The 72,089-nt window shown below is 44.4% G+C and overlaps 1 protein-coding gene across 1 annotated transcript; it reads left to right on the top strand.

Moving 5' to 3' along the window:
- The first annotated feature begins 42,743 nt into the window (after positions 1-42,743).
- Positions 42,744-68,102, top strand: LOC124620211 (protein YABBY 3-like). Its single transcript, XM_047146879.1, has 2 exons — positions 42,744-42,935; positions 67,794-68,102. Exons 1-2 carry the CDS (start codon positions 42,744-42,746, stop codon positions 68,100-68,102), a joined length of 501 nt encoding a protein of 166 aa, XP_047002835.1.
- The last annotated feature ends 3,987 nt before the right edge of the window (positions 68,103-72,089 follow it).

Here is a 72,089-nt window from a genome sequence, read left to right as displayed (position 1 = left end):
ATTAGAGGCAGCAGTAGACAATAAAAACTGTAGCGGAAGACAGAGATTGGCGTACATTCAGAGAATAATTAAGCCTGGTGGCACAATAGAGGAGTTTCTTGGCGCAAGGCATCAACCAGTCAGTAGACTGATGTCTCAAAAAAAAATTTTTCAGGAAAATCGTATGCCATACTTCCTGTAAAATAGTGGAAATTTCAGGTAATGGTGAAAGACATGAACAGCGATCACGCACCCTTCTCTCCATATAAGACCACACAGAATCAACAACATTCATGTCTGCTGAATGGTGATGGCCGTGGCGATGCGACAGTTGTCGTGAAATCAGTGCAGGATGATGCGAGCTGCGTCAACGTGGCTCCTATCCTCTTGTAGCACAGCATCAGCACTGGAGAACAAACATTGTGCCACGGAATGGACTTTGTAACCTCCCCACAAAATAAAATAAATAATATGAATAATATTCACGTTTAGTGTAACCTCAAAACAGCAAAATTCCTAAACTGCTCAACAGTAAAAATTATAATTATGTCGTTCCCATTCAGTGTAACGTCCCAACAAAAAAAAAAATTCAGTAACCTGGTGATAATACAATGTAACTAACCTCTCAATTAAATTGTCACTCATGACTTTTCAATAATTGACTGTGAATTTAACCTGGTAAATTTTGGACGTCAGCAGTGCTACGTCATGGCCCTGAAAGATCATTCTGAATTTAAAAAAAGAAAAATTCTTACCTCAATGAAGTCACCGGAATAATCTGCTCTTACAATAAATTTTTCCGGCACAGCTCTGTGCAATGCTGGCCGACCTATCTGTCATTTATGATTTTTCTATTGCAATAATCGGGATGATCATGGATGGCAGAAATTAGTAAACTCCTTAAATTGAAATGAATGGTTGTTAAAAGTCACTTTTTATGACAAAGATTATTATTAAGATATTTTTAAAACATTTACATGGGACTTGAGATAACATTACCACATATGTGCGAGGCTTCTTTTTACCTTATACAATAATACTCAGGCTCCGACATCGCTGCACCGCGACCGGGCCAGCCAACACGATACACCATACCAGACCAGAGCAGACATCAGACTAGACACAACTTACTGCTACAGCTACACAGTTCCTACTGCAGTCAACACTGCTCTCTGGTCAGAGACCTTGCATATCGCAGGCAGCGAATGAGCAATACACCTCTTACAACTTGACCAGCCGAAATGGTCAAATAATGATTGGCAGTAATGTGACCTTGTAGAGGAATCATGTAGCCCATGGAATACCACGAGATGGCTGCGCAAATCATCACCGATTCTTTACCATGAGAAGTTGGAAACAGTGTGAAATAGCACTCGTTCGACCAAATGACTGTCTTCCATTTTTCCATAGCCCAAGTTTCACGATCAGCACCATTTGCTCCAATTATGGATATTTGCATTGCTGATGAGTGGTTTTGGAAGTCCAGCTAATACTACAATTCAGAGCTCTATTTTTTAGTTTTTTTTTATGCTGACAGGAGTTGCGAGAGCGACATTCAATTCTGCAGTGGCTTTTGGAACCGTCGTCCTCTTAGTTTTCGTCAGAATCCCGCTTGAATGAGTGTCTTTCACGATCACTCGATGCACACTTTTTTTCGCGTTGTGACTTAGAGGATGATGTTTTACCGCATCCCTGTATGCAATATACACACATCAGAAAAAGTTTCGCCTCATCCCGGTTCCCAGAACTACAGAAGATAGACGTTGACTGTGGATATTGTATCACAGACACAGTCCCTTTGACCGTTCAGAGATGTCACTAAAGCCGCCCACAGATGTAAACAACCATGCATGAGCAGCACCTATTAGATGGAGGGGGTCCGACAGCCGATCAGTTCCAGTCATTCCACCAGAAAAGAGGCACACGGCTCGTCTGTAGTTCAACCAAGCCTAGACGGTCAACACCGCTGTTCGATTGCGTCCGCATTGTTTCTTTGTGCCAGGAAGGGCTCTCAACAAGTGAAGTGTCCAAGCGTCTCTGAGTGAACCAAAGCGATGTTGTTCGGACATGGAGGAGATACGGAGAGACAGGAACTGTCGATGACATGCCTCGCTCAGGCCGCCCAAGGCCTACTGCTCCAGTGGATGATCTCTACCTGCTGATTATGGCTCGAAGGAAACCTGACAGCAACGCCACCATGTTGAATAATGCTTTTCGTGCAGCCACAGGGCGTCGTGTTACGACTCAGAGCAATAGGCTGCATGAAGCGCAACTTCACTCCGACGTCCATGGAAAGGTTCATCTTTGCAACCACGACAGGATGCAGCGCGGTAGAGATGGGCCCAACAACATGCCGAATGGACCGCTAATGATTGGCATCACGTTCTCTTCACCGATGACTGTCGCATATGCCTCCAACCAGACAATCGTAGGAGACGTGTTTGGAGGCAACCCGGACAGGCTGAACGCCTTAGACACACTGTTCAGCGAGTGTAGGAAGGTGGAGGTTCCCTGCGGTTCTGGGATCGCATTATGTGGGGCCGACGTACGTAGCTGATGGTCATGGAAAGCGCCGTAACGGCTGTATGATACGTGAATGCCATCCTGCGGCCGATAATGCAACCATATCGGCAGCATATTAGCGAAGCATTCGTCTTTATAGATGACAATTCGCACCCCCATCGTGCACATCTTGTGAATGACTTCCTTCAGGATAACTACTAGAGTGGCCAGCATGTTCTCCAGATATGAACCCTATCGAACATGCCTGGGATGGATTGAAAAGGGCTCTTTATGGACGATGTGACCCACCAACTACTCTGAGGGATCTACACCGAATCGACGTTGAGGAGTGGACAATCTGGACTAACACTGCCTTTATGAACTTGTGGATAGTATGCCACGACGAATACAGGCATGCATCAATGCAAGAGGACGTCCTACTGGATATTAGAGGTACCGGTGTGTAGAGCAATCTGGACCATCACCTCTGAAGGTCTCGTTGTATGGTGATATAACATGCAATGTGTGGTTTTCATGAGAAATAAAATGGGCGGAAATGATGTTTATTTTGATCTCTATTCCAATTTTCTGTACAGGTTTCGGAACTCTCGGAACCGAGGTGATGCAAAACTTTTTTTATGTGTGTAGATCTTCGACAACCGTTCGCTCGACGATTGATCCGTACCCAAAGACTGGAAAGTTGCACAGGTCACATCAATATTCAAGAAAGATAGCAGGAGTAATCCACTAAATTACAGGTCCTATCATTAACGCAGAGGGATTTTGGCACATATATTGGGTTAGAACATTGTGAAGTACCCCGAAGAAAACGGTGTATTGACACAAGGTCAACACGGATTTAGAAAACATCATTCTTGTGTATTTCGGGCTTTTGACACTGTACCCCACAAGCGGCTTGTAGTGAAATTGCGTGCCTATGCAATGTCGTCTCAGTTATGTGACTGGATACGTGATTTCCTGTCAGAGAGGTCGCAGTTCGTAGTAATTGACGGAAAGTCATCGAGTTAAAAAGAAGTGATTTCTGGCGTTCCCCAATGTAGTGTTATAGGCCCTTTGCTGTTCCTTATTTGTATAAACGATTTGGGAGACAATCTAACCAACCGTCTTAGGTTCTTTGCAGATGACGCTGCCGTTTGTCCACTAGTAAAGTCATCAGAAGATCAAAACAAATTGCAAAACGATTTAGAAGAGACATATGTGTGCTGTGAAAAGTGGTAATTGATCCTAAGTAACGAAAAGTGTGGGGTCATCCACGTCAGTTCTAAAGCGAATCCGTTCGATTACACGATAAATCTGTCAAACCTATAGGCTGTATATTCAACTAAATACCTAGGAATTACAATTACGAAAAACGTAAATTGGAAGGGACACACAGAATATGTTGTGGGGAAAGCTAACCAAAGGATGCGTTTTATTGGCAGGACACTTAGGAAACGTGACAGATATACTAAGCCGACCGCCTACACTACCCTTTTCCGTCCTCTATTAGAATACTGCTGCGCGTTATGGGATCCCTACCAGATAGGATTGACGGGGTTCAACGAAAAAGTTAAAAGAAGGGCAGCACGTTTTGTATTATGGCGAAATAGGGGAGAGACTGTCACTGAAATGATACAGGATTTGGGATGGACATCATTAAAACAAAGGCGTAGTTCCTTGCGAAGTAATCTTCTCACGAAATTCCAAATTCTCCTCCGATTGCGAAAATATTTTGCTGACGCCGACCTAAATAGAGGGAAACGAACATCATGATAAATTAAGGCGAATGAGAGCTCGTTCAGAAAGATATAGAAGTTCGTTCTTTCCACGCGCTTTACGAGATTGGAATAATAGGGAATTGTGAAGGTGGTTTGAGGAACCCTCTGTCAGGCACTTAAATGTGATTTACAGCGTATTCATGTAGATGTAGATGTAGACGTAGACACGGTGCGCATTGAAAAACAAACACTTTAGTCGTCTTGGTTACTGTCGCAACACCATACAGGCACCAACAATTCGCCCACTACCGAATGGACTCCCTCACAAGCATACAGAACACTTTTCTGATCACGACTGACACAACATTGCGTAGGTGTCTTTAATTGTCAACCATAACATCATACACTGCAGACTTGGCTAGTATCTGGATTTCTCGCGGTATTTCCCTATTTATGTCCATACCGTGTAATCACCAGCTTACAAACGTTATGAAGCTTTATAGAAAACTGACACTTTCTTAAATACGTAAGTTCGCTAGGGCAACATTTACGATTGCTGATCCATCTTCTTCATTTATTCGAATGCCGAGGTGGTTCACATCACAATATCGGCGTGTTTGAGCAAACTATTATTCCATTACAAAGCTACGGCACATCGGAAAACGTGTGCCCTATTACTCGTAGATAGAGGAGAAGGTTACTTGGGGCTCCGTACTAGGTGTCTATCATATTAAACGCAACTGCGGTGACGCAAAAGTCGTGTAGACTGCCGGACAGCCGGAGAAAGTTGCAAGGAGCACAAAAAGGACAAACGCCGATATTAAGCAACCAAAAAATCTACGTTGCAGAAGATTGTATGGGTACGAAAGACTAGATGAAATATGAAGAAATTGAGTTGTTGAGACAAACCTCATCGTTTTTGGACTGTATCCTAATGTGGGCTACTGAAATACGAGCCGGCCGGAGTGGCAGTGCGGTTCTAGGCGCTGCAGTCTGGAGCCGAGCGACCGCTACGGTCGCAGGTTCGAATCCTGCCTCGGGCATGGCTATATGTGATGTCCTTTGGTTAGTTAAGTTTAATTAGTTCTAAGTTCTAGGCAACTGATGACCTCAGAAGTTAAGTCGCATAGTGCTCAGAGCCATTTGAAACATTTTTTGGAAATACGAGTGGCCAACAGCCTAATCAGCAGAGACAGTGGCTTCATTCTCAGTAAGGCGTTGGACTCAGCGTTTAGCCATCTGAAGTCACGTCGGTCGAAAGCAGCTTCCTAGCACCTCGGTCGAGGCGAAAACCCTGAGGTAACTAAATTCACGTCCAGTGGCGAGCGAGAGACCGTGTAGTGAGGGAAGGCTTGGATAACGAAAAAGAGCATAAATAAGACGCTATGTACCGAAGACCCTCAGTCTACAGACTTCATCTGAAGATGACAACAAGGTAAATACCCCAAAATATAGTGTTACGTAGAAGACTGCAGGCATCTGGACACCAGAGACCAATACAGAGAGTTCTTTACTTCATATCAGACCTGTAATACTTTGTACTCGTAAGTTCCTATAAATTACAGATCAGTGTTAGGCAATTTCTTACATCCTTTATTAGTTCAAACAGATGAAGTGCCCTCCGGGACCTCTCTGATGGTTTGATATCAGGCAGAAAAGCTAGCGCCAGTGAAATGATCTGGTTAGTGCGCTTTGCGCGCAGTGAGTAAGCAGAGGGTTGCGCGAAGTCAGTTCGCAGGTAACGCAAAGCTACACGGAGGCGAACTCTCATTGTCCAGCAGGCAATTAGCCTGACGAACCACGCAGCCCGCGCATTAAAAAGCGCAACCTCGCAATCTTGCTAATGGTTCCTCTGTATCGCCCGCAAACTGTCGCTAAAAACCAAGAGGCACGCTGCCTGCAATCGTAGGCGGTTCGCAGTTGACTCCTTTTCAAAAGTCCATGTGTGCATTGTAGTGGTTTCTCTTCCAAACAGCCATGTCGCAGGTTCCAGTTGTATTCTATTTCTTTCTTTACCCGTAATATCAGTCGAATGAGTATATCGTCTCAAAAGCTGGTGTATCTATACGAGCAACCGTGTGTGTGTGTGTGTGTGTGTGTGTGTGTGTGTGTGTGTGTCAGAGAGAGAGAGAGAGACAGACAGAGATATAGAGTGAGAGACAGACAGACAGACCTGCTTTTCATGTGAGAGCATCCCTGTAATTTTCTTTTTCCTTTGATTTTTCAATCTTCTGGTTCGGTGCAGCCCGCCACGAATTCCCCTCATTTCAGAGTAGCACTGACAACCTACGTTCTCAGTTATTTTTTAGAGTATTCTCATTTTCTTCTACAGATTTTGCCCTCTACGGCTCCCTCTACTACCACGGAAGTTTTTCCCATAACAGCATAATGCACGTCCTACTGTCCTATCATTCTGTACCTTCCACTTATCACTGTTTTCCATGTATTCCTTTCTTAGTCGATTCTGCAAAGAACTTTCTCATTCCTTATCTTACCAGTCTGCCTAACTTTCAACACCTCTCTATGGTACCACAACTCAAACGCTTCTATTCTCTTTCTATTCTTTTTTTCCAGATTTTGCAGCGTGCACGATTCACAACCATGTAATGCTGTGCTCTAGATGTAAATTCTCAGAGATTTTATCCTCATATTAAGGCCGATGTTTGACAGTAGCAGACTTATATTGGCAGCAACGCTTCCTTCGTCAGTCATACGTTATTTTTCAGAATTTCTTAACTTCGTTTACTTCATGAGCGCCCATTTTGATGTCACTTTTTCCACTGTTCTCATTATTTTCGTATTTCTTCGTTTCTCTCTCAGTCCATAGTCTGTACACATTAGACTCTTCAGTCCGTTCATCAGGCCCTGTAACTCTTCATTTTCACTAAAGATAGCAATGTCATCAGCGAATCTTAGGATAGATGCCCCTCACACCGTGAATTTTAATCTCATTGTTGAATATTTCCTTTATTTCCGTCATTCTTTCTTTGTTGTTTACACTGAACAGTAGATGTTGGATAAACCTGTCTTATGCCTTTCTTTATCCGAGCCCTTTGTTCTTATTCTTTTCTCTTGTACATATCGTATATTGTCCGTCTTTCCCTACAGTTTATCCCTATTTTTTTTCATAATTTCGAAAATCTTGTACCATTTTGCATTATCGAACGCTTTTTCCAGGTCAGCAAATCTTATGAACATGTGTTGATTTCTCCTAAGTCCTGCTTCCACTATCAATGTCGTTAGAATTGCTTCTCTGCGCCCTTACCTTTCCGAAAGACAAATTGATCGTTATCTAACACACCCTAAATATCCCTGAACATTCTTCTGTAATGTTAATTTTCGTCAGCATCTTGGTTGCATGAGCCGTTACGCAGATTGTGTGACAATTACCACACTTAAAGTACCCTTGCTAACTTCGCTATTCTGTTCTTTATTGTACTTCTATCTCTTACATGTTGCTGTTCGCTTGTAAAGGTGTTGTAAAAACACTGAGGTGACAGAAGTCATGGGATATATGCATATATACAGTTGACGTTAGCATCGCGCGCATGAGGTATAAAAGGCATTGCAATGCGGAACTGTAGATTAGATTAGATTAGATTAGATTAATACTAGTTCCATGGATCATGAATACGATATTTCGTAATGATGTGGAACGAGTCGAATTTTCCAATACATGACATAATTAGGTTAATTTAGCAACATACTTAAGTTAATGTAACAACTTTATTTTTTTTGTGTTTTTTTGTTTTTCTTTATTTTTTATTTTATTTTTTTTTTTAATATTTTGTACTCGCGTGATTCGTGTGAAAAGTTTCGGACGTGATTATGGCAGCACGACAGACTTTGAACGCGGAATGGTAGTTGGAGCCAGGTGCATGGGACATTCCATGTCGGCAGTTGTTAGGGAATTTAATATTCCGAGATCCACAGTGTCAAGAGTGTGCCGAAATGTGAAATAAATTGGGTGAAGGTCACGGTTAAAGCAGGCTCAAACATGTTAATTTGATGTATCTATAGGTCCCCTCGCTCAGCAGCTGTTGTGACAGAACACCTTAAGGAAAATTTGGAAAATATTTTGAGTAGATTTTCCGACCATATTATAGTTTTGGGTGGAGATTTTAATTTACCAGATATAGACTGGGAGACTCAAACGTTTATAACGGGTGGCAGGGACAAGGAATCCAGTGAAATTTTTTTAAGTGCAATATCTGAAAACTACCTTGAGCAGTTAAACAAAGAACCGACTCGTGGCGGTATCATATTAGACTTTCTGGTGACAAACAAACCCAAACTATTTGAAACAGTTAATGCAGAACAGGGAATCAGCGATAATAAAGCGGTTACAGCTTCGGTGACTTCAGCCGTAAATAGAAACATTAAAAAAGGTACGAAGATTTTTCTGTTTAGCAAAAGTGACAAAAAGCAGATTTCAGAGTACTTCACAGCTCAACACAAAAGTTTTGTATCAAGTACATATAGTGTTGAGGATCAGTGGACAAAGTTCAAAACCATCGTACAACATGCATTAGATGAGTATGTGCCAAGCAAGATCGTAAGAGATGGAAAAGAGCCACCGTGGTACAACAACCGAGTTAGAAAACTGCTACGGAAGCAAAGGGAACTTCACAGCAGACATAAACATAGCCAAAGCCTTGCAGACAAACAAAAATTACACAAAGCGAAATGCAGTGTGCGGAGGTCTCTGCGAGAGACGTTCAACGAATTCGAAAGTAAAGTTCTGTGTACCGACTTGGCATAAAATCCTAAGAAATTTTGGTCTTATGTCAAAGCGGTAGGTGGATCAAAACAAAATGTCCAGACACTTTCTGACCAAAATGGTACTCCAACAGAGGATGACAGACAAAAGGCCGAAATACTAAATGTCTTTTTCCTAAGCTGTTTCACAGAGGAAGACTGCACTGTAGTTCCTTCTCTAGATTGTCGTACAGATGACAAAATGGTAGACATCGAAATAGAAGACAGAGGGATAGAAAACCAATCAAAATCGCTCAAAAGAGGAAAGGCCGCTGGACCTGATGGGATGCCAGTTCGATTTTACACAGAGTACGCGAAGGAACTTGGCCCCCTTCTTGCAGCGGTGTACCGTAGGTCTCTAGAAGAGCGTAGAGTTCCAAAGGACTGGAAAAGGGGACAGGTCACTTCCGTTTTCAAGAAGGGACGTCGAACAGATGTACAGAACTATAGAGCTATATCTCTAACGTCGATCGGTTGTAGAATTTTGGAACACGTATTATGTTCGAGTATAATGACTTTTCTGGAGACTAGAAATATATTCTGTAGGAATCAGCATGGGTTTCGAAAAAGACGATCGTGTGAAACCCAGTTCGCGCTATTCGTCCACGAGGCTCAGAGGGCCATAGACACGGGTTCCCAGGTAGATGCTGTGTTTCTTGACTTCCGCAAGGCCTTTGTTATAGTTCCCCACAGTAGTTTAATGAACAAAGTCAGAGCATATGGACTATCAGACCAATTGTGTGATTGGACTGAAGAGTTACTAGATAACAGAACGCAACATGTCATTCTCAATGAAGAGAAGTCTTCCAATATAGGAGTGATTTCAGGTGTGTCGCACAGGAGTGTCGTAGGACCGTTGCTATTCACAATATATATATAAATGACCTTGCGGATAACATCGAAAGCTTACTGAGGCTTTTTGCGGATGATGCTGTAGTATATCGAGAGGTTGTAAGAATGGAAAATTATACTGAAATGCACAATATAGACAAGTGTAATGTGCTGCCAACACATAAAAGAAAGATCCTTTATCATGTATCAAATATAGCAGGTCAGCAACTGGAAGCAATTAATTCCATAAACTATCTGGGAGTAGGCAATAGGAGTGATTTAAAATGCAATGACAATATAAAATTAATCGTCGGTAAAGCAGATGTCAGACTGAGATTCATTGGAAGAATGCTAAGGAAATGGTCGGAAAGCAAAGGAAGTAGGTTATAGTCCACTTGTTCACCCTCTGCTTGGATACTGCTCACTGGTGTGGGATCCGTACCAGATAGGGTTGACAGAAGAGATAAAGAATATCCAACAGAGAGCAGCACGCTTCGTTACAACATCATTTAGTAATCGCGAAAGCGTTACGGAAATGATAGATAAACTCCACTGGAAGACTCTGCAAGAGACACGCTCAGTTGTTCGGTACGGACTTTTGTTGAAGTTTCGAGAAAATACCTAAGTATATCTCGCGAAGAGACCATGAGGATAAAATCAGCGAGATCAGAGCCCACACAGAGGCATACCGGCCGGCCGCGGTGGTCTCGCGGTTCTAGGCGCGCAGTCCGGAACCGTGCGACTGCTACGGTCGCAGGTTCGAATCCTGCCCCGGGCGTGGATGTGTGTGATGTCCTAAGGTTAGTTAGGTTTAAGTAGTTCTAAGTTCTAGGGGACTGATGACCACAGCAGTTGCGTCCCATAGTGCTCAGAGCCGTTTTTGAGGCATACCGACAATCTTTCTTTCCACGAACAATATGAGACTGGAATAGAAGGGAGAACCGACAGAGGTACTCAAGGTACCCTGCGCCACACACCGGCAGGTGGCTTGCTGATCATGGATGTAGATGTAGAATACCAAGTTTCAGATACTATCTCTCACCACAGACAACGCGCAGGCCCACGGCCTCCACTTAAGGACCGAGAGCAGCGGCGTTTGCGTAGAGTTGTCAGTGCTAACAGACAAGCTAAGCTGCGTGTAATAAATGTGGGACGTGAGGCGAAATTTGGCGTTAATGGGCTATGGCATCAGTCGACCGACGCGAGTGCCTTTACTAATAACACAACATCACGTGTAGCGCTTCTCCTGGGTTCGGTGAGCACGTCGGTTGGATCCTAGAAGACTAGAAAATCTTGGCCTGGTGAGATGAGTTCCAATTTCCGTTGGTAAGAGCCGATGGTAGGGTTTGAGTGTCGCGAAACATGGACCCAAGTGGTCAATAAGGCACTGTGCAAGCTGGTGGTCGAGCGGTCTTAAGGCGCTGCAGTCATGGACTTTGCGGCTGGTCCCGGCGGACGTTCAAGTCCTCCCTCAGGCATGGGTGTGTGTGTTTATCCTTAGGATAATTTAGGTTAATTAGTGTGTAATCTTAGGGACTGATGACCTTAGCAGTTAAATCCCATGAGATTAAAAAAAAAAAAAAAAAAAAAAAAAAAAGAAAATACAAGCTGGTGGTTGCTCCAAATGGTGTGTGTTGTGTTTGTATGGAATGGCCTCCTCTGGTCCGACTGAACCGATCATTGACAGGAAATTGTTATGTATGGCTTGTCGGAAATCATTTACAGCCATTATTCGACTTCATGTCCCAACCAACGACGGAACGTTTATGGATTACAATGCGCCATGTTTCCTCGCCAAAGCTGTTCGAAGAACATTCTGGACAATTCTAGCAAATGATTTGGCCACCCATATCGTTCGAAATGACTCCCTTCGAACATTTATGGGCAATAAATGAGAGGTCAGATCGTGGACAAAATCCTGCACTGACAACACTTTCGCCGTTATGAACGGCTGTGGAGGGAGCATTGCTCAACATTTCTGCTGGGGACTTCAAGCGACTTCTGGAATCCATGCCACTTCAAGTTGCTGTACTACGCGCCGGGCGAAAGCAGATATCCCATGACCTTCTCCACCTCCGTGTAAAAAACTTTCCGGTGTTGCATGTAAATAATCGGAGAGAGCGCCCCGCCTATTGTCTAACTACTCTGTGGGCTAAGAGGCGAAGCGATAAATCGTTTTAAACAAGAACAACCATAAAATCAGTAGGAATAAGTGTTCGGAGCGATCTAAAGCGGAACTACCACATAAAATTTGTAGGAAACAAGCTTTATTGGGAGAATCCTAAGGAAATGAAGTACATTCACATGAGAAAAGGCTTACAGCCTTGCGAGCAATTGCTGGATTTTGCCCTACACTCGCGACGCTTAAGCCGTCGGCACACGGGCCGTGCTGTCGAACGTTAACGTTGAGCGTGCCAAGTTCAACGTGCTGCTGAACGCTCAGGAACGATGCGACTTGTGCATACGGTACGTGGGCCCCAACGTGGTACACGCGATCGCAACGCACTCCAGCGGCAGTTGAGGGATGTTTCTAGTTCGTAAACCACACTGTTTACGCAACGGGCGCGCGTAAGATTCCCACGTTAGCTCTATTAAAACTCACATTTCCTCCATCGCCCACGAAAAGGAAAGTACCATGTTCAATCAGTAAGGACACAGGCTTATAAAAGCTCAATTACAAACAGTGCGGTACAAATTTGGAATAGTTCTCCGCATAAGATAAACATTATGTCATCATTCCTACATTTTAGTATAACCCCAAGATCAGTCTTACTTGATCACTGTTCCTACCCAGTAGCAGAATCTTTGCAGCATGTGAATTACGAAGCGTAAAAGAAAAAGGAGCAAAATATCTTTATACAAGTAGCGCATGCTGTCCTGTAGGTTAAACCAATCGAATAAACTCACCCCTCGAAAAAAGGTGAGCTTATATTTACACAACATCAAATATTATAGTACATACTTATATTAAACTAATAATAAAGAATCAGAACCTAATAAAAAGGCGAATGTTAGGGGAAAAAATTTAGAAGCGTCAAGACGCGAACCATGGCCCCAACAGACAAATCAGTACAGCACAGCGACGCTTCTCATTACGCTAAACCAACAACAATGCTATAGCATCTAATCATATTATTTTACCCTTGCTGAAAACCTTAATCGTAGATATGTTGCTAATTGAAATTTAATTATAACAAATTGACCAATAACAATGCGTTTTGGGAGGATCTTCAGTGTGTCACTGCCTTCAAGTAGCCGACTCTCATAATACTGAAGTTACACTAATCCTTTTGCCACGAATATGATGTTTCTCATTATTTTATTGGTACGAATCACACAGTTAACAACGGGTTTTCCAGTGATTCTCAATTTGCTGATGCTCAGAAATGGCATATGTACATATAAGAATGAAATGAATGCCAATATGGCGTCTTGCAACTCTGTACTGAAGGGAGATGGCGTGCGTGTGACGTAGGTAGCGTTGTGCCACCTCATTGGTCAACGCTCAGACGCACGCTCAGGATATCTGACATGCCAGATATTGCTCTGCACGTTCGGAAAGACTCCCGAACGTGCTACTCCACGCTACGACGTCAGAAACTCGGCACGCTCAACGCTCAACGTTCGGATGCACGGTCCGTGTGCCGACGGCTTTAGAGTCTAGAACTGGCAGAGGAGATAGAGAAGATCGATACAAGAGCGACACGATTCGTCACGAGTGCGTGTGTTATACACGAGAGAGTTGTGGATATGCTGTTTTCCATTGTTAGACGCTACAACAGGCGTTTTCTGCATTACCGAGAATTTTATAGTCAAAATTTCCATAACGTACATTGCAAGACTGTTATACGACATGGTACATTCTATTCGATAAATATCATGAAATGACCACGACTGTAAAAGAAAATTTTGCTCTGCCAGATACCATATGGAGGCTTGTAGAAGTAGGCGTAGATAAAATAATAAAAATGAAACCTACTGATGCCAGGTGATTATCTAAATCATGCTTTATTGACTTGCAGTGGAGTCTCGTGTAAAATTTTACCAACGTGCTACAATGTGGTGGCCTATAGCCTTTTGATTTAAAGGAGTGTAATCATAACTAAACTGAATATATTAATTTTATGTATATAAATTGAACAGTTTAAATTTTATAACTGATCGCTTAAAATTGCAGGGAATAAAATAAAACGAGAGAAAAAAAGGATATAAATAATCTGCAATAGAACACCAGACACTGAAATGTGAGTCTCCACTAGTAACCACTATGCTACCGCGCAGTTTCGACATGTGTCGCTCAAAGTTTTTTCATAGTCTTCGCCTAAATCTTTAGAGCGTGTTTCACCTTTCCATATAGCCCATTCTGGTGAAATATTCTAGGAAATTGAAAGTGGCATCTACCTGCTTCAACACACATAGTTTGAGCAAAATCGGCGAATCTCGTCTCACACCCTCCGGTGGTTGGATTTACATTTAGAGAAGATCTGTCTAACTCTTTGAACCTTAATTTGTCCTAAGATGTACTGGAAAACTGCCTCTTTATCAGATCATCTACAGAAAACACTTTCATACTGTATGTATGTGGCCTTTTCCTCTTTTGATGCATTAATTTTATTCGTCCACAGCTGATTTCAGCTTTCTAGCCCATTCTCAAGTCATTATGTGAGAAAGCACTTGCAAATCAAAACGAATAGGAAACACAGATTTAAAGATGCTGACATTTTAATATCTAAGGCATAGTTTTCTATTGCAGGACTACCAAATCGCTTGAGAAATGCCTAGAAGGCTGAAACTAGCTGTGAACAAATAAAATTAATACAGCAAAAGTGGGAAAGGTCACCGTCTTTTAATAACTTCATTGCTATCGTTCCCGCAATGAAGAAAAAATCTTTCCTACTAAATTTGCTCATATAGTTGTTCTTTTACGACCATCTATAGCGTTTTAGCTTACAAGGGTACTATTCGTAACGAAATGGAATGTATTAATTTTACTTATATAAAGTGGACGGTTGAAATGTATTTAAAATAATAATTTGTTGTTTAACATCGTGAGGAATAAAACAAAAAAATAAATTTTGGTAGCAGCAGGAATCGAACCCATGCCAGCGAATTACCACTCAGTAGAGCTAGCCCCTCACCCCCAGAGCCAATACTAGGAGAACGTCAGAAAAAAGTCGCTGACGCTCTTCGCTTGCACAATACGTTACATGAGGAGAGTTTCTAAGAAAAATATTGGCCTCGTGCTCTGTGCAGCGTAGGACTGGCAGTGCAGAAAGGTATGACGTCACATCAGAACTTTTTTTTTTTGGGGGGGGGGGGGGGGCGTCATCAGTCTTCTGACTGGTTTGATGTGGCCCGCCACTAATTCCTCTCCTGTGCCAAGCACTTCATCTCAGAGTAGCACTTGTAACCTACTTCTTCATTTATTTGCTCTGTCTTCCTCTAGAATTTTTGCCCTCTATAACTCCCTCAGGTACCTGATGTCTTAAAAGATGTCCTATCATCCGGTCCCTTCTTCTTCACCGAGCGAGGTGGCGCAGTGGTTAGCACACTGGACTCGCATTCGGGAGGACGACGGTTCAATCCCGTCTCTGGCCATCCTGATTTAGGTTTTCCGTGATTTCCCTAAATCGTTTCAGGCAAATGCCGGGATGGTTCCTTTGAAAGGGCACGGCCGATTTCCTTCTCAATGCTTCCCTAACCCGAGCTTGCGCTCCGTCTCTAATGACCTCGTTGTCGACGGGACGTTAAACACTAACCACCACCACCTTCTTCTTCTCTGTGTTTCCCGTAGGTTCCCTTGCTCACCGATTCTGGTCAGAACCTCTCCATTCCTTATCAGTCCACCCAATTTTCGACATTCCTCCGTAGCACCATATCTCAAATGCTTCGATTCGCTTCTGTTCCGGTTTTCCCATAGTACATGATTCACCACCATACGAAGCTGTGTTTCATGCATTCTCAGAAATTTGTTCCTCAAATTAAGGCCTATGTTTGATATTAGTAGACTTCTCTTGGATAGGAATGCTCTTTATGCCAGTGTTAGTCTGCTTTTGATGTCCTCCTTGCTCCGTCCGACATTTGTCATTTTACTGCCTTGGTAGAAGAATTCCATAACTTCATATACTTCGTGACCTTCAATTCTAATGTTAAGTTTCTCGTTTTTATCGTTTCTGCTACTTCTCATTACTTTCGTCCTTCTTCTATTTGCTCTCAGTCCACATTCTGTACTCATTAGACTGTTCATTTCGTTCAGCAGATCCTGTGACTCTTCTTCAATTTCACTCAGGATAGCAATTTCATCAACGAAACGTATCACTGATCTTGAATTTTGATTTCACCCCTGAACCTTTCTTTCATTTCTATCATTGCTTCTTCGCTGTGAAACATCTCCTTAGAAAAATTAAGAATGACTGTGCTGGTAAACCTCTTACGTTATTTGATTTTCAAACAGCTGAGCAAAACTGAACGTACTCAGACATTTCTCTCTTTACTTATTCTGATCATCATTAAACTTGAAAGTTTACCGTCATACCTCCTTGCCTAGTGACGCAGATGAAAGTTGATGTCGTCAAGCCCTGAATCGAAATTGCGCAACGGATAACTGGGGAGAGGAGCTTGAGAGCGCTACCTAGAGAGCGTGCCCTTACTGTAGGATACTAGGCAAGGGGCTGGAAGGCTCACACGCTGATATGTGGGTCCTTGCATTCTATAGCTTATATTTTTAAAAAATTCCTTTAACTTGACTTCTTTGTGATTTTTTAGGTATGTTAAAGATTGATGACAGTTGATTTCCTATTTATTTCAAACATTGTCACTCGACTTTGCAGCGATAGCAGCAATTGTTTCAGTTAACAGATATTACAATTTTACAACTTATAGCTCGGGTATATTATATACTAATCTGCACGCACATTTCTACGGGTAAGACGGAATTGCGTTGGCCAAATGTATACCACCAAAGTCTCCCAATATTTTGCATAGGACATTCACTATGTGAGGAGGATAACGGGCAAACTGGGGACCAGATACTTTAACGCAGGGGGTCTAGTTTCCGGAATTGAACGAGCATTGCCTTACACAATCCGAAGCTGTAAATAAAAGAATTAGTACAAATATTCAAATACCTCTCTTCCATGCGTGAACATTGAGACAGACGCACTGAGGTCACGTCTGCTCGCTTACCCATCTTCTGTAACACTCCTAGAATATGGCGGGCACCCGGAGGTCTTCCTGGGCGCCGGTGGAGGGGGTGGTCGAACCACTTGGCCGTGACCAACCTCTCCACCCCAGATCTTGTGACACTGGAAGGTCTTTGACTTTTACCTGCCTGTGCTGTCCCTCTGATCCCCTAGCCAGGAGTAAGGTTGGCACTACTATACTACAGAACTACTTCCCAACAAAAATTTGGTCACGCTGTACGGAAAGGTGTGAGGAGGATTAGGAAAGTTCATGTGCAGATTCACATCCACGTACAAGAAATGCATAACACGCGACACATATAAATACGTATTATGAAGCCTGACACATTTCTTTCCACCTGTCCACATGGGTTCTGTTGCACCCGCGGCCGGCCGCGTCGTGTAATAAAATTGTCTGCGGAGCCGCCTCTGTTTCTATTTCCCGGTGCGAGCGAGCAGCGAAACCTGCTGCTTATAGAGCGGAAACTACTGTACCGTTTCAAACTGACACACAATATTTTTAGCGCAACGCAATCTGACTTTCAATAATCCCTACAAAAGAATGGCCCTGACTAACAATAACCTATACCTCTCATGAATCACTTACCTCATAAAAATCTTCGTTACTCGAACTACTGCAATACAGCGAGCGCCAATACTGCCAGCTAAATAAAAAATTCTAATGAAGGCACTAACTACTGATAGGCATATAGTTAGCAAATGAAAGATTTTGATAGAGAACAAAGAATGTATTTACCTCAATAGTGTTCAAAAGTCATAATATATATGTATAATTTGTGACATCCAGTATGGCAAATTTACTTTTTCTGATGGACGCACGTCCAGCTCGTCAGATCATATTGACATTTCAAAACTCTGCCATCTCTCTCTCCCCACATCCACCACTGCTGGCGGCTCACCTCCAACTGCGCAACGCTACGCGCTGTTCACATCCAACTGCCCAACACTACAATAGCGACTATTCCAACAATGCCAACCAGCCACAGACTTCACACAGCACAGTCAGTGATTTTCATAAAGAGCGCTACGTGGCGTTACCAACATAAAAACCTAAACAGCCTACTTACAGCTGTACAGATTGTACAGCAGGGGTGAAAGACTACATCCCTATCTTATACGCGTTTTAATCCAAGCACTTCTTTCTTGGTTGTCCACTCTCATTATTCCCTCTTGGCTCTTGTATGTATTATACGAGGCCTGTTTAGAAAGTAAGCTCCGATTGATCGCCAAATTGAAACCACAGTGAACATCAGAAATGTTTTACTTGTAACAATTAGCTACACCTTTTGAGCTACTTCTCTACGTAGTCGCCGTTCTGACTTAGACTTTTGTCATAGCGTTGTACCAACTTTTCAATAGCCTCATCATAGAAGGCAGCCGCCAGTGCTTTCCGCCAATTCTCCACGCTGGCCTACACCTCGTTGTCTGTGCCAAAATGTTGTCTTCAAAGACAGCGGTTCATGTGACCAGAGATGAAACTCAGGAGGAGACAATTGCGGACTGTATTGTGGGTAATCTAACATTTCCATTTGAAAACGATGCAGGAGCATCTTCATTGCCCCTGCAGAATGCGGCTGAGAATTGTCGTGAAGACGAAACAGCACGACAGTTATGTAATGTTAGCTGCATAGCTTCAGGCGAAATTTCTCACCAGGCCCTCGTACTTGGCGGCAGACGCTATTTTCTAGACATCTTTACGCACTCACTGCGAGCTCAGAAATGAGAACAGCGACGTGATGCTAACTGGGGTTATACTAGAGACACTACCCAACACATCTGTGCAAAGCTTTATCGGATTTTCATAGTCGTTTCCATTTCGCGACCGATCGGAGCTTACTTTCTGAACGCCCCTCGTATATTACCAGTCTCTCCCTGTAGCTTAAGTGTCTTGATTTTTCTTTAGTCTTGCTTCCATTATCAACCGCGACGTCAGAATTCCCTCTCTCGTGCCTTGCATCAGAACATGCACACTCGAAAACGGACAGCGTTCCTTCCCTGAGTTGATCGTTGCACGGCTGACCATAATACTAGAATTCGACACTGGTTTCTAGTTATCATGGGAAAAGTGGTCCAAAACATGTTTTCGTCTGTTTTATTTGCATACCATCACGTATGCGAAGAGAAATAGTGTAATTTTAGTTCAAATTCCAGCTTACATTCGAAAAGGAACGGCATAATTTTAGTGCGATATTTACAGTGTGCTGTAGTACAGTAGCACATGATAACTGGCCGTCATGTTGACATGGTTCACGGTTTTTATGCAGTGTGTAATCTTGTTTTCCGGGATCACTTATGTTAAGGAGTGATCCCGGTGTTCTGGACTCATTAACTTTAATGTTCAAAATGTTCAAATGTGTGTGAAATCTTATGGGACTTAACTGCTAAGGTCATCAGTCCCTGAGCTTACACACTACTTAACCTAAATTATCCTAAGGACAAACCCACAGACCCATGCCTGATGGATTACCATCAGCTGTATAAAGGAATGACGATAATGAAAATTTGTGCCGGACCGGTACTCGAAACCGGATTTCCCTCTTATAACGAGCGGTCGTCTTACGATTTAGCTATCCGAGCATGACTCACGGCCAGACCCAAAGTTGCAAATGTCGTCAGTCATGTGTCTACAACCTGTACTCGTACATCCACTACTTACGTTACCATACAGAGGAGACATTTTACTTGAAAGTCTCTTGCCCGGCGTCGGCAATGGAGTGGAGCGTGTGTGACAGTTGGTTGAATGGAACATTGCCAAGGTCACTGCGTGTAATTGACGTTCGGAGTGTAGTATGTAATAGCTACTGAAAAGCTGAATCTGCATTCCTGGAGGTGGTTTTAACGTCCGGCATCATCCGAATTAGACCAATGTCTATACTACGAAGGGCCCTCCCTCTGTTTAAATGTGCAGTTGCAATAGACAGGAATATCTCAAACTGTGACTGCGATTAGGAAGACGTCGTCCGTTTTAGGAAGTAAGTTTTTCGGTTGAACAGGCTGCTTCACAATTCTCTTTACAGATTCCTAGAGTTGTAAGGGAACTGATAAAGAGCCCACTCCCGGGAATGTATCATTTGCGTTTGAAATGAATTTGGTGATCGGACCGCATTCAGATCTTCCCACATACCGTGGCAACGAGTTCTGACCTGTGTGCTCTAGAGGAGTTGATGACGTGGGCAGTGTTTGGAGTAGCCGTCATCGAGTTGTCTTCTGAGTCAAGAATGACGTCCTCTCAAAGTGGAGCGCGTCCGTGGCCCGCCACAGATTCTGACCTGGTGTTCTGATGACAGGTACACGTACAGCATGTGCAGAGACTTATCGACTTTGATAATTTACTTCCTCGTCAGATATCGAGTGCATGCATACACTTGGCGTCATTGTACGAAGAACTACTTAAACTAATTCCATCAAACTGGTTTCACGTAACGAAGACAACAGGTAGGCTTCCATTCATTGTGATTCTTGAGGAGGAACTAGGTATTACTTTTCAGTAATTCCCAGTTGGAAGATATTTCGGCCCATTTCCAGCAAGCTGGGATTTAGCTGTTACAAACCTAGAGTTCTGTAATGGTTCACACTGCACATACCGACGAAAAGAGAAGAGCAAAAAAAAAAAAAAAAAAAAAAAAAGGAAAAAATGGACTGCTCATTTGGCTTGGGAATTTTTGGAGCATGCTGGTAAATGCTGATATCATACGTTGACACGTTGACCTTGTGAGTGTGGCGCTTTTGCACCATCCCGTTTAAATTTATATTAATTCTGGTGTTTTCGAGGAATTTCTCTTGGTTCTGAGGTTTAAAGTAACTGAAGAGTCATATACTGGAATTTAATTGAAAATAACCAAGTTTCAAATCGGTTCGTGGGCTTGGGAATTCCAAATAAAAATCAAATAACCTGGTACGAACATTTTTTTGTGGAATGAACTTTGTTTCCGTTTTCGTGTCTGCACAATAAAAAAGTCGGGAACATTTTAAACTTTTCTAAAAGAACTTCATGAGTTTGTCTAAATAGGGTAAGCCGCTTAGGATGAAACTCCCCTTTCAGTTCATGAAACGTTAAATATATCGAAACGAGATTTCCGACAAATGATTGCAAGCGGTGTGGCACGAAATCTTATTGTGTTGGTAATATGTTGTATCATCCAAGATATTGAAACAGTAGCTTTTTCCTTTATAGAACGATATACGTTTTTAACATCGTTCGAAAATCTTAAGTAGACGAGTACATTTAAATGACGTCCATTAATGTTGAAAGGCGACCGTCTTATTCGCCATGACGATTTTCAAAAAGTTTTGCCCATAAATGTGAATGAAGTTGCGAATCTGAAAATCTACTCAACACTGTGATATCGATATAACTTCATTCTTTGTAAGTCTGTTCTTGAGACCACGCATGTTGGTCAGAGAGGTTACTTCTTTTGAAGAGAGTAGCAGGCAGTGTGTGCTAGTCAGTCTGGCACTGTTCTCCGTTTGAAAAGGATCCAAACTGGTCTGGTGTTTTGCGGAAGGAATTTGTACTGTTATGTTCTGAGTAAATAAAACGAGATTTTATCAGTAGAAGGATGTTAAAAAGAGGAAATTTCAATTTTCAGTTTTTTATACGTGTATAGCTTCTTATTGTTAGAATATTCCATTTGTCTGAAGTCTCCAGAACAAATTTTATAATATATATTGTATATATTATATTATATTAAATAGTTTTGTCTTCTTATAACTGCAACAAGTGTCAATGAAAGTAAATGTACACAGGAAAACTATTGAGAAACATTTTACTAACTTGTCAAGTTGTGAGAACTTTATGAGAAGGTGTATTGTTGTGTGGCTTAATGAATCGTAGTTTAACTTGGAGTTTAGTTCCTCATTGTTCTTTCTTTACCTTTATGAATGTGTCTGTACACTCGGATTGCACATCGCGAGTTGTATGCTGCAGAAACATTTTTATGAAAAGTGATAAGATACCGTCTTGCATTGCGCATCGCATGTATGGTAAATGAAATTTGATTTTTGACAGTTTCAACTTTATGTTAGTTGTAACATGTTGCAGTACAGACGAGCGTTCCGTGAACACAGGTAGGCCAATAAATTTAATTATTCTCAAAATTAATGTCCATTGAAAGGTACAGTGACTGTCAGAATGTATTTACGAACATATCATATCAGTTTAGAGGTTTTATATCAGTGAAAGATTTCAGAAAAGTGCTGTCTTATAAGTTTTCTAGCAGTTTATCAGAAAGTCAGAAGCATTACATTTTATGTCCATTTGCTGTGTAACAGAATTACCACTTCTGATATAGCCGTTGTTTGCAAGATTAAAGATAAAGGTAGACAATATTCAGGGTTTAGATTTTAATATGAGCAATTTGGTTTACAGTCGAATAACGTATGTAAATTTCATTTCAAACTGATTGGCTCTCTCGTAGGAGAATAGCCTGATTGACTAAGTGTTTGAATATCAGCTAATCAGGCATACATTAAGGTGTAAAAACTCTTGAACTAGGTTTCAATATGTGAATAAATATGTTGTTCAGAAGCAGCTGTACTTGTAATATCACGTTATGGTACTTCAGATTACATGAAGGCGCTTGGCTTCATATAATCCAAAGTACCATCATGTGATGCAACAAGGCCTGCTACTTCTGAAGAAGATATTTTTACAAATTTCGAAATGTAGGTCAAGGGATAATAAACCTTAGTTTGCAACTGACTGGTTTTTCAACCTCTTCAGATTCACACAGTTACTACTTCGCAGCCATCTTTTAAGACTCTGATTTAATGACTAGCCTGGATTTCGCATCGTGTAGCGTGTGCTTCACGTACTTCCGTCCAAAATCTAATTTTAATACAGTTCTGTTGCCCTGGTCTGAGATCTAGGTATTTCGATATCAAAATAAGTTTTATAATGTAGAACCACTTCCAAACAAGGGTTTAAGTAAATACGAATATGTTTCAATGTGCGCATTAAAAAGTTTGAAAAAGTGTTACAGAAATTTACCAAATTAAAGGCAAAGCAAAGAGATCAGACTCGTCCGTTGTAGTATAAACACGCCCAATCGAGGCTCGCATACGAGACTCTCGTTTTATGCAGGGATTAGATAGTCCTAAGCTGGTAAACATAAGTTGTTTCCTTAGCCTCCACACCATACGACACAAATACAGATACGATTGTGTACACTACATGACAAGAACAGCGAAACATCCGTAACAGGAGGAGGAAACGAAATAGAATGTGATGTCAATTCAGTGACAATCGAATCAGATTTACAAAGAACTTGGCAGTCTGATTCCCTTTACTAATATGAAGTTACAACCCCTCTAGCCTGCATGCATGCACTGATTCGGATGGAGTGGGTGTAGCTGTCGTTCCATCACTATCAGGTGAGGCCTGGAATATACCCTATGAGGCCCCAGAGCATGACGCCAGCATTAATACCGACGATGATCATCTGGGGTGGGCAGAGTGGCTGTAGGTTTATGCAAGATGGCCTATACAAGATTTCTACTTGATGTGACGAATGACAGCTGGCTTTTAATGGAGAAAAATGTAAGTTAATGCGGATGAGTAAGAGATCAAACCTATAATATTGGGATACAGCATTAGAAGTGTCCTGCTTGACACAGACAAGTTCTTTAAACATCTGGACGTAATGTTGCGAAGCGATATGAAATGTAACGTGCGAGTGAGGATTATGGTAGGAAATGCGAATGGTCGACTACTATAAATACATCTACATCCACACTCCGCCAGCCACCTGACGGTGTGTGGCGGAGGGTACCCTGAGTACCTCTATCGGTTCTCCCTTCTATTCCAGTCTCGTATTGTTCGTGGAAAGAAAGATTGTCGGTATGCCTCTGTGTGGGCTCTAATCTCTCTGATTTTATCCTCATGGTCTTTTCGCGAGATATACGTAGGGGGGGGGGGGGGGGGGGGGAGCAATATACTGCTTAACTCCTCGGTGAAGGTATGTTCTCGAAACTTCAACAAAACCCCTACCGAGCTACTGAGCGTCTCTCTTGCAGAGTCTTCCACTGGAGTTTATTTATCATCTCCGTAACGCTTTTGCGATTACTAAATGATCCTGTAACGAAGCACGCTGCTCTCCGTTGGATCTTCTCTATCTCTTCTATCAACCCTATCTGGTACGGATCGCACACCGGTGAGCAGTATTCAAGCAGTGGCCGAACAAGTGTACTGTAACCTACTTCCTTTGTTTTCGGACTACATATCCTTGAATCTCAGTCTGGCATCTGCTTTACCGACGATTGATTTTGTATGGTCATTCCATTTTAAATCACTCCTAATGCCTGCTCCCAGATAATTTATGGAATTAACTGCTTCCAGTTGCTGACCTGCTGTTTTGTAGCTAAATGATAAATGATCCTCCTTTCTATGTATTCGTAGCACATTACACTTGTCTGCATTGATATTCAATTGCCATTCCCTATACCATTATTCAATTCGTTGCAGATCCTCCTGCATTTCAGTACAATTTTCCATTGTTAGAACGTCTCGATATACTATAGTATGATTCGCAAAAAGCCACAATGAACTTCAGATGTTATCCACAAGGTCATTTATATATATTGTGAATAGCAACGGTCCTACGACACTTCACTGCCGCATACCTGAAATCATTCTTACTTTGGAAGACTTCTCTCCATTGAGAATGACATGCTGCGTTCTGCTATCTAGGAACTCTTCAATCCAATCACACAATTGGTCTGATAGTCCATATGCTCTTACTTTGTTCATCAGACGACTGTGGAGAACTGTATCTAACGCCTTGCGGAAGTCAAGAAACACAGCGTCTACCTGTCTGACTCTCGTGGACGAATAGCGCGAACTGGGTTTCACACGATCGTCTTTTTCGAAACCCATGCTGATTTCTACAGAGTAGATTTCTAATCGGTTTATTGGGAGAATGTTAGACGGCATCTAGGACGACAATACGACCTACTCTTCAGTACTACTCCAGTGTTTGGGATGCGCACCAGGTCGAATTGACAGAAGACATCGAATCAGTTCAGAGGCGAGCTGCTAGATTTGTTATCGGTAAATTCGCTCAGCATGCAAGGGTTAGGGATGTTCTTGGGGAGCTCAAGTGGGAATCGCTGGAGGGAAGAAGCAGTTTATAAAATCGGCATTTGAGCTCTCTGCAGAACGATCCTACTGCCGCCAATATACATTTAGCGTCGAACCACGAAGATAAGATACGAGAAATTAGGGCTCTTACAGAGGCATAAAGACACTCGTTTTTCCATCGTTCTATCTGCGAGTGGAACAGGAAAGGAAACGACTAGCTATGGTACAGGGTACTCCCCGCCACTCACCGTTCGTAGCTTGCGGCGAATGTATCTAGATGTAAATGTAGGTGTAGTCCCCGACCAAAGATGTTGAGTGATATATTAGCCTGGTGCATAAGTTCGTAGCGTTTCTTCCATAAATTTCATAAACACAACAGGTAGACGTAACAGAGACTTCAGTCATCAATAATATATTCTTATTCACTATTTGCAACAGTCTGCCAACGCTGGGGTATCTTTTCGATACCGCGACTGTAGAAATCACGTCGAGACATGTTCTGAGCGTATTTTCATCTGAAAAGAGAATTGCTTGAAAGTTGTTCGACAGGGAGCGGAAAGACTCAAAATCTTAGGACACAAGGTGAATATGGTTGCTGCGGAATGACTTCTCAACTCCTGTGTTACGATCTTTGCCAGCCTAGCAGAATGCGATTGGACGTTATCGTGATGTACACTACTGGCCATTAAAATTGCTACACCACGAAGATGACGTGCTACAGACGCGAAATGTAACCTACAGGAAGAAGATGCTGTGATATGCAAATGATTAGCTTTTCAGAGCATTCACACGAGGTAGGCGCCGGTGGCGACACCTACAACGAGCTGACATGAGGAAAGTTTCCAACCGCTTTCTCATACACAAACAGCAGTTGACTGGCATTGCATGGTGAGACGTTGTTGTGATGCCTCGTGTAAGGAGGAGAAATGCGTACCATCACGTTTCCGACTTTGATAAAGGTCGGATTGTAGCCTATCGCGATTGCGGTTTATCGCGACATTGCTGCTCGCGTTGGTCGAGATCCAATGACTGTTAGCAGAAAATGGAATCGGTGGTTTCAGGAGGCTAAAGGGTAATACGGAACGCCGTGCTGGATCCCAACGGCCTCGTATCACTAGCAGTCGAGATGACAGGCATCTTATCCGCTTGGCTGTAACGGATCGTGCACCCACGTCTAAATCCCTGAGTCATCAGATGGGGACGTTTGCAAGACAACAACCATCTGCACGAACAGTTCGACGACGTTTGCAGTAGCATGGACTATCAGCTCGGAGTCCATGGCTGCGGTTAACCTTGACGCAGCATCACAGACAGGAGCGCCTGCGATGGTGTACTGCACGACGAACCTGGGTGCCCGAATGGCAAAACGTCATTTTTTCGGATGGTTCGGATGGTTCCATATTGGAAGCGTGTATTAGTCTTCGCCATACTGGCGTATCACCCGGCGTGATGGTATGGTGTGCCATTGGTTACACGTCTCTGTCACCTCTTGTTCGCATTGACGCCACTTTGAACAATGTATGTTACATTTCAGATGTGTTACGACCCGTGCCTCTACCCTTCATTCGATCCCTGCGAAACGCTACATTTCAGCAGGATAAGGCACGACCGCATGTCGCAAGTCCTGTATAGGATTTTCTGGATACAGAAAATTTTCTCCCTGACCAGCACATTCTCCAGATTTCTCACCAATTGAAAACGTCAGGTCGATTGTGCCGAGCAAGTGGCTCGTCACAATACGCCAGTCACTACTCTTGATGAAATGTGGTATCGTGATGAAGTTGCATGGTCAGCTGTACCTGTATACGCCATCGAAGCTCTGACTCAATGCCAAGGCGTATCAAGGCCGTTATTACGGCCAGAGGTGGTTGTTTTGGTACTGATTTCTCAGGATCTATGCACCCAAATTCCGTGAGAATGTAATCACATGTCAGTTCTTTGTCCAATGAATACCCGTTTATCATCTGCATTTCTTCTTGGTGTAGCAATTTTAATGGCCAGTAGTGTATATTCTTATTCCTTCTCTCCCACACTCCTTGCTTCTCCCGCCCCCCTATCAACACCAATTCCGTGTCTCCTTCCAGTCATACGTTACTGAATGTAAGTTTGTTTAAAGATCGTAGGAAGGCAGTGAGAGCAACAAGGCTGCGGAAGCGTGGTGATGCCCTGGCTGAGGGCCGAGAGCTCGATGACAGCCACTCGGTGGATTACACGGTAAGTGGATTGCGAAGACAGCTCGAAGGTTGCCGCAGACCAAGTTCAGTAGGCCTCTATGCATGGGGAGACGGTGCTGGTAGCTGACTCACGACTTACGTGTTAACTCTGAGCTGGGAAGAAGAACCTCAGTGTTTTGTGATATGTCCATTACTGTTCACGGCGGATAGCGTTTTTAGCTCTCTGAGATTGTCCGCAGACGACACAGTGGTGTCACGTCGATTGATGGCGACGGGCATTTTCACGTGGGTACGAAACAAACACGCGCAAATAAACAAGGCCGGTTGTGAAGACTGGTAGCTGGCACGAAAGATAAATAAGTGTAACGTGTCGGGCATAAGAAGACGAATGGGGCCGATTTCGTTAATCTTAGTTAATCTTCAGGATCAGCGATCAGTTACTGCAAGCAGAGGTATCCGTCGAGGAGTATCTGGCCGGAGATCTTTGTTGAATGACTACATAGATCTACCCATAGGGAAGGTATATTCCAAGACTCCAGTTTATCGGAAGAATCCAAATAACGTGAAATTTAGCCGCCGAAGTATTCACCTGCAAAACCCTATTAGAAATTATTTTTAGTTGACTTAGTGTAATAGGACAAATAGAAAAGAGCTACGCAATACTTTCTGAATACGCGCAGCTGCAAAATTTCTGGTCCGAAGCCGTAAGATGTATTCCCACAATTCACGTCTCAGTTGAGTGAAGATCCCGTAGCTAAAGTGGAGTTGGGTATGAACAAGAGATGGCACTAAGAGTACACTACCTTTGAGAAACGGCGTCAGTTGAATATTTTATGCTCATTGGCTGTTGTGGTAAAAGATGGAGAGTACCCTTAGGCCAACGTGCCAAAACTCTATTTTCTTTTCTTTATTATAATTGAAATATAGTTCAGAATCCACTTACAATCAAAGAGGAAAACATCTTAATATTACGCTGTCCCATTAGATCAAAACTTGGTTTTAGTATCAGTTTTTGAAGAATAAATGGGTAACAAAATAGATCCCAATGCCATCCCATCGTGTGTCGTCGGGTTCGTTTGTCGGTCGTTTAATACTACAAGATCCTTGTGACCAGTTTTCGCCTTTATGTAATGAAATTTGAAATTAAAAACCAATGCCACCCCAACAACCTTCTGGATTTTCGTTTTAGAAGCAGCGAAGATTAGCCTGTTGATTAACAGTTCATTTACACACTCAGAGCAAGAGAAACTGAGTCACGTGTTAGCTGGGACGAGAACATTTCTTGACGGGGTGTGGCTGGTGAATTATGTCAGAATTTCATTTATTTTTTTTTCTCTGACATGGTAAGACACAACTAGCCTCCTTACACATCTTACTACTTCCGTACAAATGGAGACAATCACGTCCTGTCTATCGTATCACAGAGAAGAGGTCCGCAACAGCATATTATATCTAGGTCATACTCAGCAGCAATAGCGCATTTTATTAATACGCGTTTTAGCGAAGGATCACCTTACGATCACCGAAAGAACACAAAGTAAATGCTCCATAATCTCTATCGGGAGAGGCGTTGTGAAAGCAGGCTGCATTCCTCTAAGTCTGCCGGCCGCGGTGGTCTGGCGGTTCTAGGCGCACAGTCCGGAACCGTGCGGCTGCTACGGTCGCAGGTTCGAATCCTGCGTCGGGCATGGATGTGTGTGATGTCCTTAGGTTAGTTAGGTTTAAGTAGTTCTAAGTCTAGGGGACTGATAACCACAGCAGTTGAGTCCCATAGTGCTCAGAGCCATTTGAACCATTTCCTCTAAGGTCATGTTCAAGGTTGAGTATGGAAACTTCTCTTTCGCTACCATACGTGTTGTGTAACGTGACCGACAGTAAAAATAGAGGAATTCTTGTTCCAGTAAAAACAGAGGAAATCATGATTGCAAAGTGGACTACTGATAACTTTTACCCATATACCATCCAGGAATGGAATGTTGTTGTTGTGGTCTTCAGTACAGAGACTGGTTTGATAGAACTCACTAGGTTACCCTATCCTGTGCAAGTTTCTTCGTCTCCAAGTACCTATTGCAGCCAACATCCTTCTGAATATGCTTAGCGTATTCACCTCTTGGTCTCCCTCTACGATTTTTACCCTCCATGCTGCCCTCCAATACTCAACTGGTGATCCCTCGATGCCTCATAACATGTCCTACCAACGGACCCCTTCTTCTAATCAAGTTGTGCCACAAATTCCTCTTCTCTCGAATTCTATTCAGTACCTCCTCATCAATTACGTGATCAATCCGTCTAATCTCCAGCATTCTTCTGTAACACCACATTTCGAAAGCCTCTATTCTCTTCTTTTCTAAACTATTTATCGTCAATGTTTCACTTCAGTACACGACTACACTCCATACAAAAACATTCAAAAAAGACTTCCTGACAAGTAAATCTATACTCGATGTTAACAAATTTCCCTTCTTCAGAAACTCTTCCCTTGCCTTTGTCAGTTTACATTTTATATGCTCTCTACTTCTACCATCACCAGCTATTTTGCTCCCCAAATAGCAAAACTCATCTAACACTTGAAGTGTCTCATTTCCGAATCTAATTCCTTCAGCATCACCATATTTAATTCGACTGTATTCAATTATCCTCGTTTTGCTTTTGTTGGTGTTCATCTTATATCCTCCTTTCAAGACACTGTCCATTCCGTTCAACTGCTTTTCCAGGTCCTTTGCTGTCTCTGACAGAATTACAATGTCATCGGAAGACCTAAAGGTTTTTATTTTTTCTCCTTGGATTTTAATTTCTACGCCATATTTTTCTTTTGTTTCCTCTACTGTTTGCTCAATATACAGATCGAATAACATCGGGGATAGGTTACAACCCTGTCTCACTCCTTTCCTACCACTGCTTCCCTTTCATGCCCCTCCACTCTTACAACTGTCATCTGGTTTCTGTACAAATTGTAAATAGCCTTGCGCTCCCTGCATTTGATACCTGCCATCTAGGGAATTTGAAAGAGAGAATCCTAATTAACATTGTCAAAAGCTTTCTCTAAGTCTACAAATGCTACAAACGTAGATTTGCCTTTCCTTAATCTATCTTCTAAGATAAGTCGTAGGGTCAGTATTCACTCACGTGTTCCACATTTCTACTGAATCCAAACTGATCATCCTCAAGGTCGGCTTCTATGAGTCTTTCCATTCGTCTGTAAACAATTCGTGTTAGTATTTTGCAGCCGTGACTTATTAAACTGATAGTTAGGTAATTTTCACTCCTGCTTTCTTTGGTATTGGAATTATTATATTCATCTTGAAGTCTGAGGGTAGTTAGCCTGTCTCATGCATCTTGCTCACCAGATGGTAGAATTTTGACAGGGCTCGCTCTCCCAAGGCTATCGATAGTTCTAATGGAATGTTGTCTTCTCCCGGGGCCTGGTTTCGACTTAGGTCTTATGGTGCTCTGTCAAACTCTTCACGCAGTATCGTATCTCCCATTTCATCTTCATCATCGTCCTCTTCCATTTCCATAATATTGCTCTACAGTACATCGCCCTTGTACAGACCCTCTGTATACTAATTCCATCTTTCTGCTTTCCCTTCTTTGCTTAGGACTGGTTTGCCATCTGATCTCTTCATATTCATACAAGTTGTTCTCTTTTCTCCAAAGATTTCGTTAATTTTCTGTAGGCAGTATCTATCTCACCCCTAGTTATATATGCCTCTACATCCTTACATTTGTCCTCTAGCTTAGCCATTTCGCACTTCCTGGCGATCTCATTTTTATATTTTCTCTTTTGATCAGTTACGTTCTATATCTCTTCTGCTACCCAAGGATTTCTTCTAGCCCTCGTCTTTTTACCTGCTTGATCCTCTGATGCCTTACAATTTCATCTCTCAAAGCTACCCATTCTACTTCTACTGTACTTCTTTCCCCCGTTCTTCTCATTCGTTCTCTAATGCTCTCTCTGAAACTCTCTACAGTCTTTGGTTCTTTCAGTTCATCCAAATCCCATCTCCTTAAATTCCCACCTTTTCGCAGTTTCTTCAGTTTTAATCTACAGTTCATAGCCAATACATTGTGGTCAGGGTCCACATCTGCCAATGGAAAAGTCTTACAATTTAAAACCTGGTTCCTGAATCTCTGTCTTATCATTATATAATCTATCTGAAACCTTCCAGTGTCTCTAGGTCTCTTCCATGTATACAACATTCTGTTATGATTCTTAAACCAAGTTCAATGGTTCAAATGGCTCTGAGCACTATGGGACTCAACTGCTGTGGTCCCCTAGAACTTAGAACTACTTAAACCTAACTAACCTAAGGACATCACACACATCCATGCCCGAGGCAGGATTCGAACCTGCGACCGTAGCAGTCGCACGGTTCCGGACCGCGCGTCTAGAACCGTTAAACCAAGTGTTAGCTATGATTAAGTTATGATTTGTGCAAAATTCCACGAGGCGCCTTCCTCTTTCATTCCTTACCCTCATTCCATAATCATCTTCTACTTTTCCTTCTCTTCCTTTTCCTACTACAGGTTTCCAGTCCCCCGAGGCTATTAAGTTTTCGTCTCCCCTCACTATCTGAATGATTTCTTTTATCTCATTATACATTTCTTCAATCTGTCGTCGGCTGCGGTGCTAGTTGGCATATAAACTTGTACTACTGTGATAGGCGTGGGCTTCGTGTCTATATTGGCAACAATAATGCGTTCTCTACGCTGTTCGTAGTAGATGACCCGCACTTTTTTTTTTATTCATTATTTAACCTACTCCTGCATTACCCCTATTTGATTCTGTAATTATAACCCTGTATTCACCTGACCAGAAGTCTTGTTCCTCCTGCCACCGAACTTCACTAATTCTCACTATATCTAAATTTAACCTGTCCATTTCCCTTTTTAAATTTTCTAACCTACCGGCCCAGTTAAGGGATCGGACATTCCTCGCCCCGATCCGTAGAACGCCAGTTTCGTTTCTCCTGAAAACGACGTCCTCCTGACTAGCCCCGCCAAGTGATCCGAATGGGGGATTTTACCTACGGAATAATTTACTCAAGAGGACACCATAATAATTTAAAAATACAATAAAGCTGCATGCCCTCAGGAAAATTTACGGCTGTATTTCCCCCTTGCTTTCAGCTGTTCGCAGTACCAGCACAGCAAGGCCGTTTTGTTTAATGTTACAAGGCCAGATCAGTCAATCATCCAGACTGTTGCCGTTGCAACTACTGAAAAGGCTTCTGCCGCTCTTTAGGAACCACACGTTTCTCTGGCCTCTCAACAGATACCCTTCCGTGGTGGTTGCACCTACGATATGGGTATCCGTATCGCTGAGGCACGAAAGCCTCCACACCAACAGCAAGGTCCATGTTTCATGGGGAGAGGAATGGAAGAGGAAACGTGCAGCACGAGGGTACTTAGCATACGAGGATCGTGTTTCACGCTTCTAGGAATGGAATAGTAAGCGTGAAACCCAATTCTCGTATACTAAATACCCTCCACCACTCGCTATATGGAGACTTGTTGAAAATGTGTTGGTGGTGCGTTTCTGAAGGACATACTTTTCTGCTTTACTACAATCCCCATATTTCTGATCATATGTAAGTTCACCAGACAAAAAATTAATTACCTCAGTGCGCACGCGCAGATGAATTGTTAAGCCATTACAGATGGTGCACCAAAGGAGTTACGTGTTCAACCACATGCGCACTGCCTCCCCTTGAACATAAGACAGTAGTGATCCGTGAGCCGTTTGTGGTTCAAGTGAACATAGTATGTAAACATGGATAAATTCAAGGACGTGGCAAAGTGACAGAAATGGGCAATCATGTTTTCCCGTGCCCATGGCTAAACGCTGCTGAATTTGTTGGTGTTTCGCGGCAGACAGATCAACGTGTGGGACTGGAGACGCGTTTTACGGCTTGTGAACCAAATCGCTTCCAAAAACGATAGCAGTTACTGCAGGCAGTGAATGAAGAACCTTCCCAGCTTATTAGCGAGAGAACATTTTGACGGTAAGCGCATGCATTTAACGTTTGGAAGCGGTCATCTAGCAAGAGGCCATTGCTCACACAGACACATAAATACCACAATAACGAAGTTTATCCTCCTGTAAGAACATGTGACGGGTTTTCTGAACACTCCCACAGCGTATTACACCTCTATCAGCAAAATCATCTGATTTGAACCTGACGAAAATCAGTGAGACATGTTGGAACAGCGGGTAAAACGTCGTCGACATCAGCGTTCCCGCAGCTTGATCGAATTGTGCTATCAGATCCTCAGCGAATGGCTTGACCTGCATGTGACTTACCTGTACAACATTGTGGACTCACTTCCTAACCGAATTCAGGCAGTTATCAAGTCCAGGAGCGGAATTACACAATATTAAATAATGCCTGTAATGATTTATCCAGGGGTGAACAATTTTTGTCCCGTGTGCCTATGTACTGGGGACTGTAGTACAAACTGATGTACATCTGACGTATTCAGGGTATTACAGGTAAGGCAAAACAGCTAATATTTCAAAAATGGTTGAAAGTGCCGAAACAATGTTTTTATTACATTACTGTGACCAAGGAGACAAACATTTCACTATTTACACTTAAAACTAGTCAGTATCTTAGACGTCCAAAATACAGAGAAAAATTTTTCTTTCAGTGGAGTACTGTAATGTAAATTGAAAGATGCGTTTCCCAAATAGTGTTGTGTTAATATCTCATTGTTCTGTTTCAAGCCTTTCTCAAATGAATTACTGTCATTTTCAAATTGTGAGGAATAAAGCTTTTCAAAGAGTGGAGTTTCTCTTGTACTGTTGCCAAAACAATAGATATAGCAAACTCTGGCCTCAAATTTGGTGGCTTTCCAGATATATCACTAAAATCGTTAAACTTTGTATCAGCTTACTCCTACGGAACTCTGAGAAAACGAAACGGATCCCATCTTAGAATTTCAACAGATTCTACGACATACACTGAAGCGCCTAAGTAACTGGTATAGGCATGCGTATTCAAATATGGAGGTACGCAGAATACGGCGCTGCGGTCGGCAACGCCTATATAGCACAACAAGTATCTGCCACAGTTGTTAGATCGGTTACTGCTGCCACAATGGCAAGTTATCAAGACAAGTGAGTTTGAACGTGGTGTTATAGGCGGCGCACGAGCGATAGGACACAGCATTCCAGAGGTAGCGATGAAGTGGGAATTTTCCCGTACGACCATTTCAAGAGTGTACCGTGAATATCAGGAATCCGGTAGAACGTCAGATGTCCGACATCGCAAGATCCTGCAAGAATAGAACTATCGGCGACTGAAGAGACTCATTCAACGTGTCAGAAGTGCAACCCTTCAGCAAATTGCTGTAGATTTCGATGTTGGGACATCAAAAAGTGTCAGCGAGCGAACCATCGTTGTGGGCTTTCGGAGCCGGAGCCGAAGGTGAATTCGTGTACTCTTAATGACTGCACGACACTAAGCTTTACGCCTCGCCTGGGCCCGTTAACACCAACATTGGACTGTTGAAGACTGGAATATATCGCCTGGTCTGACGAGTCTCGTTTCAAATTGTATCGAGCGGATGGACGCATACGGGTATGGAGACAACCTTATGAATCCGTGGACGCTGCATGTCAGCAAAGGACTGTTCAAGCTGGTGAAGGCTCTGTAATGGCGTGGGGCGTGCGCAGTTGGAGTGATACGGGACCCCTGATACGCCTAGATACGACTCTGACAGGTGACACGTACGTAAGCATCCTGTCTGATCACCTGCAGCCATTGATGTCCACTGAGCATTCCGACAGTTTCAGCGGGACAATTCCACACCCCACACGTCCAGAATGGCTCAAGGAACACTCTTATAAGTTTAAACACTTCCGCTGCCCACCAAACTCCCCAGACATGAACATTATGGAGGAAATCTGGGATGGATCGCGACTTGATGTTCAGAAGAGATCCCCACCCCCTCGTACTCCTACGGATTTATGGTCATCCCTGCAGGGTTCATGGTGTCAGTTCCCTCCAGCACTAATTCAGACATTATTCGAGTCCATGCCACGTCGTTTTGCAGCACTTCTGCTTGCTCGCCAGGGCCTTGCCCGATATTAGGTAGACATACCAGTTTCTTTGGTTCTTCAGTGTGTAACGAAACTGTAATAAATGGCAGATGTTTCTGCTATTACCGTTCCTACATTGTTATCGTACTTAATTGACAAAAGATGTATGAAATTGCAATCTGTAGAATGTGTAATAGGTTGTTACCGATTCGTACTGTGAAATGGTAGGACAGTACAGTAAAAGCATTTTGAGAGCACTGTTGCCAATGCAAGTCAGTTTTATGGCGTGATTTACATTAATAATCCAAAGGCCTTGCCGCAGTGGTCACACCGGTACCCGTCAGATCACCGATATTAAGAGCTGTCGGGCTTGGCTAACACTTGGATGGGTGACCATCCGGGTCTGTCGAGTGCTGGTGGCTTGTGGAATGCAGTCAGCTGTTGTGGGAACAGTTTCGGAGCAACTAGATAGAGAATGAGCGGCTCCAGAAAAATGACAACAACCTAGAGAGCGGTGTGCTGACGGCATGCCTATCCGCATCCAGTGACGCCTGTGGGCGGAGGAAGACATGGTGGTCGGTCGGTACTGTTGGGCCTTCAGAAGTTGTTTGGACGGAGTTTGTTTTGTGTTTAATAAATAAACAAACTGTTCCGGCGTAACGAAAGCGCACTCGAGAAGATGAAGAACGCAAGAGCAGAGAAGGCTGTGAGATGTCAGCCAATAGTTAGCTAACTAGGACCGCACCACGACAGGAGTGGCCTCTAGCCAAAGAGAATATAAGCCCCGCTCCTGCCACCCTCGGCCGGACAGTAGAAGACGGACGCTAGCAGAGGAACTAGCAGAGAGGACAAGAAGAGCAGTGGTTCAAATGGCTCTAAGCACTACGGTACTTAAAATCTGAGGTCCTCAGTCCCCTAGACTTAGAACTACTTAAACCTAACTAACCTAAGGACGTCCGCAGCTCGTGGTCTCGCGGTAGCGTTCTCGCTTCCCGAGCACGGGGTCCCGGGTTCGATTCCCGGCGGGGTCAGGGATTTTCACCTGCCTCGAGATGACTGGGTGTTGTTGCGTCATCTTCATCATCATCATTCATCCCCATTATGGTCGGAGGAAGGCAATGGCAAACCACCTCCTAGGACCTTGCCTAGTACGGCGGTGCGGGTCTCCTGCATCGTTCTCCTACGCTCTGCCAAGGAGTATGGGACGTCATCATCATCATCATCAATCTAAGGACATCACACACATCCATGCCCGAAGCAGGATTCGAACATGCAACCGCAGCGAACGGCTGGAAGAGCAGTGATATTAACGATAGTAGTGTGAATAACTTGCATGGATATTGCAATTAGCAAAGGGCTTTGATTATTTGCATGTCGTCATATGCTTGCGACCCAAAGTTAAGTATTGTCAATTTACTTTACTGCAATAAAAACCATTAACGTGATTTGCTTGAATCGTTGTACAGCTATCCGAGAAAGAAGAATCCTTTAGGCAACCTATAAGAGACGAGTGGACAGGACCCCACACAAATATCGTCTGGACCACAATTTTTATTACCGATCACCGGGTTCAATCTGCGCTGTAGAGGACCTTCAGGTTGACAAACTGCAATTTGTGCCGCCGACCCTGAAGATAATCTGCAACACACACTGAAACGAGTGGTCGGTAATAAAAATTTGCGATCCGGAAACTGTTTGTTCATTTATTATAGCAAAAGAGCTCACAGAGTGCCTCTGAGACTACGACGTGATTGACTTTATCCGAGAGTACACTGCCACAATTCGCAACCACAACTCGTCGCTTCACCATACAAGTGCACAGTTCTACACCTGCATGTACACTACGCAAGCAACTGTACTCTACCTGGCGGAGGCTACATCGTACCGATATTGTACCTCTCCACTCCTATTCGATTGGCTCAGAGACACGAATGTCTATTTGTCTCTGTACACCGCTTATTCTGCCTCACCTTATTCTCATCGTACTATGGCTGTAGCGAATTGGTAGCACCGACTGCTTCTAATGCAGGTCCTCTAGACTGAACCACCGGAGTTTCGCGAGAACTTTGTCGTCTTTCTTCCAGAGATTCTCATTTAAGTTACCCCAGCATTTTGTTACACTTTTGTAGAAGCTAAACCAACATGTTACTCTCCTAACAATGCACCTCTGAATTTGTCGTCATGCCTAGTCGATGAAGACTCCAAAGATCGGACGAATATACTAGATTTGGTAGCAATAGCGTCTTGTGCAGTTTTCGCTATAGATGCACTGCATTACCTCAGAACCTATCGAACAAATCTAAGTCTTACGAAGCGCCATCTCTAACGCTGATTTTACATGTGGTTTCTTAGTATTGTCCTTAAATAGTTAGCGCTGCGTTGTGCTCAAGACATTCACCATTAATAATGTAATCAGATAATATCGGGCTTTTCTTTTGTTGAAACTATAATCTTACGTTTGTCCACATTCATTACACGCAGTGGAAATTTTGATCACGGAATTCTGCAATCACTTCCTATCGTCCAGCGACGATACTTACCTATATGCAACATCACATTCAGCTAAGAAGCTCATAACGCCAATTATCTTATCTGATAAATTGGTTAGGTATAATGGAAACATTAACGGTCCTACTAAGCTTCCAGGAGACACATACAAAGATACTTTCGTTTCTGTGGAACATTCGCCGTCCAGAACATCGTACAAGCATTCCTCTGACCAACTTCAATCATGTCTACGGAGATTCTACACTACTGGCCATTAAAATTGCTACACCAAGAAGAAATGCAGATGATAAAAGGTTATTCATTGGACAAATATATTATACTAGAAATGACATATGATTACATTTTCACGCAATTTGGGTGCATAGATCCTGAGAAACCACTACCCAGAACAACTACCTCTGGCCGTAATAACGGCCTTGATACGCCTTGGCATTGAGTCAACAAAGCTTGGATGGCGTCTACAGGTACAGCTGCCCATGCAGCTTCAACACGATACCACAGTTCATCAAGAGTAGTGACTGGCGTATTGTGACGAGCCAGTTGCTCGGCCACCATTGACTAGACGTTTTTAATTGGTGAGAGATCTGGAGAACGTGCTGGCCAGGGCAGCAGTCGAACATTTTCTGTATCCAGAAAGGCCCGTACAGGACCTGAAACATGCGGTCGTGCATTATCCTGCTGAAATGTAGGGTTTCGTAGGGATCGAATGAACGGCAGAGCCACGGGTCGCAACACATCTGAAATGTAACGTCCACTCTTCAAAGTGGCGTCAATTCGAACAAGAGGTGACCAAGACGTGTAACCAAAGGCACCCCATACCATCACGCCGGGTGATACGCCAGTATGGTGATGACGAATACACGCTTCAAATGTGCGTTCACCGCGATGTCGCCAAACACGGATGCAACCATCATGATGCTATAAACAGAACCTGGATTCTTCTGACGTTTTCCCATTCGTGCACCCAGGTTCGTCGTTGAGTACACCATCGCAGACGCTCCTGCCTGTGATGCAGGGTCAAGGGTAACCGCAGCCATGGTCTCCAAGCTGATAGTGTATGCTGCTGCAAACGTCGTCGAACTATTCGTGCAGATGGTTGTTGTCTTGCAAACGTCCCCATCTGTTGACTCAGGGATCGAGACATGGCTGCACGATCGTTACAGCCATGCGGATGCCTGTCATCTCGACTGCTAGTGATACGAGGCCGTTGGAATCCAGCACGGCGTCCCGTATTACCCTCCTGAACCCACCGGTTCCATATTCTGCTAGCAGTCATTGGATCTCGACCAACACGAGCAGCAATGTCGCGATACGATAAACCACAATGGCGATAGGCTACAATCCGACCTTTATCAAAGTCGGAAACGTGATGGCACGCATTTCTCGTCCTTACACGAGGCATCACAACAACGTTTCGCCAGGCAACGTCGGTCAACTGCTTTTTGTGTATGAGAAATACGTTGGAAATCCATGAAGACAGAATCTACTTGTCCAACTGCACCTACTGTTTTTGCAAGATGTCATGTATGAAAATCCTCTATCAGATATTCGAAGTGCTGAAGTGAAGTGAAGGCTGCACACATCTCAGGACGCTGAAACATCGTAAATTTGTTTATTAATCGGTGCGCTCACGGAGTATGCTGAAGAAATAATAGTTCCACTTTCTGCGACCAGGTGATAATACGGCGCTGTAAGTAGTCAGAATGTGAAATGTTTCCTGTTTTGACGTCCGTATGCTGCCTTTCGCTTGGCAATGCGTATTCATTTCTTTTTTAAATTGACTGTTGGCGTAAATTGTTAAGACGATTGAAGTTTTCCGTATGAAACGCAATGGCTACTGAAAAGAAAGACCGTGCACCCTGGTACAGTTGTTCTTCCAGAACTCCAGCAATAGCAGCGCTGCATTGCGGGAATATCAACGACAGAAACAGCTGTGAGGGGGTTCCATATCAATAAATGGGCTATATAATATTCTCGAGAAATTTGAAATAACAGGTAGATGGTATAGCAGGGCGAGAGACGCGGCAGCAGTGCCGGCCTCTGTGGCCGAGTGGTTCTAATCGTTTCAGTCCGGAGCTGCGTTGCTGCTACGGTCGCAGGTTCGAATCCTGCCTCGGGCATGGATCTGTGTGATGTCCTTAGTTAGGTTTAAGTAGTTCTAAGTCTAGCGGACTGATGACCTCAGGTATTAAGTCCCATAGTGCTTAGAGCCATTTTTGAACGGCAGCAGTATCCCACAGTGCAGTACACACCTCAAATTCTGGAGCCTGTGCTCGAGCTGTGCCACGGGAATTGTCCGTCCAGTAGTGAACAGTTCAAGACATTTTGAGACCTATTTTACACTGGTATTGCTATAAGAGTCACCAAGTGCACCAAATGAAGCTTCAACATAAGTTTAACGCCATGACTTTGCCCTTCGCTCTTTGGCATACATTGAAACGGGCGGACGAGACACATTTTACACTACAAGGTGACGTGAATGCACAGAGCTGTTGCATATGAGGTTCTAGGCCGCAATGTGATGTGCAGGAACATCAACTATACACAGCTTATGTGACTGTGCAGTGTGGTTTCGTTCTCGGTCCGTTTTCCTTCGAGGGCATGAAACCTCACGGTCCTGTTAATTGCACAGTGACGTCGGCACGTTATAACACTTCCCTGGGCAAGAAGTGATTCCAACTTTGCAAGAACGCAACTGTGTCCACACCACTATTTTCCTGAAAGATGGGATGTCACCACATGTCGTTTGCCAGCTGAAAGATTCGTTCAAATGGTTCAAATGGCTCTGAGCACTATGGGACTTAACATCTGTGGTCATCTGTCCCCTAGAACTTAGAACTACTTAAACCTAACTAACCGAAGGAAATCACACACATCCATGCCCGAGGCAGGATTCGAACCTGCGACCGTAGCAGTCACGCGGTTCCAGACTGAAGCGCCTAGATCCGCACGGCCACACCGGAGGGCTGAAAGATGCGCCTCAAGAAAACTTCAGTAACGACCGCATGAGCTCTAGCGAACTTCAAGATTTGTAGTCTGCCAGATCCGCCGACCTAAATCCATCTGACTTCTGGTTGCGGGGATATCTTAAAGATCGTGTCTCTCAGGAATGCATCCGGACTCTTCCTAAACTGAAGGACGGCATACGACGACATATGACTCTCATTACACCAGATATGAGGTGCGACAATAAATTAATGTGACTGATTTTCTTTGCATGATGTGGCAACCCTGCAGGCTTTTGTAGGCACAGTATGTTTGACCTTGGTCTATAAGCTACTTCTAGTCGAAGCGGCACATCAATGCAACTGCTCAGTCGCGAGGTGAGAAAGTTAACACGTGTTTGTGTCTCTCGTCACGGAAATGGAACCGCATAATATTGCACAATGGTATGCCATTTCTTCTTGCGTTAAATATGGTCAAAACGCGACAACAACTTACGGTAAGCTTCAGAAGGTTTTTGGAGAGGAGGTTATGTCAAGAGCTCAAGTTTTTCGTTGGCATAAAATGTTTAGTGAGGGCAGAACGAATATTGAAGATGAAGACCGCAGTGGACGACCATCAACCTTCACGGACGGATGTCATCTTGGCCAGGATGAGTGAACTCGTACGATCTGATCGAAGATTATCCGTGAAAATGACTGCAGAACAACTGAACACCAATCCAGAAACGGTTTGTCTAATAATAACTGAATATCTTGGTATGAGAAAGATTTGTGCAAAAAATGTCTCGAAAAATCTCACACCACAACAGCGAGAAACACGAAAAAATGTGGCAGCCGATCTGTTGGAGCAAACGGAAATCAATCCAAAATGGCTGAGGCGTGTTATCACTGTTGATGAAAGTTGTTTTTTCAGTACGATCCACAGACAAAACGCCAAAGTTCGCAATGGTGCTCAATGGGATCACCCAGACCAAAAAACAGCTCGCAGGTCAAAGCCAAAAGTGAAATGCTTGCTTGTGTGCTTCTTTGATTCCAAGGGAATTGTTCATAAAGAGTGGGTGCCTCCTGAACAAACAGTTAACCAATTTTACTAAAAAAGAAAATTTAGAATGACTTCGTAAAAGAGTTCTTCGTGTCCGTGCCAACGTTGCTGATTGTTGGATTCTGCATCACGATAATGCGCCATCCCATACGGCTCTGTCAGTACAGATATTTTTAACCTCAAAACAAATTTCAGTACTACCACAGCCACCTTATTCACCAGATATCGCTCTGTGCGACTTTTTTCTATTTCCAAGAGTCAAAACGGCGGTCAGGGGACACCATTTTCAAACAACACAAGATGTCCAAAAAGCTGTGACGAGCGTTTTGGAGAATATTACAGAAATATTACCATCAATGGCAGAAGCGCTGGAAATAGTGTGTGCAATCAGATGGGAACTACTTTGAAGGAGACAACACTAAACTTCACTAAAATGGTAAGCAATATTTTTTTTCACATCAGTCTCATTACTTTACTGTCGCACTTCGAATACTGGGAACAATTGTCAACCAAGCCATGTTATGGAGCAACATGTTGCATGTTGAAGGCCATACTGAACATATGTTGTAATTTGTAAACCATTATCATGTGTTTGATTGTTTCTGACTGCTTACATCGCCATACTTTCACGTGATGGCAGAAAGTGGAACAATTATTATTTTCAGCATCGTCGTGAATGCAACGATTAATGAACATACCTACGGTGTTTCAGATCCATGTGATGTATGCAGCCCGCACTACAGCACTCGGAACATCGTCATTTTAATTATAACCAACCGGTACAAGGAAATATTAGGCGACGGACTAAGGGCTATAGACAGCGTTACAGATTGATTGAGGGGGTAATAAGCGAAAAGTCGATTTCTCGGAAATTTGTAGTAATACGAATGTGCGTGAGTGACTCGAATGCTTCATAACTACAGCTTTCGCTGGCAAAGCACTAGTTTAGATGGGAGCCTTCAGATGTGCAGCGCCACCGTTTCTGTGGCGCTCAGTCGCACACCACCACCACCACCACCACCACCACGACCACCACCAGTGGCGCACAGGCGTGACGCGTCGTGTGAGCGCTCGTGCGCTGCAGTGAAGCGCTTCTCAACGGCATCGTGTGAAAGGGCCCTAAGGAGTAAACAAGCACTGCTATCGACACCTGCAGTAGGCCAGGGGGTCGTTGCACGATAACGCGGTCAGATACATCCCCCCCTGCTCTGCCCCCTCACTCTTTCGCCATCCCTCCCAGCACTCTGTTGAAGCGCCAGCTGTTGTACGCAATAGATAGCCCTCCAGTGGGCAGAACAGGCTACTTTTCACTGGTTAAACGCCTCTGCGTCATGCTCACGATGTATCAGAACGGGCGCTTCACTACTGAATAAAACAAACAATACCATCATCGTCGATACAGAAACATCGTATCATTTTTCCTTATCTTAATTTGAATAAAATACTTTTTTGCATTAAGCCGCTTTATTTTGATACTAAAACCCCTATGGAAACGGACGATTTGACCGTCTCTACGGCCGTCAGTGCGACTACGCTCACCCGGAAGAGAACGATTGCTAAAACGGTCGAATCGTCGGTTTAAACAACTGTTTTTGTAAAAATTATTCTGTCCCTTTGTGGCATGGCACAGTTTCAAATTATTTCAGAATAAAAACAGTCTTCGTAGCGCACCAGATTGCCTATAAAAACAAGAAACCAATTAGCAACAAAGGAAGGGGCATAGTCTTATCTTTAGGGCTAAGTAATTAAAACGAAATAAAAGTAATAAAAACTTCAGTAAAAATAGCTGGATATGCAACCCATCCGTCATAATGCCATAAAGAATGGTTTAAATAGTTGTTTTTGTGAAATTTATTCTATCCCTTTGTGGCATGGTCTTACAGCAAACAGTTTCAAATTATTGCAGAATAAAAACAGTCTTCGTAGCGAAATTAATTAATATCAGTGAGGCGTTTCACCCTTTTGGGCATCATCAGATTGTCTATAAAAACAAGAAACCAATTAGGAACAAAGGAAGGGGCATGGTCCTATCTTTAGGGCTAAGTAGTTAAAACGAAATAAAAGTAATAAAAACTTCAGTAAAAATAGCTAGATATGTAACGCACCCGTCATAAAGCCAGAAAGAATGGAAAATCGACGCAAAGGTAACTTGATATGTAGTGTGTCCGTCATAAAAAACATGTAAAATGTAAGGTGGACGTAATTAAATGGAACGAAAACCATCAGTATATCTTCAACAAGGTACGGGAAGGTGCCGGAAAATTTCAAGTGTTATTGCGTGTTTCCGCGGGCACGCCAGCTGACTCCACCATAGCAGTACACAATAGCGCCATGCTTACATAATACACGCAGTATGAGCCAAATGCAGCACAATGTTTGGCGTGCACACAAATACGAGGGGCAGTCAAAGAGTAAAGGGACTTCTATGATTTCTCGCCTTAGGGCTTCGTAAAATGGCTAGCATCCAGGGCTGAAGTACTGTCGTCTGCAGCAACTGTACACAATTATCTCAGCCGGCCGCTGTGGCCGAGCGGTTCTAGGCGCTTCAGTCTGGAACCGCGCTGCTGCTACGGTCGCAGGTTCGAATCCTGCCTCGATAATGGATGTGTGTGATGTCCGGATTAGCCGAGCGGTCTGAGGCGTTGCAGTCATGGACTCTGCGGCTGGTCCCGGCGGAGCTTCGAGTCCTCCCTCAGGCATGGGTGTATGTGTCTTAGGATAATTTAGGTTAAGTAGTGTGTAAGCTTAGGCACTGGTGCCCTTCGCAGTTAAGTCCCATAAGATTTCACACGCATTTGATGTCCTTAGGTTAATTAGGTTTAAGTAGTCGTAAGTCTAGGAGACTGATGACCTCAGATGTTAAGTCCCATAGTGCTTAGAGCCATTTGAACCAATTATCTCACTCTTATTCCAGCGTTAGTCTTTGTATTGTAGCGAACTGTGAAACATGGCAGCTCCTTTGTCGATCTGCACCAACAAGGAAATCAGGGTAGTGATTCGGTTTTTGTTTGCGGAAGGTGTTAAACTTGAGGAAATTATTCGTCGACTGCAAGTGCAGTATGGTGACAGATGTCGCGAAGCAATATCTGCGAATGGAAAGAGTGCTTCGAACAGGGAAGAACTTCTCTATATGATGAGGAAAATTCGGGCAAGCCATCGATGTCAACAACTGAGGACAATTTGGAGGTCGTTGAGCGTATGGTTCCGGAAAACAGACGAATTATAGTGGACAAAATCGCCAGTATTTTACGTATCAGTCACCATTCAGCGGTTTCCATCTTACAACAAAATGGTTCAAATGACTCTGAGCACTATGGGACTTAATATCTGAGGTCATCAGTCCCCTAGAACTTATAACTACTTAAACCTAACTAGCCTAAGGACATCACACACAACCATGCCCGAGGCAAGATTCGAACCTGCGACCGAAGCAGCAGCGTGGTTCCGGACTGAAGCGCCTAGAACCGCTCGGTCACACCGGTTGGCTTCCATCTTACAAGACAGGCTAAATTTTCGGTAAGTGTGTGCAAGGTGAGTACCGGAAGAATTGTCAGCGCAGCCTAATGCACAAAAGATGTACATCCTTTTTAAACATTTTGCCCGTTATCATGGCGAGGGAGATGGATTTTGCAACAAGTCGTTAGTGTCGACGAGAAGTGGGTGCATCATCACGAACCGCAAAGTAAGGCTGCGAGTATGGTTTGAAAACACCCATCATCACGAGAAGTTAAGAAATTTAAACGTCAAACACCAGCTGGTAAGATTATGCTAAAACTATTCTGTGACATGGAAAGTGTGATAGCCGTTCATTTCGCCCAAAGAGGCGACCTGTGAATGTGAGAACTATAGAACTATTATGATGTGTTGGGAACTAAACTGAAACGTGCAATCAGATCCAAAGGTTGCGCGAAACTGTGAAAAAGTGTCATCCTCCATCACGATAACGCTCGGCCACATTCTACTAAAGGGACGGCCGAAACAATAAAGGATATGGGATTCGAATTGTTGGAACATCCGGCATATACTCCAGCACTGGCTTCTAGCGATTTCCATATGTTTGGATCATTGAAGGAAGAGCGTAGTGGGAGAAGATTTGCAACCGATACAGAAGTCATTGCCACGGTGCTAAACAGGAAGGGGGTTACGTAGAAAAATAACGTATATTTCAGTTTTCTATCATTAGAATAAATATTCCTTTTCTCAAAAGTCCCTCTGCTTTCTGACTTCCCCTAGTATTACTGTGACAGAGATGCAAGCACCGTTTATAGTGCGGCAGAGGTTCCCAGGTGTGCGCCCATGACCGTAGTAAGTGACATCTACGAAACGCAAAAACACGTGAATCTAATAAATTAAGAAACATGTATGCAAACCACTGAAATGACATGAAACTAAAAGCACCCCTATATAAAGCAGAAAAATAGGTAAAATGATGACATAAACCAACTACATTTTAAGGTTACTGCACAGCGTACGAGTACAGGATCAACAATCAAACATCAAGGCATCTCCAGTCTCTCTCCCTCTCTCTCTCTCCCTCTCTCTCTCTCTCTCTCTCTCTCTCTCTCTCTCTCTCTCTCACACACACACACACACACACACACACACACACACACACACACACACACACATACACATACACACCGATATACAGGGTTATTACAAATGATTGAAGCGATTTCACAGCTCTACAATAACTTTATTATTTGAGATATTTTCACAATGCTTTGCACACACCTACAAAAACTCAAAAAGTTTTTTTAGGCATTCACAAATGTTCGATATGTGCCCCTTTAGTGATTCGGCAGACATCAAGCCGATAATCAAGTTCCTCCCACACTCGGCGCAGCATGTCCCCATCAATGAGTTCGAAAGCATCGTTGATGCGAGCTCGCAGTTCTGGCACGTTTCTTGGTAGTGGAGGTTTAAACACTGAACCTTTCACATAACCCCACATAAAGAAATCGCATGGGGTTAAGTCGGGAGAGCGTGGAGGCCATGATACGAATTACTGATCATGATCGCAACCACGACCGATCCATCGGTTTTCCAATCTCCTGTTTAAGAAATGCCGAACATCATGATGGAAGTGCGGTGGAGCACCATCCTGTTGAAAGATGATGTCGGCACTGTCGGTCTCCAGTTGTGGCATGAGCCAATTTTCCAGCATGTCCACATACACGTGTCCTGTAACGTTTTTTTCGCAGAAGAAAAAGGGGCCGTTAACTTTAAACCGTGAGATTGCACAAAACACGTTAACTTTTGGTGAATTGCGAATTTGCTGCACGAATGCGTGAGGATTCTCTACCGCCCAGATTCGCACATTGTGTCTGTTCACTTCACCATTAAGGAAAAATGTTGCTTCATCACTGAAAACAAGTTTCGCACTGAACGCATCCTCTTCCATGTGCTGTTGCAACCGCGCCGAAAAATCAAAGCGTTTGACTTTGTCATCGGGTGTCAGGGCTTGTAGCAATTGCAAACGGTAAGGCTTCTGCTTTAGCCTTTTCCGTAAGATTTTCGAAACCGTCGGCTGTGGTACGTTTAGCTCCCTGCTTGCATTATTCGTCGACTTCCGCGGGCTACGCGTGAAACTTGCCCGCACGCGTTCAACCGTTTCTTCGCTCACTGCAGGCCGACCCGTTGATTTCCCCTTACAGAGGCATCCAGAAGCTTTAAACTGCGCATACCATAGCCGAATGGAGTTAGCAGTTGGTGGATCTGCGTTGAACTTCGTCCTGAAGTGTCGTTGCACTGTTATGACTGACTGATGTGAGTGCATTTCAAGCACGGCATACGCTTCCTCGGCTCCTGTCGCCGTTTTGTCTCATTGTGCTCTCGAGCGCTCTGGCGGCAGAAACCTGAAGTGCGGCTTCAGACGAACAAAACTTTATGAGTTTTTCTACGTATCTGTAGTGTGTCATGACCATATGTCAATGAATGGAGCTACAGTGAATTTATGAAATCGCTTCAATCATTTGTAATAGCCCCGTATTTTTGTCATACATTCATTATGTAGCTATTGGTATAAAACGAACATTTTTTATAAACGGTTTTTAACTAAATTGTGGATTTTAGCAGCGCCTAATCTGTACCATACTTAAACACGATTAGGTCAACCAACAGCTGAAAGTGCACACCACTTCATATATTTGCACTGTCAAACTGACTATATCGTTTTGCGCTGGAAACAAATGATCTTCATTATGGTTGTCAAATCTATTTCCAAATCCACATCCAGTACAATCATACAATTTAAAAGCATTTATAAAAATTAATATTTTATTTAAATTGAATCAGTTCGTGATTAAGTTACCTGTAACACTTCTCACGCACGCATTACTAGGTAAGATGGATTTAATAGTTCCGTTTCGGAACGTAGCAGTCGAACTTATTGCGCTACCCACAGATACCGATAAACGTTATCTCCCAGGAATTTACATGCTCTCGCGAGCATTCTAATTAGGGACAGCTACACTTTCTCTCTGATGACGGCAGCGACGCGGCGTGGCGTACCCTTCACTAGATACCGGAGATATACTGCTACCAAGTCATCCATTGTTGGCGCTATGACCTCCAGAATATGTGGCATATACGAGACTCCAGGGAGTGTGCTCTCAACAAAGACTGTGTTACATATCCGCGATACATCACACAAATAGTTCCCAGGTGGACATCCATCTGACCAATGTACAAATAAGCCGACACACATTTCCATACAGCATTTTTTTTGTTATTGCTTTAGGGCGCAGAACTGCTACGGTCATTAGCGTCCGGTCTGTGACGTAGGAAAAGGTAAAAAAACGAAACTGGAAGCCAGCAGCAATGGCAAACAAAACTCAAAAAATTGGAGAAACTAAAAACAGAAGGAAAGCTTTAAAAAAACACTATAGAAGGGCGTTGGTTGTCCCCAAAAAGAGCTTCAAATGACTGACGTCATCTCACTGGCACTAATAAACTCGAGAACGCGATCAGCTGAGCGCGTGTCATCTGCTAAAATGGAAGATATATCAGGCGGCAGCTGTAGACGGGCGCGTAACGGAGTAAAATAGGGGCACTCAAGTAAAAGGTGTCTTACCGTCCACAGCTGAGAGCAGTGGGGACAGAGTGGGGGAGGATCGCCACTTAAAAGATGTCGATGGCTAAAAAGACAGTGCCCTATCCGGAGTCTAGTTAAAATTACCTCCTCCCGACGGCGCGTTCGGGAGGAAGAGGTCTAAGCACAGGGAAGAGCTTTCACGTCACGCAATTTATTATTGGGAAGTGTCGACCAATGTGCGTGCCATGAAAAAGCAACAAGACGACATAAAACACTCCGTAGATCGGCGAAGGGAATCATGCGAATAGCTGGCTGAAGAAGAGAGACTGCGGCCCTGGTCGCTATATCGGCCGCCTCATTTCCACAGATACCAGCGTGTTCCGGGAGCCAGAGGAACGCCACAGAGACGCCTCCCAAATGGAGCAAGTGGAGGCAGTCCTGAATCCGGTGGACCAGAGGGTGGACAGGGTAGAGAGCTTGGAGACTGAGGAGAGCTGAGAGAATCTGAACAGATAACATACTGTATCCGCTGATGGCGACGGATTTATTGGACAGACTGGAGAACAGCGTAAAGCTCCGCAGTATAAACCGAACACTGATCGGGAAGCCGAAATCTATTTGGGGTGTCGCCAACAATATAGGCACTCCCAACACCTAATGATGTTTTTGAACCATCAGTGTAAAGTAATGTGGCATCCTTCATTTGTGCGCATAGAGCAGCAAATGCCCGACGATAAACAAGTGAAGTGGTACCATCCTTGGGAAACTGAGGAGCAGGTAGGTCCGGGGACGGAGCCAAGACGGTGCTGTACCCCAAGTTGTCAAGAAAGTTTTAGGAAAACGGAAGGAAAGAGAATGGAGCAGTTGATGGAAGCGGACTCCCGGTGGTAGTAGGGAGGAAGGGCGGCCTGCATACCCTAAATCCAAGGAGGCGTCGAAAAAAATGTCATGGCCCGGATTTGCAGGCATGGACGACAGATGGCTAGCATAACGACTCAGAAGGACAGCTCGACGATTGGACAGCAGAGGTTCAGCAGTCTCAGCATAAAGGCTTTCCACAGGGCTGGTGTAAAAAGCTCCAGACACTAAACGTATTCCACGGTGGTGGATAGAGTCGCCGAAGAATAGACGGCCGAGCAGGGGAGTAAACTATGCTTCCATAGTCCAATTTCGAACGCAGTAAGGCGCGATAGAGGCGCAGAAGGACCACTCGGTCCGCTCCCCAGGATGTACCATTCAGGACACGGAGGGTGTTGAGGTATCGCAGACAGCGAGCCGAAAGATAGGAAACGTGAATTTAGCTACGTCCGAAAACGGAAGGTTGACAGGTCCTAGATGTAAGAAATGTGGAACAAACTCCGTACGACGCCAAAAATTAACACAAACAGTCTTACTGGGAGAAAAGCGGAAGCCGGTTTCGATACTCCAAGAGTGGAGGCGATCGAGAAATCCTTGAAGACGTCGTTCAAGAAGGCTGGTCCGTTGAGAGCTGTAGTAGATCGCAAAATCGTCCAAAAAGAGGGAGCCCGAGACATCAGGAAGGAGACAATCCACAATGGGATTTATGGCAATGGCAAACAGTACAACACTTAGCACAGAGCCCTGGGGTACCCCGTTTTCTTGGGAGAAAGTACGGGAGAGAGTAGTGTTCACCCGCACTCTAAATGTGCGCTCTGCCATAAATTCGCGAAGAAAAAGGGGCAGCTCACCTCGAAAGCCCCAAGAGAACAGTGGTCGGAGGATGCCTGTCCTCCAACAGGTATCGTATGCTCTCTCCAGATCAAAAAATATTGCAACTGTCTGGCGTTTCCGAAGAAAATTGTTCATGATATAAGTGGAGAGGGCAACAAGATGGTCAACTGCAGAATGATGCTTTTGGAAACCGCATTGGGCAGGTGTTAAAAGACTGCGGGACTCCAGCCACCAAGCTAAACGGCAATTCACCATACCCTCCAAAACCATACATACACTACTCGTGAGAGAAATGGAGCGATAGCTAGAGGGGAGATGTTTGTCCTTTCCAGGTTTCGGAACAGGAACGACGATAACTTCCTGCACCGTCTGGGAAAAGTACTGTCGGTCCAAATTCGATTCTAAAGGCGAAGAAGGTAACGCAGACTATGGTATGGTAAATGCAGCAACATTTGGATGTGGATACCATCCGGTCCTGGGTCGGAATAGCGAGAAGAAGAGACTGCATGTTGGAGTTCCCGCATGGAGAAAACAGTGTTGTAGCTTTCGCGATTTTGAGAGGAGAAGGCAAGTGCTTGCATTTCCGTAGCGCGTTTCTTCGGGAGAAACGCTGGCGGGTAATTTGAAGAGCTCGAAATCTCAGCAAAGTGTTGACCCAATGAGTTAGAAATTGCGACGGGGTCCACTAATGTATCTTGCGCGACAGTGAGCCCAGAGACCGGGGAGAAACTAGGCGCGCCAGATAACCGTCGAATCCGACTCCAAACTTCCGAGGAGGGAGTGAAGGTGTTAAATGAGCTAGTAAAGAAGTCCCAGCTGGCCTTCTGGCTATCGCGGATGACGCGACGGCATCGCGCACGGAACTGCTTATATCGGATACAGCTGGCCAATGTAGGATGGTGTCTGAAAACGCGAAGAGCACGCCGCCGCTCACGTTTTGCGTCACGGCATACCTCAGTCCACCAAGGAACTGGGGGGCGCCGGGGTAATTCGGAGGTGCGAGGTATTGAACGTTCCGCAGCTGAAACAATAACCTCTGTAATATGAGTGACTTCATCACCGACGCTAGGAAAGTGACGGTCATCGAATGTGGCTAGAGACGAAAAAAGTGTCCAGTCGGCTTGGGCAAACTTCCAGTGTCGCGGGCGCATATATGTCAGGTGTGGCTGCAATCGAAGGACACATGGAAAGTGGTCGCTCGAGTGTGGATCAGCAAGGGCGAACCATTCGAAGCGCCGAGCTAGCGGAATAGTTCCGACTGAAAGGTCCAAATGAGAGAAATTTGTCGTGGAGGCAGACAAAAATGTAGGGTCCGCAGTGTTGAGGCAAACAAGATCCGCTTGGTGGAGAACGTCTATCAATAGTGAGCAATGCGGACAAGGATGTGGAGATCCCCAAAGCCGGTGGTGGGCATTGAAGTCCCCAACCAGCAAATAGGGTGGTGGAAGCTGACCAAGAAGATGAAGGAGATCAGCTCGTGCCATTGGTGTGGACGATGGAATGTATACAGTACAAAGAGAGTAGGTGTATCCAGAAAGGAAAGACGGATAGCGACAGCTTGGAAGGAAGTGTTTAAGGGGATGGGTGATAATGGAGAGTATCATGGAGAAGAATCATGAGTCCTCCATGTGCTGGAGTGCCTTCAACAGAGGGGAGATCAAATCGGACTGACTGAAAATGGGAGAAAACAAAGCAGTCGTGGGGACGCAGCTTTGTTTCCTGAAGACAGAAGATGACTGGCGAGTAGGATCGTAAGAGGATCGACTATTCAGCCCAATTGGCTCGAATGCCGCGTATATTCCAATGAATAATTGCCATAGGGTGGGCAGAAAATGGAAGAGTGTGACCAAGGTTGCCCTCAACTCAACGACAGGTCAGAGCTTGCGACTGATAGTGTGGAACGGCAGTCAGCCAAAGGCAGAAGATCCCGTTCCATAGGTTGTTCAGGAGCAGCTCTTGCCACCAGCGATCGGCCGGTTGATCGGCCGCCAGAAGTGTGCCTCGGCGACACAGAAGACGGCCGAGGGTGGCTACCGCCAGGTGGTGCTGCAGATGAGACACGCCGTGGCGGAGAAGGAGAGGAACTGGGCTTCTTATTAGCCTTCTTGGAAACAGGATGTTTAGATGAAGGAGGAACTGATGGTTGTGAATTTGCGGTATGTAACTGATCTTCACGTGTAGTCTCTTTTTTGGAAGTCCAGGTGTCTGACTTTTGGGCAGAACCCGATGAAGGGTGAGCCTTAGAGTGAGCAGGCGAAAGTGGGGAGGTTGAACGGGCGATCTTTGCGCTGCCGATCTGACGACTGTAGTACTAAAGGTGAGATCACAAGTCTGCGTGGCCGCCTCCTTTCTTGGCCGCGGAGAGGCAAGGACAGTGCTGTATTTACCTGTCTGAGGCACGGTGGGCTTTCGACTGGCGAATAATTTTCGAGCAGCAAAGGTCGACACCTTTTCCTTCACTCTGATTTCCTGAATGAGCTTTTCGTCTTGAAAAATGGGGCAATCTCTAGAGGAAGCAGCGTGGTCACCCATACAGTTGATCCAACGAGGGGATGGAGGTGGACAAGCACCATCATGGGCATCTTTGCCACACGTAACACATTTGGCCGGACTGGAACAGGATTGGCTGGTATGATTGAACTGCTGACACCGATAGCAATGCGTAGGGTTTGGGATGTAAGGGCGAACGGAAATTATCTCATAGCCTGCTTTGATGTTCGATGGGAGTTGAGCTCTGTCAAATGTCAAGAAGACAGTACGGGTTGGAACGATGTTTGTGTCAACCCTTTTCATGACTCTATGAACAGCCGTTACACCCTGATCAGACAGGTAGTGTTGAATTTGCTCGTCGGACAATCCGTCGAGGGAGCGTGTATAAACGACCAAACAGGAGGAATTTAAAGTGCAGTGCGCTTCCACCCGGACAGGGAAGGTGCATAGCAGTGAAGTACGCAGAAATTTTTGGGCCTGGAGGGCACTGACTGTTTCTAACAACAAGGTGCCATTTCGTAATCTGGAACAAGACTTTACAGGACCTTCAATTGCGTCGACACCTTTCTGAATAATGAAAGGGTTGACCATGGAGAAGTCGTGACCTTCTTCAGACCGAGAAATATCAAGGAACTGTGGCAATGATGGAAGAACTGTCTGTGGCTGAGACTCATTGAACTTACGCTTGTGAGCAGACATAGTAGAAGATGGGGAAACCATTGCGGAAGTATCCCCCATGATTACCGGCGTCTCCAATGGCGCCCTCCTCCCTTGTGGGGGCCCTCCCTGAGTACACTCCCACCTTAGGTGATTGTTCACACCTCAGGTCACACCTCCCGAGAAACGGATGGAGGAACCAATAGGCACTTTTGGAAGGTATCAGCTCAGGTAATCACCCCTCCCTAGGCCTGGCCATTACCAGGGGGTACGTACGTGTCCTACCTGTCTACCCGGGGCGGGGAATTACGCGTTACCCTGGGCCGGCTACACATGGAAATACGTGGGTCGGCCTTCAGACACGCACAGGGAGGAAAATAGAGAAAGGGAAAAACAAAGAAAGGGAAAGGAAAGAAGAGAGGTCTCAAACGCCGCAGTGGAGAAAAGGGTAAAGAGAAGAGGTAAGGAAAAGAGAAGGACAAAGGACGGACGAAGACTTGCAAGCAGAGAAAGCGAAGAATGTGTTACATTTTCGAGCGTCCGTCTCTGGATGTAGGCACAAAACATACTCCCAGCGGGGAAGAAAGGGAAGGAAAGAGGCGGAAGTGAGGGGGGGGCGAAGATGGGGGATGGGGAAGGATGCGGAAAAGGAAGGTATGCAGCCTAGAAAGGAAGGAGGGCCACATTAGCTCGGCGTCCCATGGTCGCTACGCACGTATCCACAATAGAGTTTTGGACCCCCTGTGGGGGGGGGGGGCACAGCATTTAGTTAGGATAGTACCTCAGGACCGTTTGTCAGTATTCATCTGCACCTCACTGTCGAGAAGAACCAACTGGACGCTATAAACATTGATGTTAGTTATCGTTCACTGGGATTAAGACTACACCACTCTTCAAAGACAATTTCGCATACCACATGTGACAGTAGAAACACGTGGAATGCAACTTAACCAGATATTGACAATATCTTGAAGGTTTAGGTAAATTGCACGTACACTGCTGACTGTTAACACTCGACTAGCTTGAATTTCTTTATCCGTGTTATAGACTTCTGTGGCATATTCTGAGGCACAGTACAAATCGATGCGACGTCATCTCGCCTCGATGTGCTTGGGATCATCTCACCTGTTTTCACATCACAGGAACCCAATCTATCGTGTGACCTATGTTGCTTCCTTGCCTCAGCATTTCGTCATAAAAAATTGTATGTGTGACCGTGCCGTGTGTTGCTGCAGGATCATAAGTTTTCGGAGCACACGACAAACCGAAGCAATAATCCCTAATGTGTTCTTGACAACCATTCTTGCCCTTGAAATTCGGTAATTAAAAATTCTTTTCTTCGAAACTTTATAAAATTCTGTCCTTCAGACCTTTACCATGCCCTCTCGGTATGGTTTCACAATACTTTCTTATAGTCTGCCACAAACACTATGGTAAAGTGTTTGTCCCTCCAAGTAAGCTTTCAGCTTGTGGCAATCAGGTTCTCTTTCGCAGTTAGTTCACTTATGGTCGCGTTTTTGAATACACCACCTCCACGGCGGACTAGCCGAGAGGTCTAAGGCGCTGCAGTCATGGACTGTGAGGCTGGTCCCGGCGGAGGTTCGAGTCCTCCCTCGGGCATGTGTGTGTGTGTTTGTCCTTAGGATAGTTTAGGTTAAGTAGTGTGTAAGCTTAGGGACTGATGACCTTAGCAGTCAAGTGCCATAAGATTTCACACACACGCAATACACCACCATTGGAAATTTTTCCTCGGCATCTAGTATCCACGTACAGAAAGTCATAGCAGGTGTGAACTTCAGCTGGGAGAACAATGCTAAATGACCCTCTGTAATTGAAATATTCCCTCCCACTAGTAACAGGGCACTGTAGGACTATGTGCTGCCCATCAGTTGCTCCCACACAATGGATGAAGGGATGTATCTGTGAGGATACACATGCCATTTAACGCCAATCGTTTTCAGTCACTGGCATCTCAAAGAAATAAATCTGATATCAGGTTTTGACAGAAGAATTTTCGGTTGAAGGAATTGAAGACGATGAGGACATCAACTTCTCCATCTAGAAAAAAAGAGAGCAAATGTTTGGGAAGCAGGACAGCGGGTCACACAATGCTGCCAGGCAATTATTAACAGAAGTTCTTAAAAGTCAGGAAGAGTAGGTGGCCGATGAGTGCAGTGCATGTGGCAAGTACATTGCAGACAATCTGATAATATTTTCTGCAAAAGAGAGCGAGCAAGAGCAATGATGAAGCTAACGAATCCACACTGAAGAGTCAAAGAAACTAATACACCTGTCTAATATCGTGCAGAGCCCTGCGATCACGCAGAAGTGCCGCAGCACGCCATGGCACGGACTAGACTAATGTCTGAAGTAGTACTGGAGGGAACTGACACAATGAACCCTGCAGCGCGTCCAGAAATCCATAAGAGTACGAGGGCATGGAGATCTCTTCGGAACAGCACGTTGCAAGGCATCTGAGGTACGCTCAATAATGTTCATGTCTGAGGAGTCTGGTGGCCAGCGGAAGTATTTATACTCAGAAGAGTGTTCCTGGAGCCACTCTGTAGCGATTCTGATGTGTGGGGTATCACATTGTCCTGTTGGAATTGCCCCATTCCGTGGGAGTGCACATTGGACATGAATGTTTGCAGGTGGTGTATCTAGACGTAACAGGGGTCCCATATCTCTCCAACTGCGCACGACCCACACCATTACAGAGCCTCCACCAGCTTGAACAGTCCCCTGGTGACAGGTAGGGTCCTTGGATTCATGGGGATGTGTCCATCCGCTGAACACAATTTGAAACAAAATTATTCCGACCACGCAACATGTTTCCAGTCATCCACTGTCCAATGTAGGTGTTGACGGTCCCAGGCCAAGCGTAAAGCTTTGTGCTGAGCAGTCGTCAAGGGTACAAGAATGAGCCTTCGGCTCCGAAAGTCCATATCGAAGTTGTTTCGTTGAACGGTTCGCACGCCGACACTTGTTGATGGCCTAGCATTGAAATCTGCATCAATTTGCGGAAGAGTTGCACTTCTCTCATGTTGAACGATTCTCTTCAGTCGTTGTTGGTCCCGTTCTTGCAGGCCACAGCGATGTCGGAGATTCGATGTTTTACCGGATTCCTGATATTCACGGTGCACTGGTGAAATTATCGTACGGAAAAATTCCCACTTCATCGCTACCTCGGAAATCCTTTGTCTAATTGCTGGTGCGCCGACTTTAACACCACGTTCAAACTCACTTAAATCTTGATAACCCACCATTGCAACAGCAGCAACCGATCTAACAGCTGCTACAGACACTTGTCTTTCACAGGCGTTGCCGACTGCAGCGCTGAATTCTGCCTGTTTACGTATATCTGTATTTGAATACGCATGCCTATACGAGTTTGTTTGGTGCTTCAGTGTAGTAATGCAAGAACATTCCCCTGACACATTCATAAGCAACGCCGACACAGACGACTCAGTACAAGAAACTATTTTTGATTCGTGAGAGATTATTGCTAAAGAACAAAATTGCATAACACTCATATCTAACAATGTATTTCCTGAAACTATTTTTGATACGTGAGAGATGATTGCTAAAGAACAAAATTGCGTAACACTCATATCTAACAATGTATTTCCTGAAACTATTTTTGATACGTGAGAGATGATTGCTAAAGAACAAAACTGCATAACACTCATATCTAACAATGTATTTCCTTTACTCACCTAGACGCAACCCTTCAGTACTGCCACCAGTGCTCTACAAACTTCAGGTACTATCTGAGATACAGCTTACTTCGAAATGAGAAGTAAATAGGCTTGGCTCCGAAATGAATCTACTGTAACGACGAGTAGAAATAAGACTTTGTTTAATTGTAATTGCTTTCTTGAAATTTGTATCCTTTTTTGAAACAAATGGTGTAACCATATTTGCTAGAAATTCAAAAGCGGGAGATGACATCTGAGTGAAGTTACGAAAACCAGAGCGGTCTTCCACACTCAGCTCCCTCTAGTACTAGTAAAGCGCGTTGTCGCCCACCAACGACGACGACGAGACCTATAATTTTATGATAATTAAATGGGCAACCTAGCTGCAAACAGGCGTTGATATACTTCATTGGAGACATGTTGAAAATGTGTGCCCCGACCGAGACTCGAACCCGGGATCTCCTGCATTACATGGCAGACGTTGTATTCATCTGATGGATTGAACATCTGCCATGTAAGCAGGAAATCCCGGGTTCGAGTGCCGGTCGGGGCACACATTTTCAACGTGTCCCCAATGAAGTGTATCAATGCTTGTTTCAAGCTAGGGTGTCCATTTAATTATCATTTCATTCTAGCAAAGCTATAAGTTCATCAACGGTAACCGTTCTTTCGGGAACAGATACTACCGTCATATATACCTATAATTTTGTTTAGCTTCACCTTCCAGCGTTGCTGAAGATGCGGATAGACTATAAGAAATGCTTCCGGCTAGTGTGGACGGAACCAGAGAGAAGGAAAACAGGTAGGAAAAATTTGAGAAACACAATACGAAACAATGTTTCGAACAGAAACGTGCTTCCTGTGGCGGCGTGTGCGTGGTTTAAGATGCACGTGACACGCACGTATCTCACTGGTAGCCAGACGGAGCCGCCTCGACAGAGTACCTACTCAAGACTCTTGCTCGTCGTCTCAAACACAGTTAAACTCTCAGAAATCGATAGCTAGGTATAAAGTACAGCGTCTTCAATAAAATTCTTCAGGGTATCAGACCGCATCGTCATAATTTACGTTAACGTAAGGCCCTGATGAAGGCTAGCTGCAACGCTGGCCGAAACGTTGGCGCATTTTAAAATTATGACGATGCGGTCTGATACCCTGAAGAATTTTATTGAAGAAGACAACGGCCGCGGAAGCCTACGCTTACAAAGTACAGCGTGTTTATAAATGAATATTGGGGGATTTAACACTTTATAATATTTATTATATTAAACTTACAGTTATAAATGATATGTCAAATGAAAGAGCAACTGAGACAATTTTGCCAAGAACCTTATAATTGTTCAATGTGAGCACCATTTGTCACAGGGCACACATCAAGTCTAGAGCCGAGTTTTTCCCAAACGTTGATAAGTGGGTCTTCAGTGATTGTAGCAACAGCTGCTTCAATCTGGTTTCTTATTTCAGGGAGGTCTGCTGGTAGCAGAGGCACATACACACGATCCTTGATGAAGCCACAAAGGAAAAAGTCTCATGGCGTTAGGTCGGGTGAAAGTGAAGGCCATGCAAAGCAAGTCCTGTCATTGGGCCCCTTGCGGCCTATCCAGCGTTTGGGTACAGTGAAGTTCAACCAATCGCGTACTTCGCTATGCCAGTGAGGTGGCGCTACATCTTGCTGGAAAACGAAGTTTTCAGGCTCATCTTATTCCAACTGAGGGAAGTAACTACAGATTCGGTCTTTGCAAACTGCAAAACACAAAACACTTTCTGTTCAGTAGTCGCCATCTTCGCTACTACCAGTCTCTAGAGGATTGCGGCGGAAACACTGCACGCTGCGCATACGCACTGGTGCCAAACACAACTGTTTGAGTTGCTCTTTCATTTGACATATCATTTATAACTGTAAGTTTAATGTAATAAATATTATAAAGCGTTAAAACCACGATATTCATTTATAAACACTCTGTACATTGAATACCAGAGTTGAAAGCAGTGACTGTGACGTACAACATACAATATAATATGTAAACTGAAAATGGATAGCAGAAGAAAGGAAAGGAAGGCGAGGGAATCACTGCTGTCAGCTGTATCGTGACATTACGCGGTATCAGCGGTGACCAGTGAAAAATGTGTATTGGATGGGGATTTGAACCCAGGTTCTCCTGCTCACTAGGCAGGTACGTTAGCCACTGCACCATCCGGGATACAGCGTTATCACACCTGCGCAGACTACCTCGGCACGCCTCACGGCCGATCCACATTTCCATCGAACGCCACCTGTCCTCAGTCCCTGCCCGTTTCCTCCAAGTTCGCTACTATGAGATTCCCACAGGAGGTCGCATGTATTTGTGCATCCGCACAGAAGAAAGTGGATTCATTGCTCTGCTAGCCGATTTAATTGTATGAATGCGTGATGTCTGTTCATTTGGACGTGTCCTAAAGAACAAGAACGCATTCATTTAATTTTATTAGTGCCTTGAGAACTCCATAATTAACAGATTGCAAATAACTGCCTAATGCACTAGTATTAACTTCACCTACTTTCTGTTGCTAAGAACGTATCTTCCTCTATAATCGTTACCTCCTCTTCAAACCCCAGACTTACGCCCTCCCCATCAACTATGTTCGCCTGATAGCCTCTTTCCTCTCTCACTGCCCCTCCTATGTTACCATCCACAACTCCAACTCTTACACCTTCTACCCCTCCACTGGTGTGTCCCAAAGCTCCGTCCTTTGCCCTCTTCTCTACCTCTTATACACGGCGGACATGCCGCAGCCCCCACCACCTGTCCATCTCCTGCAACATGCCGATGACACCGCCTTCCTTGCTCTTGCCCCCTCGCTCCAACGTTCCCAGCGCCTCCTCCAGTCCCACTGTGACGCCGGCCGTTGGGGCCGAGCGGTTCTAGGCGCTTCAGTCTGGAACCGCGAGACCGCTACGGTCGCAGGTTCGAATCCTGCCTCGGGCATGGATGTGTGTGCTGTCCTTAGGTTACTGAGGTTTAAGTAGCTCTAAGTTGTAGGGGACTGATGACCGAAGATATTAAGTCCCATAGTGCTCAGAGCCATTTGAACCCACTGTGACCTGTTCACCGCATGGTGCAACCAATGGCTCCTTAAGATCAATTCCTCCAAGGCCCAGGCAATCATCATAGGCCGCACCACCCCCTCCTTTGGCCTCCTAGATTTCTACCTTACTATATATGGACGCCCCACTGCCCTCACTCCCACCCTCAAGTACCTTGGCATCGCCCTCGACCGCCACCTTTCCTGGACCCCCCTCTCCATACAGTACAAGACAAGGCATGTAACTGTCTCTGTCTCCTCAAACTCTCTCTGGTCAAACATGGGGATTAGTCCCTTCCACTATCCTACATACCTACAAGTACATCATTCGCCCCATCCTATGTTATACCCACCCTGCTTGGATCTCCACCCCCCCCCCCCCCCCCGCCACTTATTACAAATCCCTCCAAATCCTTGAGCGCCATGCATTCTGCCTCACTTATTGCATCTGTCTCCCATCTCCCACGCAGATCCTTTATGATTTTATTCCCTTCCCCCATCTCCTCCTGTTCCTAGAACGAATGTGGATCCTACATGTCTCCCACAAACTGGATCCCCCCCCCCCCCCCATCCTTTGGTTTCCCCCCATCCTCTCTCACCCTAGCCAGCTGCTGCGCCTGTACCACAGTGTCCCACCTGGTCATCTCCACATGCTCCATACCCTCACCCATGGTCGCTTCTGCCAACTCTCCCTCCCGACTGATGTACCTTCCATCTACCCGTCCTACCAGGTCTAATCCCTCCTTCCTTCCCCCTCCTCAGAGCTACCTCTATCCCTCCCTCTCCCCTTTCCCTTCTTCCTCCTTTTCCCCCTCCCGAACACCTTCTTTTTCCTTTTCACCCTCAGGCTTCCAGCTCCTTTCCTTTTCCCCTCCACTGCTCCCCTCCTACCCCCCTCCTGGTTTACCCCTACCATCTCTCCCCCCTTTTCTTCCCCCCTCCTCCCTTTACTGGTGGTAGGTCCCCTTTGGTTCAGTGATTTTTAAAGTTTTCGTAGTGGTGTCAGTTTTACTCCAGTGCCGTGTGCAGTGCTACATTTCACCAGCACCAGCAGTGTCGCCAGCATCATTCACTTGTGTTCCTGCTGTGGTGTTTCTTTGTTTTCGTGTTGACTCACAGTGTTCATTCTCTGCATGTGTGTCTGGCTCTCATCTATGTTGCTTTTAAATCTACCGTTCCTACTCACCTATTTTTGTTCTTGTTAATTCATCACTTTATACCATTCTACATTATGTGTTGTTTTCTCATTTGCCTATGTTTTCTCCTTAACACTCTTGGCTGAAGAGTGGCATATTGTGCCACTTCCAGCCCGCCCCTTTTTGGGGAGTGAAATAACAACAAAGAAAAAATATATATAATCATAACCTCCACATCACTGTATTTCAAAATTAATCTACCCAAGTTATCTTCAGAAATCTTCCAAAACACAATATTTCAAAAGTTTCTAGTCTCCCCCCTCTTATCCCTACGATTTATCGCAAACTTTTACCGTCACACAAAGCTACATTCGAAAGAAATACATCCAGAAAAGTATTTCTAATACCTAAATTAATATCCGAAGTTTAAAACATGATTTTTCTTTTCTGAGATGCTTTTCTTTGGAATTGTCATTCTCAATCATGTGCTATTTTACAACCGAATCAGCAAAACGCATGCAATAGTGCTATTATCTCACTTCCCTCAATACCTAATCTAATACCCACAGAATTCCTCCTCTTCTTTGGAAAGGATAAGCCTCCTCTTTGAAGCAATAGCTTCTTTCTTCAGCAATCCTCTTCATCTCGATGTATGAAGAACAACCGTCACAAATGAGATGTTTGACTGAGAGACATGCCAGGGGGACTAACACAGCATGCGCGAAGAGGGAAGGCGTGTATATGTGGACAGTGTTGGGACCGGCCAGGAGCAGTGGTGGTGTGGTGGCTTGGAAAGGCAGCAGGATGTGAGCCGGGGCCAGTTGTTGCGATGTGGCTGTGCGAGTGGATTTTAGGTGGATGGCCACCTGGGATCATACGCTGAGTCACCTTCGTGGTTATTGGAATGTACCATGGGACCTTGGTCGGTGAAACGCCTGTCTCTGAATTTCATGCACTTTGATGTCAGCTGTCTGTAGTGGGAATGTGCATCTATTAATCCACCTAGCTATTTATCAAGACTGCAATTGAGCTGACGAGCAGTTGTGTTCTTTGTTTACGATGACGATGCCGTTTTTATGTGGTCTGCTGGCATGTGACTCAGTTTTAGATAGACTGTGAAACCTGTAGTAGTAGCTTGTTCTACTTCATTATAGGAAACACTAAAAAATTTAAGTGTAATTGATTCCCCTCATGTCTGTGTTTTGGCGGAAGTTGTCAGTTTGGCTGCATGCATATGATGGTAACCTTAGTGTATTTAATATTTCGTAACTAATTTTTGGACATGAACTGAGGCCAAGCTGTTGAGCGAACTCCCTTAGTTTTTGTGTTCACGTTTCATTGTACTTAATAAGAGAGGGTAAAGTGTATTCTCTTTTACCATTTCGGTAGCTTCCACATATTTGGGAAACTGAATAGAACCTCTTTGTAGCCTATAAAGGCTTGCGTGTTTTTTGTTTTCTAATCGTGTTGCAGACTGAAACAGGTTTTGGAGTCACTGATCTATGGGTTTAATATCTGTTCCATTACCGCTTTAACTCACAAACAGCAGTTGCCGCTTAATGGCTGTTATAAGGTATTTTTCATTTAATTTTGTTAAACAAACCAGTATAAACATTACTGCATAGCCGGCCGTTGCCATTCTGAAGTTCTTATAGTCATTAAATCTCAAGATGATATATGTTATTAAGTTAAAATTTTTGATTGTTTGTAATACAGTTATTATGATCAGTGCCACTGAAACTAGAGGCCTTCTAGAAACATATTGGAATTTTCTTAGAGACTGAATTTACAACATTTGAACATTAGAATTATTTGTGGCTGTTGATATCAAGGCAAGATAGCATCCAATATTTTTTTTATATTTGCATGACTCTCTACTATGACATGGTTTAAGGTTTTAAAGCGTTTTAGTTTTATGGTTCAAATGAAATTGTTGGGGCTGTATGTACATTTGACATATTATCTTAGTTTTTAATCTGTTGTAGTGATTTATAGCAACTCCAGTTCTACCCATCGCTGTTGGTACTGTTATGGTGACTGGACACATCGAGATGAGACTGTCTGCGATGAGGTCTTTTGTAGATTCTTCTTCTAAATTTGGTTTTGTATTTTTCGAAAAACCTTACAATCAAGATCTATATAATTTCGTTAATGTGTAAAGTGACCTTTAAAGCAAATGTTTATTGAACTCCGTTATTTAATTGTGAGAGCAGTTTTAAATACTGTTTCTGTTTACTTGTGGTGGCCTGACCCTCGCACACAACATCTAATAATGCTGCCACCATTTCAGACCCTCGTCATCTTTACTATGATCTTACCATCGAAAATGGTTTATCAAAGAATATCATGTCTAATTAAGTGACCAATGAGTTTGCTTTGCATTTGCCTGCATCCTTCAGTAATTCTTCTGTTTCTTGTAGAACAACTTCATACCTTTTTCTGTCAAGCAGGCTAATTCTTGAAATTCTCCTCAAGAACCACATTTCTGCAGCTTGAAGGACAGCTTTCTCCTGCTTTTCTAACGTCTTTTCAAACCTGTTCCTAGTGTGGCAGCTGATGTGCTTCTTCAGCAGAATGTTCTTCTTACTTTGGAAGGCGGTCTTGGCCAGTGTTATTCTTCTCTTCATTTCCTTGAGACATCTAATGTTTTCCTCGAAGCTACTACAGAGAAGCAAAATTCAATTGATTCCTCGAGTTGCTCACTGCATATTCTCATGTCAGTCTTATCTCCACTTCCTCTTTTGTCTATAACCATAAAGTTTGTCTTCTTGATATTTATTTTTAGTTTTGTTTTGTTATCTCTTGTTTTAATACCCTAAGCGGCTTCATGTTAAACTATATGGTTCCCGAGGCAAATGAAAGTTCGCAGTAGGGCCGGGACTCGAACCCACGTCTCCTGCTCACTAAGCGTGAATGAGAATTTTAATCGGGGAGAGAGGCGTAGTCCATGCAGTTGTGAAGTCACTGTGCCAGAACGTCTGACTCTTTCGCACATCTGCTTAGTGAGCAAGGGACCTAGGTTCGAGTCCCTGTTTTGGTACTAATGTTCACCTGTCGCTTCAGTCTGCATACATGCATCATAGATGTATGAGACTCTAAAACAACTTTGAACCATATAGTTTTATTTCAATAAAGCACCCATGCCCGGCTTTCAGGCAGGATCCCCCTTTCGTTTGATGCTGAGCTGCTGTTCAAGTACAGTTGAAGAGCCTCTGCAATGTTGTTTAGCGGGAATATCAAGCGGGTAGAGGCGTGAATGAGAATTTCGATTGAGAAGGGAGGCGTGCTAGGGTGGTTCGTGCAATTCTGAAAGCCACTGTGCCGATGTGGCGTAGGGGTTAGCGCATCCGCCTAGTGACCGGGAGACCCGGTTTCCACTCCTGACCTTGGTAGAAATTTTCATTCGTCTCTTCAGTCTGCAAATACACCTACGCATTGTACACAGTTTCTTCTCTAAGTCTGCCAATTCTTCAATCCCATCGGCGAACCCACAGCATCTTCTGATTTAATTCATCTACACTCCATTACCCTGGTTTGACTTTCGTTGGTGTTTACTTTATAAACTAATTTAAAGACATTACATAATACGTTTGTAACACGCGATGAAAACTCCACTACGAGCTATCATAGTTTTAGGATACTCGTTAATCATTTTGCAGAAGTGTACCTCAGGGAAGTTCGAACTAGCATCGTTGCTAGATTGTTTGCAGATGATGCTGCCATGTACCGTCTCGTAAAGTTATCAGACGACATAAACGAATTGCAAAACGAGTTAGATAAGATATCTGTATGGTGCGAAAATTGGCAATTGACCCGGAATGAAGAAAACTATGAAGTTATTCCCATGAGTACTAAGAGAAATCCGCTAAATTTCTATTACGCAATAAGTAACACATATCTGAAGGCTATAAATTCAACTACACTCATACTCATAAATTGAGGATAATTCTGATACATGGTGAAACAACGCTCTGGTGGGCGGATTGTGGGTTTAAAACACCCCGGGTTATGGCCATGCCATGCATTTGACCTGCGGTCATCGCGCGGTGACCCTGGCAGCAGTCCACATACGCAGAGGTGTCTTGGTGCATGTCAGAGTACGGTGCAGCGAGTAAGTGTGCAGACGTTTTCAGGCGTGATAATGGTGACTGTATTTTGAAAATGGCTCAAAGAACACATATTGATGACGCTATGAGGAGTAGAATACTAGGGCTGGTCAAACACAGCTGTCATAGCATGGGCGACAAAGTGTGATCTCAAGATTATGGCAACGATTCCAGCAGACAGGAAACGTGTCCAGGCGCTACAATACGGCACATACACATTGTAAAACACCAGAAGAAAACCTATATCCCACCAGCAGTGCCTGCAGACGGCCACTGAGTACTGCAGGTAGCCTTGCTCGGGACCTTACAGCAGCAACTGGAACAGTTGTCTCCAGACACACAGTCTACAGACGACTGAATAGACATGGTTTACTCGCCCTGAGACCTACAAGGAGCATTCCACTGACTCACTGAGCCCGTAAATCCTGGTGTTATGAACACAGTATATGGTCATTGGAACAGTGGTCCCAGGTTATGTTCACGGATGAGTCCAGGTATAGTCTGAACAGTAATTCTCGCCAGGGTTTCATCTGGCGTGAACCAGGAACCAGTTACCAACCCGTTAATGTCCTTGAAAGGGACCTGTATGGAGGTCGTGGTTTGATGGTGTTTAGTGGGATTATGATTGGTGCACATATACCCCTGCATGTATTTGACAGAGGAACTGTAACAGGTCAGGTGTATCGGGACATCATTTTGCACCAGTATGTCCACCTTTTCAGGGTGGAGTGGGTCCCACCTTCATCCTGATGGATGATAACTCACGGCCCCACAGAGCTGCCATTGTGGAGGAGTACCATGAAACAGAAGATATCAGACGAATGGAGTGGCCTGCCTGTTGTCCAGACCTAAACTCCATCGAGTACATCTGGGATGCTCTCGATCGACGTATCGCTGCACGACTTCTAACCCCTCCGACACTTCGGGACCTCCGACAGGCACTGGTGCTAGAATGGGAGACTATACTCCAGGAGCTGCTCGACCCCTTGATCCAGAGTATGCCAACCCGTTGTGCGGCCTGTGTGCGTGTGCATGGTGATCATATCCCATATTGATGTCGGGGTACATGCGCAAGAAACGGTGACCTTTTGCAGCACATTTGTTTTGGGACGGTTTTCTCTACTTATCACCAATACTGTGGATTTACAGGTCTGTGTCATGTGTGTTCCCTATGTGCCTATGATATTAGCACCAGTTTTGTATAGTGCCACGTTGTGTGGCACCACATTCTGCAATTATTCTTAATTTATGAGCATGAGTGTAAATACTTCGAGATAACTTAAATTGAAAAAATGGTTCAAATGCCTCTGAGCACTATTGGACTTAACATCTGAAGTCATCAGTCCCCTAGAACTTAGAACTACTTAAACCTAACTAACCTAAGGACATCACACACGTCCATGACCGAGGCAGGATTCGAACCTGCAACCGTAGCGGTCGCGCGGTTCCAGACTGTAGCGTCTAGAACCGCTAGGCCACCCAGGCCGGCTACATTGGAAAGATCACATAGACAATGTTGTGGGTAGAGCAAACCAAAGAGGCGATTCATTGGCAGAACTCTTAGAAGCTGCAACAGGTCTACTAAAGAGACTTCTTACACCACTTATCCGCCCTGTTCTGGAGTATCGCTGTGCGGTGTGAGATCCGCATCAGGTGGGACTGACGGATGACACTGAAAAAGTTCAAAGAAGGGGAGATCGTTTTGTATTATCGCGAAATATGGGAGATAGTGCCACAAACATGGTACTTGAATTGGAGTGGCAATCATGAAAACAAAGTTGCGACGGGATCTTTTCATGAAATTTCAATCACTAGTTTTCTCCTACGATTGCGATAAAACTCTGTTGGCACCCACGTACAAAGTAAGAGAATTCAGGGCTCGCACAGAAAAACTGAACTGCTCGTTTTTCCCACGCGCCTTTCGAGAGTGGAACGCTAGAGAGACAGCTTGAAGGTGGTTAATCGTACCCTCTGCCAGGTACTTTATTGTGAATAGCAGAGTAATCGGGTAGATGTAGATGTTGCCGGAGGCGAGTGAGCGTGCACACGCCCACCACACATGCGGCTGCTCTTACACGGTCGCGTGCGTTGACTAATTGCTGGATGCGGCAACTCGGATGTGCCGCCATCCGCAGAACAATTCTGCGCTCTGCGGGCCGCCGACAGTCGCCGCCGCTTCCGGCGCACCAGATTCGCCGCCGGCGCCCAACAGGCTGGAGACTGCCAGCCCCCGCTCGCGGAGCGCGTGTTGTGCCCCGCGGCTCGTTAATCACGGGAGCGCCGGGTCTGCATGCGGGCGGCGCCTGCCAGCGGCAGCAAGTGTGGGGCCGAACGCGCGTAAATCACGGCCGCCCGCACACAGAGCCTCCCCGGCGCTGTCTGCTTCGCCGCAACATGGTTACCGGCGGCGCACCACACCCACTCTGCGTCTTCTCGAAAACTGAGGCGATTGTCAGCAGCTCCGATGACTACTCTGCGCGCGATCATTTAGGGCGGAAAACTGCGCCAGTGCCAGCGCAGTGTTGTTGTAAGACGTCGAGGTCTCCTTACCTTCATTGCTTACATATTCCGCCCTCACAATCATATTCCGCACATCAAGACGCTTCATTCGAACCCAAACTCGATAAGATAAAGTCAATGTTGTATGAATTCATGTAAACAATATGCAAATAACTAATAAATCGCAAGTGCGCACCGTGGTTGAAACACTCGACGCTGGCGTACACATATACATTCCAGACACGATGGTCACAGGAGCTTTTAGTTCGAGAGAGGCGACCGCACGCCAGGAGGCCAGTCCCAACCCATCTACGTCGGCTGGTGGACGCCCGTGGAGCGGACAGCATTCGCCTGAGGGTTTGGCTTAAAAGCAAATTCCGATACATTGTGTGGGAGCGGCCAGCCTACGCATTCTTTACACATAGCACGCAGTTTCAGAGATTTTCACAGGGAGACAGCAAACGCCAAACGCCGATACTACAGGTTTCTGGATTGGTTGCGTTAAACGAAACGTCATTCTCCCGATTTTAGAAGAGCAATGCTGATTGGTAGACGATATTTCTGACACCTTGAGTTGAAGGAGTAATGGAAGAGACCGAAAGATATACCCCTTCGCATCTGCTGTGGAGAGGTGCCGTTCCGTTGTCGCTCTTGGAGCGAGGAACAAGTCTCTCCTCAGTACTTCACTGGGAGAGCACCTCTGTCGAGAGTGAATAAAATGGTTCAAATGGCTCTGAGCGCTATGGGACTTAACACCTATGGTCATCAGTCCCCTAGAACTTAGAACTACTTAAACCTAACTAACCTAAGGACATCACACAACATCCAGTCATCATGAGGTGGAGAAAATCCCTGACCCCGCCGGGAATCAAACCCGGGAACCCGGGCGTGGGAAGCGAGAACACTACCGCACAACCACGAGCTGCGGACAAGAGCGAATCGAAGTGCGACTCAATATTGAGTCCTTACAATTAAGCGTTGGTCACTGTGTTGGCCGACATACTTATTGTGCGGTGTGAATGGACAGCGTTATAGTTAAATGCCTGCGAGGGAATTTTTGAGTGGCATCGCAGTGGACTGGTTATCTGACCGCTGTACCACGCCAGTAGTTAGACTAGAGGCGAATAGGAATCCTTGACTTCATCAAGGCGTAGGGAGAGTTTGATTGGCAAAGGTCAATCCAGATAGGACAAGAGTTATCTTATTTGTCAGCAGCGAGCAGCGCAGACAGCAGTCATTGCAGCTTACGGTATTGTGCGCTACAGCTCTTGCTAGCCCCATATTTCCCCCACAACAGTACACTTCACTGCATTTCTCATGCGACAGCCTCGACCGTACCTACCAACATTCTAAAGGATAATTATTCAAGTTGAGTAGGCGCGCCTCTCAGCCATTCTGCCAAGTCAACAACCATCTTAAACTTTGTATAGAAATTTCATTAGCGAATCCTATCCTTGAGAGGTAACTTCACAATCCGAAAAGAACCAGGATACAACTTGTTCAATTCATAACTAAAAGTGCCGTTGTGATTTCTCAGAATTTTTGCAAAATAAATAATAACTTTCGTTAGTTTTATGTTTTTCTTACATAACTACTCCAGTACCCAAGTATCCCACTAGTTACGTAAGAAATTTTGTGAGTTTTTGTGTCATTTCCTTACAGCGAACGACTCCAGAAGATATTTATTGCTGAAAGTTTTTCAGGCATTTCTCTTTAGAACATTAGGAGGGTCTGTCTGACTTCTGTAGTAGTGTGGGGGTGGAAATTGCTTCTTGCAGGAGCCACAGGGCAAAGGGTACATCTCAAATTAACCCGTTGCGCAGAATAACAGTATCTCAGATCAACCCCACACTCACATTGTACTTGGGTAACACTTCCTTAATCCTTAGTTTCTGACATCATTTTTTGTCACACTCTCTCCCAGGGCAGTCTGACAGACCGCTATGTCAACGTAGCCATAAAAATTGCATCTAGCAGTTTCACTGCAACAGTTCAGTCTTTCATGTAAAATACCACACAACAAATATATTCAAATACACTACTGGCCATGAAAATTGCTACACCACGAAGATGACGTGCTACAGACGCGAAATTTAACCGACAGGAAGAAGTTGTTGTGATAAACAAATGATTAGCTTTTCAGAGCATTCACACAAGGTTGGCGCCGGTGGCGACACCTACAACGTGCTGACATGAGGAAAGTTTCCAACCGATTTCTCATACACAAACAGCAGTTGGCCGGCGTTGCCTGGTGAAACGTTGTTGTGAAGGCCTCGTGTAAGGAGGCGAAATGCATACCATCACGTTTCCGACTTTGAAGTCGGATGTAGCCTATCGCGATTGCGGTTTATCGTATCGCGACATTGCTGCTCCGTTGATCGATGTCCAATGACTGTTAGCAGAATCTGGAATCGGTGGATTCAGGAGGGTAATACGGAACGCCGTGCTGGATTCCAACGGCGTCGTATCACTAGCAGTCGAGATGACTGGCATCTTATCCGCATGGCTATAACGGATCGTGCAGCTGCGTCTCGATCCCTGAGTCAACAGATGGGGACGTTTGCAAGACAACAACCATCTGCACGAACAGTTCGATGACGTTTGCAGCAGCATGGACTATCAGCTCGGAGACCATGGCTGCGGTTACCCTTGACGTTGCATCACACACAGGAGCGCCTGCGATGGTGTACTCAACGACGAACCTGGGTGCACGAATGGCAAATCGTCATTTCTTTGGATGAATCCAGGTTCTGTTTACAGTATCATTATGGTGGCATCCGTGTTTGACGACATCGCGGTGAACGCACATTGGAAGCGTGTATTCGTCATCGACATACTGGCGTATCACCCTGCGTGATGGTACGGGGTGTCATTGGTTAAACGTCTCTGTCACCTCTTGTTCGCATTGACGGCACTTTGAACAGCGGACGTTACATTTCAGATGTGTTACGACTCTTGGCTCTACCCTTCATTCGATCCCTGCGAAACCCTACATTTCTGCAGGATAATGCACGACCGCATGCTGCAGGTCCTGTACGGGCCTTTCTGTATAGAGAAAATGTTCGACTGTTGCCCTGGCGAGCACATTCTCCAGATCTGTCACCAATTAAAAACTTCTGGTCAATGGTAGCCGAGCAACTGGCTCGTCACAATACGCCAGTCACTACTCTTGATGAACTGTGGTATCGTGTTGAACCTGCATCGGCAGCTGTACCTGAACACGCCATCCAAGCTCTGTTTGACTCAATGCCCAGGCGCATCAAAGCCGTTATTACGGCCAGAGGTGGTTGTTCTGGGTACTGATTTCTCGTGATCTATGTACCCAAATTGCGTGAAAAAGTAATCACATGTCAGTTCTAGTATAATATATTTGTCCAATGAATATCCGTTTATCATCTGCATTTCTTCTTGGTGTAGCAATTTTAACGGCCAGCAGTGTATTTTAGCGAAGATTCTTCTTTTGTCAAGAAAGTTTGCAAACTGTTTTGCTTTGTAAGCTCTTTGGAATATTATGAGTACCGCAGAATATTAATAGAAGGGGGCATGCCTCTGATGGAAGAGCACGTGTTTTTTAATTTTGTCTACAACAATACAACTGATGGTTTCATGAAAGTGTAGATCGTAAAGTCAGCGTGGTAGAGAAGAGTGGGATACAATAAAAAGATATTCATAACAACAGAAAGAATTCCATCAGTTATTCAGTTTGACAATAACCTACAAAATCAAAATTACAGCCGCAATAATGTACCCCCAGACGCAATAAATGCAGCTAACAACAAGAAGAATAAATGAAGATACGTAAAATGTTTTTCTTTTGTATATCTTGCGCCGTCGAAGCTTTTGAAACTAATGAAGGCACTAAGAAAAATTTAATAGTGATATGTGGGAGAGTAAGATCACAATGGGAAAGCCGGCCGCGGTGGTCGTGCGGT

Source organism: Schistocerca americana, chromosome 6 (genome assembly GCF_021461395.2).
Source record: "Schistocerca americana isolate TAMUIC-IGC-003095 chromosome 6, iqSchAmer2.1, whole genome shotgun sequence".
Lineage (NCBI taxonomy): Eukaryota > Metazoa > Arthropoda > Insecta > Orthoptera > Acrididae > Schistocerca > Schistocerca americana.
This window is presented reverse-complemented; position numbering and strand designations above follow the sequence as displayed.

What these genes read in the sequence shown, in the direction of transcription:
- LOC124620211 (XM_047146879.1), top strand. Translation starts at nt 42,744, where the DNA reads ATGTGCAGCGCCACCGTTTCTGTGGCGCTCAGTCGCACACCACCACCA. An exon ending in CACTGCTATCGACACCTGCA is followed by an intron (nt 42,936 to 67,793) that starts GTAGGCCAGGGG and finishes CGCCATCCGCAG; the next exon opens with AACAATTCTGCGCTCTGCGG.